The sequence below is a fragment of the Silurus aristotelis genome (genome assembly GCF_946808225.1).
Source record: "Silurus aristotelis genome assembly, chromosome: 10".
Lineage (NCBI taxonomy): Eukaryota > Metazoa > Chordata > Actinopteri > Siluriformes > Siluridae > Silurus > Silurus aristotelis.
The window spans coordinates 6509918-6582006 of record NC_139583.1 but is presented as its reverse complement, the minus strand read 5'-3'; the positions used below and the strand labels follow the sequence as shown (position 1 = coordinate 6582006).

Below are 72089 nucleotides of genomic sequence, written 5' to 3'. Positions count from 1 at the left end.
CATAAATTTGTTTACGTTTGTTTGTTTTATACCGCATTTACTATAATTAGCCTATTCAATATCACCCAAAAAAGGACAGGTTCCTTTTTACATCGGGTTCCTCTGAAGTTCGCTTTCTCATTCCATCTCAGGAAGTTTTTCTTGCCACTTGTCGGCTCTGGCTTACTCATTAAGGATCTGCATCATGACAAGCGTGTCTGTAAAGCCGCTTGACAAAAGTCTATTGTTAAATTCAGTTTAAAAAAGATTACATTGACCCTTTGACTGGTTTCCAGTCACACATCACACATTTTTATGTAGCGGCCCTTAAAATTTGAGAAACAAACAGGATTTACAGGAAAGTTAGCAGGCTAAATAACAAGGCCACCATATTTGCTTTTACATTTATCCAGTGCCTTATTAGTGTCAAAGCTGATTTACCTGAAAACTCCATCTATATGTGTTTCATTAAGTAAGGGATAAAATCAAAAATGCCGTGTTTTGGTGTGAGACAGTCCAAAGCAAAATCTTTGCAATTGTCTTATTAATAATACATTTTCAGTTTATATTATCAGACTATTCTTTTACTGCACTTTTAAATCATTTAATGCTATTAAATTGTCTGTAAGTCAAGCTAGTTCTTATTTACCACTCGCAGCTTTGACCAGTTGTTCCCTCGTCAACCTTTATTAATAAGTTAATAATAAAAAATGAAACAAAAATGCAGCTTGTGTCTGCTGTTGAACCTGTTGAATTATATAAACCACTGACACTGTAGTCTCCTTCCATAAGCGTAAAAATGTCCTTGAACTTTACCCAAATTATGTTTCTTAACAATGGGTATAATTGTTTGTCATTGTTGTGACGCATCAACCACATGCAAGATTGAAGTCCCTATGAATTAGAACAAGTAATTGGGGAAGGGGTTTAGTTTAATGGTTAAGATCTTGGCTGCCTTATCAGAAGGTTGTGAGTTTAAAACCCATACCCACTAATCTGCTTAGCCATCAACTGCTCAGTTGTATAAATGCTTTAATTGTAAGTTTGGTAAATGATGAATATGATATTTTTTTACTAATTCATTCATAAAGAACCTGCATATTACTAGTTCTCACTAGTGTATATTCTACAAAGTATGTACTACAAATACACTGGCAGTGACATTACAGGCTTCTCAAGGGACCTCTAGGTCCACCTCAAGGGACATTCCCCAAAACTATACCAATGTTGGAATGCACTGTAATGTACAGACATCTCTGATTACATCGATCCTCTGTGGTAATGAAGGCATGGACCATCTGATTTAATGTCTTATTTATTTAACTGGAATAGTAAGACAGCAGTAGAGATGAAGAGGAGATGGAGATATCTTGTTCTCCATCTCCTCTTTTCCTCATCTCTCCAGAGGGGGGATAAGGAAATGAGACGGCGGCACCAGGGAAGGCAGGGCGGGATCGCGTTTTTCACGCTAACCCTGTCAAGGCCCACATGCAACAGCGTAAAAATCCAACATGGTCGAGTTCAGGTCCAGCAATCATCTCACCTCTATGAGTTCTTTTTTTTTAACACTGACCACCAAAGTGCAAAACACGCATTAGTAATTACAAGCATTTGTAATGACTGTTTGTTTAAGGCATCAAGTTTTCTTTCTGTCTTTCTGTCTTTTTTTTTCTCCTAAAACCCGACTTCACAGCTAAGCACAAATTCTTTTGATTCATGACTTGTATTATGAATCGTCAGTACAGCCTGGAAAAAAGGATCCGTTCTGCTCATGTGTGCCCTAATAATTTGCTGAGGGAAGTATTAAAATAAAACCGCTGCGGCCATTTTACGAGCTTAGCGTCCACATAAATTAACAAACGGCTTTACAACCACCTGATGAGATGTTCATCACAGCTGCAGTCTGAACAGTAGATGACTTAATATGATGTCAGATTAGGTTTCTGCAGTGCCCAATGGACCACCTTTTAGCTTAGAATGTAGTTAAGACCTAAATTATGCTCAGTGTATAATTACGCTTGGTATACAGAACACACCCAGCAGCTCAGGTTCTCCCAATGGTCAGTCTGGAAAGAGAAATTAACAGTTACATCTTAATCATGACCAAATAACCCTTTAAATTCCTAGTTCTGAACACCAATTTCTATTGTATCAATGTCACACATTTAACATTATAAACTCTAGATAGACCAAATATATGAAAATCTTGCTCTTTGTCAGGCCCACATTTGTTTTTTTAATCATTTATCACATTCATTCCTTCTGTTAGAAATTTTCTTATCTTTTTACACACAGAGCCATCCGTCTTGGATACTATAAGTATCAGAAGGGAAGGAAAAATTATCCCTCAGCAAAAGAAAAAACTACACATGGAGAAAACTGAAAATTACCTCCCCTTCAGTAAATCTGCTAAGCGCTCATCATTCACCGGTTTTTTAGTGAGCGCTGGAAGAGGTGGAAAAAAATGCATGTGAAATGAATACTCTGTCACATTTCATTTTGCTTGCCGCCCACTCCGTGAGAGAGAGTGTTGTTTCTGTAAAAGCGGCTCGGGGACTCTCGGGTTTTTACCGTACCACATTCTTATTTCTCTGGCATTTGCCTTGAGGCCTACCCCTCCTTCACTCTCGTTCTCCTCTAAACCCCCACCAGACATGTCTGACAGTCTGAACTGAACGCCGGCCGCTCACCAGACTACAAAACTCATTCATCTGTGGCCTCTGACGGTCAAATCTGGATCTAATAAAGCACCACTATTGATCCCTTGTCTTGGACGTGTGCAGTGACCGTTCTTCACCACCAGAGGGCTCTGTGGTCCAGCTTAGCAGCAAATTTAGCATCTGAATGCTTGTTTTTTTTTTTTTTTTTTTGCACGTGTGCATGTCTTTGTGACCCTTTGCAGCTTCTTTGGCCAAAGGTCTCAAACACCCTCTTGTTTAACAGCTACTAACTGCTGATTAATCATTTTTGTTGACTGCTGATGCATATACTAGTGATGTTCTTATAAGTGCTGTTAAATCTAATATGAAATATGCTTATACTCAAATACCTATAACAAGCTAAGCTGTGCAAGTGCTAGTTCTTGATTGGTATGCTGTGGTATTTCCATTATTCATGTGAGAAACGTATCTTCCCATCATGCCGTATAGAGGAAACTAGCCTTTCAGCAACTCATACATAAAGTCGGATTTTATTGCTAGCTTGTGAGAGCAAAAGAGTTTTTTTTTCCTCACACAAAATTTTTCAACAATGTCATTTCGGATCTTTTTTCTTCAGGAGACATCCGATGTGAAATTAGTGCACATGCAGCTACACAAATGTAGCCGTACAGACTCGGAGTTAGGAATCAACAAGATGGCAAGCACACCGGTGTTGCAAATAGTGTTCGTGTTAGAAAAGCTTTTAGTGGGCAGGATTTCTTTTTAAAGACGTTGCTGCATTACTTAAAGTAGAGATCAAGCAAAAGGTAAAGCCAATTGGTGCCACTCTCAGCATGTAGTTGAACACTTAGAGAAGATGTGAGTGACCCAAAGCTGAAAAAAGTCAACTCAGAAATGCATTTCAAGTGAAATCTTGGAAGCCACTGATGACCACATGCTAATTCTTAAGCCTAACATGTAAGACATTAGAGGTGAATTTTTTCCTTTAACCTTTTTGGCCCCCTCTCCCCAGGGCACAAACAAATGTGTGAAACCGGAAACAGACGCTGCCATGCCCGAACAAACACACACACACACACACACACACACTTCATCAGATGCCAGAGCTGGTGTATTGTCTTTTTTTTTCCAGCAAAATATACTGTGAGAAAAAAGAATAGGGAAGTCAACACACAACAAGAGTATAAAAAGATTCACAAACTTCAAAGGGAATTGTTTAGTGTGCTTGTGTGTTTGTGTGTGTTTGTGTGTGCGTGTGTGTGTGTGTGTGTGTGTGTGTGTGTGTGTGTGTGTGTGTGTGTGTGTGTGTGTGTGTGTGTGTGTGCGTGCATACTTGCAGGGGCACTGTTGTGAACACCCTGGCAGAAACCCCACAACATTCCTCCACATGCTGCAAAGAATCAGAGCGCCAGCCAGTGTTATATAACAAACACAAGAAGAACATTATAATAAAGTTTGCAGATGGATTTCTTTGTATTGCTGCCTGTGAGCCACATGCTAGTGAGATTAGTGCTCTTCCAACTGCCCTGCGCATTGTTTTGGCCCATTAAGATAATTACATCCGTATTTGCTTTTTATAGTGGCTTCCTGGTTATTTTCATGATTTCATATTAAATACAGGCTGAAAGCCGAAAGGCCTCCTGTCAGTAGCATGGTGTTAGGATTATATAAGCGTCATGGATCGAGCATGACAGCACAGGATCTCATGATAGGCATAAATCTCTTATGCATGCACGGATGCTTAGGAACACACTCATTGAAAAACAGATGGCAACTCAATTCATGTTTCCAGTCTGTTTTCATCAGAAAATAGATGCCTCTTTCGAGCAACAAGCACTGTAAATAAAGTAAACAACGATGTGCTTATAGATGTGTTGGATTGTTTGCTTTGTCTACATGCTCCTTGTCCAAAGGAATCATCAAAATCAGCGAAGACAGAAGTCGATTTTTTTCATATCTATTACTTGTGATATTGTTTTTCACGTGTAGATTCTCATTAGCCATAGTACATTTAAAATTTAGGGAAGTTTTACCAAGTTTAATTGATGAAATTGATTATCACTAAATGAGGGAATAATGAACTCCAGATGTCAACAGTCTAAGGAAAAAATAAATCAGCACCAGCCTTTACTTGGTTGGTGAGCCCCATCTGAGATGTTGCTGTTCTTCGTTCCGCAAATATAAATAAATTATTTAATGGAAGGAATACAGTTGGTAAAAAGCATATTTTTTTATGTATTTTTATGTATTTTTTTTTTTACATTTAAACAAAGATTTGAGTTTTAGCTCAGACCCGTCTACACTATTCAAACTCTGCTTTGCTTATCTGATATCAGTTTCTGAAAAGTTCAGTTGTCCAGCACTTTGAAGCAACCTGTGGGCCTATCCTTCGGTGTATTTGACGTGTGTAGTTGCGTCAGATTACTGATAGAGGGAGCAGTTGAGCTTCAGAACACATTTTAAACCTGCCCTCAAAGCAAAATTCACCCCCTTCAATGTCAACCAGCACATTTTTTTTATTCCAATAAATCGAATTAGAGTGCAGATACAGAAAATATGATTCTATAAAAAATACAAAGATTTTAATCCAGTTAAAATTGAAATGCCTCACCTTTACAGGTGGAGTTGCATTTGAAGTTTCTATCATTTCATTAGAATATAATATTTCGTTTTGTTTTACTTTTAAAATTAAATAATTTTAAATATGACTATTTATTAGAATATGCACAACTTTTTTTGTATAAATCATGTAAATTAATAAAAAATGTAAAATTAATAATATAAATTTTATTTTGGACAATCGACATAATGCTACACAAACACTGTGTCCAAAATTTGAAGTAAATACTAATATTGCTTAAAAATAGGAAATGCAAAAGACTTAAAAAGATTATTTCACACAATTGATTGAAGAGCTATAAAAAGGTTTATTCATTCATATTTGACCAAATTCAACAGTGGTTTGTGAATTTTTTTTAAAAAAAGGTAAACTGGCAAACACACACACACACACACACACACACACACACACACACACACACACACACACACACACACACACACCTGTATATTTTGGTGCATTGTTTATCTGTAGCCTATATCTTATACACAGGCTTTGGCAGCTTGTCAGGGGTTACAGTCTCTCTAACTACCCTCATAAAGCGTTTACGCTTAACTGAAGACATTGTAAGTTTCAGTTCACAAAAAAAAAAGTTTACAGACACTGAAAAAAAAAGCAGCTGTGCTATATTTTGTCTCGGGACAGAGTAGATTGATGGATGCTGAAATGAAATGAAGAAAACAAACTCTCCTATGATGGCAAATGATAAAGTGGAAACTTTGTCTAATCAAGAGAGAGAAAGAGACACAAAGAGAGAGAGAGAGAGAGAGAGAGAGAAGAGAGAGAGAGAGAGAGAGAGAGAGAGAGAGAGAGAGAGAGAGAGAGAGAGAGAGCGAGAGAGAGAGAGCGAGAGAGAAAGAGCGATAAAGAGAGAGAGAGAGAGATAAAGAGAGAGACAGAAAGAGAGAAATAGGGGGAGGGAAGAAGAAGGAAGGGAGCTCAGGCTATTTTATTACTGAATATCACAGCACAGGATGGACTCTATATCCTTGAAACATCAGCTCTGAGAATAAAAATACCCCTGTCTCAGTGGGGCAGCAGTAGGTCAGTTGGTGGGTGTGTGTGTGTGTGTGTGTGTGTGTGTGTGTGTGTGTGTGTGTGTGTGTGTGTGTGTGTGTGTGTGTGTGTGTGTGTATGTGTGTGTGTGTGTGTGTGTGTGTGTGTGTGTGTGTGTGTGTGTGTGTGTGTGTGTGTGTGTGTGTCTGATCTGTTCTTTAGAGAGGATGTGGGAGTTCCACAGCTTTAGACTGTAGTAGTGATAGCAGCAGTGAGAATTGAGGCTGATTATTTATGTGCTTGTAATCTGGGGCCCCTGCACCCAAACTCCCGTCTCCTTCTCCCAAGAACCAGCCGTCCCGATGTTAATTACAGCTCTACTCCGTAAACAAGGCTCCAGACCTGCCGCTCAGATTAGACTCGTATGATCTACTATAAATGAAGCTCGTGCTTAATACACATCTGGCACTGGGTAATTCTGAGGCTAACATATTAATGCTAGCTGAAACACCTGGACAAGGACCCGAGTGGGATTTTAACAGTTTAAATACACCAAGAAATAATCCACTATTTACAGCATATTTTATGAAGTCTTTGATAAAATGTGCTTTTATTCCTATTATATTATTCCTTATAATTGTTCTTCAAATTCAAACTTACTTATTTATTATTTATACGCATGGTAAATTATTTATACGCATGGAACCAGAACTTCAGGTTATTTATTTGTATTACTTTACAGACAGACAGACAGACAGACAGACAGACAGACAGACAGACAGACAGACAGACAGACAGACAGATAGATAGATAGATAGATAGATAGATAGATAGATAGATAGATAGATAGATAGATAGATAGATAGATAGATCACAAATGTTGAGCTGTTTTATGAGTTGCTTAGTAGCTCCTAGTTTTATTACTATAAAGACTGTATAAGACTGCAGAAAGAACATCACTTATAATCTTATACTCCAGTGCTCATGTTAGTTCTCACTCTCCAGTGTTCTGTATTGTTGAAAGATTTATGATCAAACTCTTGATGTCACCCAAATGAGGATGGGTTCCCCTTTTGAGTCTGGTTCCTCTCAAGGTTTCTTAACATCTAAGGGAGTTTTTCCTTGCCACAGTCACCATGGCTGATCATGAGGGATAAATACACATCGTTCACCTTAACTGTTAAATTCTGTAAAGCTGCTTTGAGACAATGTCTGTTGTAAAAAGCGCTATAGAAATAAACTTGACTTGACTTAATAGATAGATAGACTAACAGACAGACAGACAGACAGACAGACAGACAGACAGACAGACAGACAGACAGACAGACAGACAGACAGACAGACAGACAGATAGATAGATAGATAGATAGATAGATAGATAGATAGATAGATAGATAGATAGATAGATAGATAGATAGATAGATAGATAGATAGATAGATTACCATGTATGCATGGTGTCCCAAGTGTTAGATGAGAAGAGACCTCAGACTGGCCACCCTGAACATCAATTAACTGGCAAATGACATAGGTAGGATAGATGATACACTAGCCTCTTTTTTTTTTTTTTCAATAGCACATATGGGTAGCATCAACCCATACTACCTTTGCAATCTAACATCTTTTGTTTGGTTTGATAAAAATAAAATTGATCTAAAACATACAGCAAATTTCCACCCTATAAAGCACTTGTGGAGTTTTAGCTAGCTCTCTCCACCACTAACCTCAAAACATCTAAAACTGAATAATTTTCAAAGCGTGGAATTGATTCTTCCTGTACAGTTCCAGAAAATCAAAACTTGGTCATCCCTAATATTTTACTATTATACCTCATTTTATTTTCTTGTATTACAATTTATACCCTGGTCGCATAGACCGTTCTCTAACTCACACGGCGCTCATCTCATATCTCCTACATTTTTTCGAGTATTTTTTACTGCAGTTAGAAACACTATAGTAAGCTTACAGTTGAAGGTCTGATGCAATACCAATCTTGGCACTACCAAGGTGATTTCCATTGTATTTATCGGTAGCTCGTTTCTAGTTCCAGTCTCTCCTGTCTAGTTTATAGTTTCACCTGTTAGTGAAAGACTTCACTATCAGAAGAAAACCCTAGTATCATTGTTTTAAGGTTCTTCATATATGTTTTGTAGGGAACCCCCTCTTTTTATCTTTTCATAGAAACATACAAAGAAAAAAGTTAAGAGGGCAAACCTGTGTTTCAGAATGATCAGCAGTGCATTTTACTTGGGTGCAACTTCAGCTTTGTCCTGATTGTGCTACTTAAGTTATATAAGCCACAAGGATTATCATCAGTCAGTATCGTTGGGTTTTAAAATGTTTGAGCTGAGAGTCGAATTTATAATGTTTGTAATGAAGGTGCAATGTGTGCCTGATGGAAAAGCTCACATATTTCTTTATTAGTAATAATTGTCTGTAGGCAGCATAACTAATCTAAATTAAAGAGGCCACTTGGAAGTCTTCAAGTGACATATTGTTAGTTTTTATTTTTTGTTTATTTTTCGGACACTGAGAGGTGGAATAAAGATGAAGCAGCTGGAATCACTCATTTAAACATGCATCATAATTCTCTCTCTCTCTCTCTCTCTCTCTCTCTCTCTCTCTCTCTCTCTCTCTCTCTCTCTCTCACACACTCTCTCTCACACACTCTCTCTCACACACACACACACACACACACACACACACACACACACACACACACACACACACACACACACACTATTGGTTTAATGGGGTTTCTCCCACTGAACCATGTATCTATGTATATGGTTAAATGATAAGTAAAACGAATAAAATTTAAATAAAATAAAATAAAATGAAATCCCACAAGTACTCTCTACATCAAAGTAGACCAAGGCAAGTGTTATTTTTAGAGCTTTTCTGGTTTCTGTTCTTAGATTTTTTTAATATAAATCTGATATTATATAATATTATATACGTTTTATTAACAATAAATCTAGCCAGGTAATTTTTTAGTTTAAACAAATTTAAACTAAAGTAACAATGATTGCTTAGCCAATTCATTTAACTATAGGTCACACATATAACACATAATACCACAATAAATAGTCGAAATAATACAGCTATTGAAAATAAACTTTCTTTTGGCTTCTCCCATTAGGAGTCGCCACAGCGGATCATCCGCATGTTAGATTTGGCACGTGTTTTAACGCTGGATGCCCTTCCTAATGCAACCCTCCCCATTTATCCGGGCTTGGGACCGGCACTGAGAGTGCACTGGCTTGTGCAACCCTAATGGCTGGGTTTGGTTCCCTATTGACAATAATACTTATAAATGCCATTTTACGCACACAATATTTAGAACAGAAATGTCACTTGGGATACACTCTCTTTCCCACCTAGAAAAAATTGCCGTAAACAATCCGATTACTGGTATGTTTTTGAGAGGTGGGACTAAAGTGGAAAACCAAAGAGGAAGTTAAGCAGGAGTTCCATTCGAACTATTGTGCCATCTGTTTTTCTCTTTCATTTTACTAGAAATTAATAATACTGCTAACTCAGGGTGATTCTTTTTCCAACAATGCTGAATATATGAGTTGGGACCAAAAAGTTTCTAAACTAGTTCTCTTTTTAAAAGAAAGTATTTTTTTTATCTATGTTTACACACTATCACTTTTGAAATAGTCCCCTTGCACAGCAAAACAGCGCTCAAAGCATTCTCGCCACTTCTGGAATATGTCCTGGAAGTCTTCTTTTTGAAATGTGTATCTAGAACCTTTTGCGATTTACCCTGGATCTCTGCAATGGTGTTAATTCCTTTATTTTCAGGATTCCAAATCTGTCGAGTAGGGTGGGTGCGGAAGTGAGCTCATGTGGAGCATGTGGATGATCATGTGGATCATCATGCACAAGTTGGTGAATGATTTCGGCAATTTTCGGGGGTTGAGCTCGTTGAAGGTCTTCCTGATCTCTCGTCGTCTTCCTGTGATGTTCTTCCACTCTTAAAGAAGATGTGCAACTGAAAATATCTTAAACAACTCATTGCAGCATGGCTATATGTCAAATTCATGTCATGTCAAATGTCTCTGTGTCAGTTTCCAGTTTCATATTGAATTAAACGTTTGCTCTTTGTTCTAACTTGCTGTCCATATTGAAATTGCAGACGTGATAACACTTATGTTCAGAATAGCACCAGTTAGTACCATTAGTTTTGAAACCTTTTGATACCGCCTCATACAGAACATGTGCGATGGCCATTAGCAGTAGTCTCTACAGTGTGTTCCAGTACAACTCTGTACAAATTTGAGAAGGTGATTAGTGAACATCAGTGAGTTGTTCATTTTTATATTCCTATGGCCTAATGCAAGCATTCCTGCCATCTCTAATCTTTCTGACTAACTAAATGTGCAATGTTTTTAGTTCTCCCAGGGCATGTGTGCTATAGACTAATGCCTACAGCCACTAATGTATAGTAAAGTATAGTATAGTATAAATAATGTAATGTAAAGTATCGCAAGGTGCTTGGGTACATTGGACTCCTACCAAAATCGTATCAAGACCATGTTGAACTAAGCATCTTTTTTTTTCTTCCCTTTTTTTTTTTACTATTTTCCCCCCTTTCCCTTTACTGTTCCTTGGTAGACAAATGCAGCCCATAACTGTGATATTTCACCATAAAGATGTCTTCTGAGCATAAACACCTGTCTGGTGTGTGTGACGTTAAACCCAGAAACATGTGCTAGTTCTGCAGGCAGCGAAATGCAGACTATATCCGTCCTGCAAGCTGCAAGACTTTACACGTGTCCTCACTACATTTTGTAACACTCCATAAGGGCTTGATCCTTGTGGCCTTCTCTTACTGATGGTAAGTGTTTGTACCTCCGTCGATCGGTTCAGCATCCGGTGGAGATCAAAATATCTGAGGGATAGAGCTCAGTTGTATTACACCACTCCCTTAACCAAACCCCATGTCAATGCGGAAAGACAATAGTCCTCAGAGTGAGTTTCTGCACATAGGTCCAGGCTTTGTGTCACGCTTAGACTGAGGGTCCCTTTCTCTAAGTCCAGCCCGAAGGAGTCATCCAGAGACAAAAAACTAAACAAAAAAAAAAACATCTGGAGAAGGTTGTGCTCTCTTCGAAGCATCAAATTTGGAGAATGTTTCTGTGCCTTAGTGAGTCCTATTTATTAGCTGTTTGCACAGCTCTTAAAGGGGATTGGGCACTTAATTAAAGATAATATTGAGGGCTAAAGCCTATCCCTGAGAATGCGGCTTCTCAGTGTGCAACAAAGTCTCACTTTATCCCCTGTTCATGGGAGTTCTGCCAGTATTTCAGCATGAACCTGTGAAAAGCCGGGAAATTTCCAAAGTCACTTTGCTAAACAGAGACTCTATTCGAGCCGTAATTGCTGGAGAGTCTCCGTGAAACCAGATTTCCTCACTTTCCCCTCCTTTTTCATTAATTCCAGGAGTTTTATTTTAGCTAGATCAGGCTGGATGATCACGAGTCAATGCTGTAGTGAAATATTACATCCTTGCTTTTGTCTTTTCAATAAAGTCTTTAATCTAAAAATATCAGTAAATAATAAAAGCAGGACTTCAGCAAAGAGAAAAAAAAAGAGGGCCCTACACCTTTCAAAGCCAGACAGCTTGGAAACGCAGAGGACCCGAAATAGACTCGCTCCTCATAAAGGCCTCCTTCTTTGTAGTCTCTGGAGGAACATCTGTGGGGCAGTTTCTCCTGGAGAAAGTGTCGGGCAGTGAATCAAAGGGAACTGAGATCTCCTGTAAGAAAGGAGTGCAAAAGAGCTCTCTCTCTCTCTTTCTCTCTCTTTCTCTCTCTCTCCCTTGCTATCTGCCCCTCGCTTCCTTTTCGAAAGGCTGACAAAAGCTGCAGAGAATCGGCAGAATAATAAAAGCTCATTAATATAACCTGTCAGGGGTTATCTTTGGAAAGGAGGCCTGATGAAAAAAAGAGACGACGGAAGATGTGAGGTCTGCTAGCGCTCAAGCCGCGAGTGAGTCTCTGATTAAAATGTCTCTGCAACGTCAGCCGCATGTGCAGAGATTAAACGAGGACATTGTGATCGACGGCCAATACACACTTTGATGCAATGTGGTTTGGTTGAGCATTAAACAAACAGATATGCTCACCGAAAAATCTTCTGGCCAATCTCTGCAAGCTCGGCAGTTTTATTTTAAGCACAGCCTTGAATGAAAGCGAGGATTCTCACCATTAAGTCTGAAGAGTGTCTGGAACGCAGGCTGACTGTCTTCAAATAACAGACATGATACCCAAGCCTTTACTTAATTCTGTTAAGGGCAAAAAAAAAAAGAAGAAAAAGTGCAGGAGAAATGTGGTTTTACACGGAGCTTTGCACTTGAATGCTCTGAAGGTGCCATGATGGTGGTGGGGTGGACATCTGCATTAAAGCAGTCACACTGTGCGAGTGATGACGGCTATCTGGTTAATATAACGCTTGAACACAGAGCAGACCGACAAGCAAGGAGTACGAGAAATAAAGGGATCAGGAAAAAAGTTTAATAAGTGAACAGAGATTTAATTTTTTTAACCAGCAGATTTTTTCATTCACTCACACTGTGAAAGGGAAAGAAATACAATAAGTAAAATAAAATAATACACAATTAAAAGAAATACAAGGTAAAATACACAATCTGAAAGATAGAAGCAGCATAAAATTACAACCCGATAGATGAGTAGATTCAATGTATACACTGTATACACTAAATCTACATTGTCTAGACAATATCAATTGGTTGATTGATTGTAATCAAAGAATACTGGCAAGGTGAGAAATTTATAAGTAAAGTTAGATTTAGAGTGAGACTGATGCTATGATTCTTAATTGAAAACACAGGTAGGAGGACAGTGTAGGATTTTGTCAGAAAAGACAGTACAAATACAGTAGTGACAGTGATCAAAAATTAAATTAAACATAATAATAGGCAGAATAAACATGTCCATTATCTCAAATTTACTCTAAAGAAGAGATATTTTTGGCAGACGCTTTTATCCAGAGCGATTTACAATTATCTCAGTTACACATCTAAGCAAATTGAGGGGTAAGGGCCTTGCTCAAGGGCCCAACAGCAGCAACTTGGAGGTGCTGGGATTTGAACCCATGACCTTCTTATCCATTGAGCTACAGTACCACCCCCCCACACAACCAGACATTTGACAAACCTCACATTACATTTGGTGCCACAACCAGAATGCATTATTTTTCTTTAATCACAGATCTAACATAAGAAAATCTTCAGCATATTAATCTGACATGTACAATACAATTAATCATAGTGTCTGTTCTAGAAATCTACATTTACTTGGGATCCCATATAGAAGTGATAATTTTAAAAGACTTTAATAGTCACATCTTTATTCCTACACAGAATGAACTAGTCAGCTAGGAGTCATTAAAATGAAAGAAGTAGCCTTAAGGTGTGGTTGAATTGGTCAGGTTGCTTCTTGAATGCTGTGATTCAGACACATGCTTGATTAATAAATCATTGAGGAGAAGATTCAGCCTGATATGGAGAAGTTACAATGTATGTACAATGAATTTATATCGTTCTCTTCAGGGAGTAAAAAAACAGTACCCAAAAAACCCATTTTATTATTTCTTTTTTGCCCGCTGGTATTTTCAGTGGAACATTCCTCTCTTACATAGATATGTACGTTTACCAAAACACTAGCTGGATGTAGTCACGCACCGATAAAGTTCTTGAAATCTAAATTTGCGAGAGTGGGAGATAAAAGGTGGCAGAGCGATAACGGAGGTGAAAGTCATAAGTGGGGAGGTGATGAGATGTGGATCATGCAGAGCAGAAGTGTATCGAGGCCTTGCCTTTGAACCAGACAGCCTGCAAATTGGAACAGCATTGTAGGCATCCAATCTGGATTTCATTTATCCTCCCTTTCATTCAATTTGACTCATCATAGGGCAGGGCCTCTGACTGTGCCCTTCTAAAACCCTCCTTTCCACATGGTAATAACTCATCTTCTTACCCTTTTGCCCCTGATGTGTTGCCCATCCACTGGGTGCCCCCTCTAGCCCTAGCTTCAGAGAAATCGTCTCATCAAGACAGCACAGGTTGACATGGCATTACATGAAAGCAGCTCCAGATTTATTTCCAAGGAGCTGCCAGAGTTTGACTGTGCACTTTGTAATTCAAACAAATGTTTAAGAGAGTTTGGGCAAAGGAGTAATCACACAGGCTTGAAGTGTTGCAGATGAGAGGCAAGTGGTGGCCTGATAAACAGAGTGGCAAAGCTGGCTTGTCACAGAAGACGGCATGGGACCAGAGAAAGGCACAAAACAAATGCTAAATAAAATACATTTTCTTGAAATAAATGAATAGAGAAAAAGTATTTCAGAGTGCAATCAGACTGATCAGACTCATATTTGGCACAGACGTTCTCAGATTTTTCTATCTATTATGATTCCATTTCTTTCCTCCACTTGTATTCCTCTTGCAAATACGGTGTATATGTAAAGAGAATAATATTTAAGCAGAGGAAAAAGTCTGCATTTTTTTCAATAAATAGCTTTCAAATATGAAAAAAAACTAAAAAACATTATTTGACCAGCATTTAACCTTGCAATGCAACAATTAAAGGACAAAAAAATAAATCCTGAACATGATGGGGCAGCAAAATTCTGTCCCATTTTATTATATTTTAGTTTTTTTTCAAGACCAACATTTACAGAGAAGGACACGATATATATATATATAATTATTTTTTTTTCAAAGTCTTTACTGTATAATAAAATAGATGCTAATTAACCATGTTTTCTATTCTAATGTTTTGTCTCAAAAACATTTCCACTCATTTAAGAATAAAAAAGGTAAGAGTTTCCAACACACAAATTTGACCTATATATTTTAGCTTTGGATGTTACATTTCATCAGTCACCTAACACTGAAATCCCTCTTCCCTTCTAAAAAACAAGCTGCTGAATTATACATTCACAGCTCCACTGTTGCTAGTCATTATTTCAGACCAGCACAGCTGCACTTTGGACTGACTTTAGAGAAATACTCTGTCTTTCCCCCTCACTCGCAGATTTTCACTGATCTTCATTCAGAAACACAACACTGACCCTTTACTTCAGCAGAGCACACTTCCTCCCTCTGACATTATGTCCAAACCGACCACACCTTAAACTCACCCCACGTTCCGGCTCAACAATACACACGCTAGAGCGGTGCAGTGACCCACTGGACACGTCGGCCTGCAGGAAATCCACTGATTGTGACCCCCATCAGCCTTTTTCCCTTCCTCTTTATATGGTCACTTTCCTGAAGCCTTTCCACTGGATCATAGAGTTCCCGAAGAGCTGCTGCTAAAGCGATAACGGGGAATAGCTCATACAGAGATGTTCCTGTACAAGCAGGTGGTCACGTAGTGGATGGGAAATATAGTCATGCACACATGATTTTGCTGTTACGTGTAAAAGTGAGTCAGGCAAGGTTCAATGTGAATATGTGTCTATAGAAATCTATCTACTGGTTAAGTTTTCTCTGTCTGTCTGTCTGTCTGTCTGTCTGTCTGTCTGTCTGTCTGTCTGTCTGTCTGTCTGTCATGTCAAGTCTATTTATTTATTTATTTATTTATTTATTTATTTAGTTAGTTAGTTAGTTAGTTAGTTAGTTAGTTATTTTCCAGCATTTAGTTAGTTATTTTTGAAGGACAAGAGCATTTGCTCTTGTCCTTCAAAAAAAGAAGAATTTCATACAAATCAATATTCATCGATTCAATATCTAGTATTATTATGTTCTTGATGCCAGCTGAAACTGCAAAACTGGAAATCCTTAAGTATAGAGAGAACTAATTGTTTCCTGGATTTATTATATATACATATGGCCTAAAGTATGTAGCTACCTGACCATGACACCTATGTGTGCTTGATGAACATCTCATTCCACAGGGATGGTTTTATTACAGATTTCATTTTTCTGGGCAGGCTTTTCAATAAATTTACAATCATTCTGTGACAAGAGCTTTAGTAAGACTGTTGATGTGGTCTTTAGTGAGGAGATCTGGGGTTTGATCTGGGATACTGATGTTGTTGTGCACAGAGGCAGTGACATACTGGAACCAGTTTGGGAGTCTAGTTCCAGTAAAGGGAATCTGTAAAGCTACAGAACAAAGCGATACACTAAGCAATCATGTGCCTCTAAATGTTAAAGCAAAAGTTTGGAGAAGGTTTACATATTACGGCCATGATCAGGCATCTACATGCTTTTATATAATATAAATAATCACACATATCTCCTAATGCATGAAAATATGCTATGACATTAAAACCTTTTCTTTGTCAAATTGTTCATTTTCATTATTTAACAACTTGAACGTAAATTTGTTCACTTAATCGAATTTTCCCAATTTTCCTTCTCCTATTAAATCCATACACACGGAACTCTTCCATGGAATTTCCTTCAGTGATTTCATGAGATCCTCAGCTCTTTCTTTTCACTTTCTTTGCAAATGCTAATTCTAACTGAACTAGAGGTCTTCACGGTGTTTCCTAATGAGGAACAAGAACATATTCCCCACCCGTTCAGATCAATGAACAGATGCTCAGAGTGGCTGCCAGATTTTTATTTTTTTTTATTATCATTATTATTTCCTCTGAAACTTTTTATTGTTTTTTTTTTTTTTTCCACCCACGTGCATATGCACGCTCGCACTTCCTCCTAAATCACCTACGTCCAGTTCCCAGACAAACCCGAAACTTCTCCTTCTTCTCCTGGATCTCGGGAGGTTCTCCTTGTTTTGCGCTCACGCGCCTGCACGAGTTGGAGTCTGGATGAGTGGCGCGCGCGCTAATTGGACGAAGGCGGGCGGGCGCGCACGCGCGCGCACAGCGAGCGTTCTTCTTCTTCTTTTTTTTTTTTTATCCTGCCGTTCCCAAAAGACACGGCGCGCGCGCTTCGACTCCAGGTACAACGCACGAGAGCGCTGAGACGATCACTTCAAAGAGTCTTCTTCTCTCCCCCTCCACCAAACAAGGTAAGGACAGAGTTTTGCCAATAATGCTTTATGAAACTCATAGTGTTTTGTTGTGTTATTGAGCTGCCAGAAAGCGGGAATTTATTTATATGGACAAGTGTGTCAAGTGAGTCGGAGGAAACTTGTGTCTTAGAGCTGAGACAGGGAAACGCTTCTCAGCATGATGCAAACCATAACAAATAAATCAGTGTGCATGCATGCATGCGCATGATTTATTCAAAGTAATAATAATAATAATAATAATAATAATAATAATAATAATAATAATAATAATAATAATTCTGTCCACATGGACTAACTTTAATATGCATGCGTTTCTGACTATGTGGAATCTGTGCACTTGTGGGCATGCTTCACAAACATTTCTCAAAAAAAAAAAATCATTTCATCATCAGTCAGGAGATGCCTGAGCACCAGGGCAACCTCTACATGACCTGAGTGTTAGAGTCACTTCAGAATGTGTCTAGGAGTCACATAGGTAGAATCCTTAAACAGTTCAAGATGTTGACACGCACACACACAAGCACACACACTGCTCCTGCTCTAGGTGATTCCTCAGCTGCTGCTCTACCTGTGTGTGTGTGTGTGTGTGTGCGTGTGTGTGTGTGTGTGTGTGTGTGTGTGTGTGTGTGTATATATGTGTGTGCGTGTGGATGCGTGCATCTTAACATCCCTCCACAAACATAACCCTCACAGCTGGGTTCCAGCCCTCTCGGTTAATGCCTCCACCAGTAAACAGTGATAAAGAGATGGCAAGGGATGAACAGAGGGAGGAAAGAAAGGAATAACTTAAGAGAAGCCTGGACATGCAGGAGGTGCTCAAGTGTGCATGCTTCAGCTGTTAAGATTCCCAAAACTGTTGAACTGTTGTTCATAATTTGAACTACTGTAGAATACAATGCATTCTGAATGCATTTCATTGAAGTAGTATAAAAAAATATAGTTCTACATCAAGAGAAGTTTTAAGTTATCTGTACGGAAAGAAGGCTGTGTTAAACGTTATTTTTGAGTGTATTTGAGTAGCATGTTGATGCAGCATTGTGTTATCAGATGAGATGTACTTTGCTGTGTACAAACACATAAAAACAAATTGCAACAGCTTCTGATATCTAACAGCTTAATCTTAAAGCCATGAATCTCCTGTCCACCTTCTTCTTCTTCTTTTTATTATTATTAATATTATTTTTATTGTTATTATTAGTAGTAGTAGTAGTATGAATAATAATAATAATAATAATAATAATAATAATAATAATAATAATAATAATAATAATAATAATACCATATTTGTGCTCCATTTTTTTTTTAACAGTACTAAAATTTTTAAACCTGAAGAACTAACCTGCATACACATTTAAAAGCATTTATTCACAACCTAATAAAGTCACATATCCATACAAAAACAACAATAAAAGTTTCTTTATATGTAAACATTTGCAGTTTTTAATAGAAATGTGTTTAAATTCCTCATCTTATCTTTTTTATATGCTACAGAATCAAATCAAATTCATCTGTTCTATCTATCCAAGTATCTAATGTACGTATTTTACTCAATTATTTATTTTGGCTGATTTTGGCCCAATTTTAATCCTACTGGTATTGGATCAGAGATCTTTCCAGTTACTATAACTACTATTATAAATAAGAAGAAGAAGGAGAAGAAGAAGAAAAAAAAAACATGGAGTGCATGATAAAGATACACGAAAGCAGGAAGTCATTTGGTGTTGCACTTGTTTGTGTATTTCGTTGAGTATTCCATCATTTTGTTTGTACATACAGTAGCTGTTCTGCATTTGAGTGACAGGTGATTAGAGGTGCAGATTAGCTCATTGTGTCTGCTGCAAAATTGTACCTCAGAAATACAGGGGCTGAGTGACTGATATGGACATAGAACTAAATATTTATTTATTTATTTATTTATTTATTTATTTATTTATTTATTTATTTATTTATATAATAGTACATTGGTACAATTGGGCCATACAGTATGTACCCCTTATTGCACAAATAACCATAAGTATCACAACAAATTCTTGGAAAATCTAGCAATTTGTAGGACATGTTTGTAGCATGCAGTATATTGTTTTCCGAAAGCCTATTAAGTGTGCTAATATTTAATCTCATCTTATACAGCTTTGATTATTTGAGGAAAGCGTTTGTAATAATAATTACTGTGTGCTTCAAGGATGTATAAATTGAATGTCAAATCATTTTACTTTTGTTTTAAGAAGGGTATGTGCTCTTCCCCCTCTTACTCCAGGCCTGCAGCACAGCTCTACAGACCACCATGAGTTACTATATGGATCCAGTTTCGTCCTACCAGCTTCATCACCCAACTAACCATCTGGGTGTGATGGTGAGACACATCATAAATTAGCCCTGTTTGGCTTGAGCAGTCTGTAGCATGAGGCACATGTACGGCAGTGAGTAAACAAACACGTCTTGGTTTGTTTCAAAGGATAGCCTAATTACAAACAATTCAAATTGCACAGGAATGAAATAAAATCTAATTTAATTTATTTGCATTATATTCATATAAATATAAAAGAATACACAATCATGTTTTTGATAATTAGTCATTATACCTTTATGCAAGTGTCTATTTCATTTTGTCATTAGCATCACATGCAATGATATAATTGTTCTGAGGTCGTCCATATTTTACTCAGGCTTTTGTATTGTGTGTGGGATTGTGTGTTCCAAAACGGTAGAAAGGCACAGGTCAGAGATCAGAGTCATGGCAGTAAGTATTACCGGTGACACGTTAGTTTTGCAAATAAAACATCAGCTGAAAAAAAAAGTTAAGTCTCAGCAAACATTCAAATAGGTGAAAATGAAAAGGAAACATAATCGCTTCTGGAAGAAAGAAACAAAAAACCTGTCTGCCACCGCATAGGGTCAGCAGGGTTTACACAGTTCACGGATCCCACGCTTGCGATCTGAGCAGCATGAACAGCTGAATAGAAGTTGCATGATCAAAATGCTGCAAGAACATTTGGCCATCAGTATGCACAGCCTTGACTCGAGAAGGCGCTCAAATAGAGCCCGGACGGGTCACATGCTAATTTGCAGTCGACCCGGTCCACACATGCAGAGTCCAAGCACTCGGTTAATGTGCCCAGGCGCTCGGCGTGTCTTTTGAAATTGAGATGAGAGTTTGCAGGTCTCTTGGCATGGTCAGAGGCTACGTCGAGTGTGCCCTCTGTCAGATTCATAAATTTACATGGTATAAAGAAGAAAAGGGATGCTTTCAGATATCTCCATGCTTATATTATGAGAAGAAAGACTGTGAGGAGCGAGAGAGAGAGAGAGAGAGAGAGAGAGAGAGAGAGAGAGAGAGAGAGAGAGAGAGAGAGAGAGAGAGAGAGAAAGAGTTCGGGAATCGAATTCCTGCTGCCAATTCAGAAGAATGACTGAATAACAAGGGCCTTCTAACAATAACCAATTTCGGCTGAAAGATGTGTTTATATGACGATTAAGATGTGTTATTCTTGGAAATATGCAAGGAAACCCCAAATAAGCCAGTTTTCTCATATTTGCATTAGTAACTAACAATGAAGCAAGCAACTTGACAAGAGGGTTGGACTGCTGACAAGTTTGAGTGTGCCATGTCCTCGTTTGATTATCTAAACCTCAGGACTACTGATTTCACTACTCACTTATCACATCCTGTCACCATGCTTTAGAGAACATGGGGAGAAACTATGATGCCCTTTCAGACTCCAGCATACCCTCCTTTAAACCAACAAATCCTCTTTTAGACCTCACTTCCCTTTACAATCCCCTCATGCACCCTTCCTTTTTTTTTACTCACAACTCCCTCTATCCATTTGTCTCCTCTACGCATGGCTAAAGATTCTCAGACGGTCTCCTCCTGCCGTCAATTCTGCCAGTACCACAAGCTTGTAAAGCTTCTACCAAGGCTTAAGTTGATAACAGAGGCTCTGCTTTTGAAGCAGGCTTTATCAGATGGACAGTCTTTCAGACAGTCTGAGCTTCGCCCCTTTCTGGAGTCAGGTCTTAGTTCACTTATCAGGGATCCTGTCACCGAGACGGTTTGACAGAGTTTTGATGGGAAGGAAATGACATGGAATAAGAATGATGATGGATCCTAAAATCTTTAAAAAAATGAAAACAGATTTTCCAATTGTGTTGCAATTGGGAGTTCCTCTTATAAAGCATGTTTCCCTTATGAGGAAGTTTTTTTTTTTTTGTGATGTTATGAAGACACAGGGTAGCTTTACTGTACCCCACCAGTAAATATCAAGAAACAAGCTTTGAAAACATTCATTCATGTATAGTAATCCTGAGAAGACTTAGCATTGTAGAATGCACGAGTTACTTCTGGTTTTAGACATCATAAACACTTACAAAATATAAATTAAAAGTCCCTGAAAAGTTTTACTGATTGATGGAAGCATTATTCAACATTATTTGGCCTCATCAGTATAATACAAGGAGTGGGCACATAGATTTTTCTTCAAACAGATGACAAATGGTTGTACGAGTGCTATACACCGACTAGGCGTAACATTATGACTGGTAAGTAAATATCACTGATTATCTCTTCATCATGGCACCTATTAGTGTATGAGATATGTTGGGCAGCAAGTGAACATTTTGTCCTCAAAGTTGACGTGTTAAAAGCAGGAAAAATGGACAAGCATAAGGATTTGAGTGAGTTTGACAAGGGACAAATTATGATGGCTAGACGACTGGGTCAGAGCATCTCCAAAACTGTAGCGCTTGTGGGATGTTCCCAGTCTGCAGTGGTCACTATCTATTAAAAGTGGTCCAAGGAAGGTACAGTGGTAAACCAGGGACAGGGTCATGGGGAGCCAAGTCTCATTGATAAATGTGAGGAGTGAAGGCTGACCCGTGTGGTCCGATCCAACAGATGAGCTCCTGTATCTCAAATTGCTGAAGAAGTTAATGCTGTTAATTCCCAACGGGTCAGAACTGTTTTGGCAGCAAAAGGGGACCAACACAATATTAGGCAGGTGGTCATAAAGTTATGACTGATGGGTGTAGATCCATATAAAGTTTTGATAATGTCATCTACATTATGTATTAATCCTAATTTCTCTCCACAATTAACACAAACAATTAAAATCCCCTAATCAATCCAAATAAGCCATTTACTGTAGCTCTGCTTTGCCCAGACCGGAGCTACCGATACTGCTAATAACAAAATGCAACCCAAACAGTTTTGACCACCAAACGTCATCAACGTGAAGCTAACTTAACTGTTAGAAGCTCATTTGTTTTTCTCATGCCCTACTTCCTTTCCTTTTTAGTCGATTTGCTTTTATGCATTGTGTTTTCAAGTGGTCTCCTATAGACTCTTGAATGTTAATGGATTTGCAAAACCAGTTAATTATTATTATTTTTTTTTTTACTTTCACACCCGTCTATAAAATCAAATCAACCGCCACAGATTCGACGCATGTTTATTCAAAGTATTTCAGCATGCGCTTTGACCAGTGAAAGTGCTTTTGGTCTGAGATCAGCTTTTACATGCCGGGAATTTCCCAGACAGAATGTTCATATTTGCTATCTGCTGCCTTCTAACAATCTTGATTATCTCTGCTGAATTTTTATATAACCAGTGGAGTCAGCGAAGAGCTGAACCCTCATCACTCTTACACACACACACAAACACACGCACACACACGCGCGCGCGCTATCTCCAACTTCCCCTTTTTGCTGGACTGACGTCAGTACCCCACTGAGATCAAAGACACAAATATTCTGCTTAAATCACACAAGTTCAACAGAATTTTCAGCTCTTTTTCAGGCCGCAGTGGGGATTTCATAAGCCAGAACTAAAGAGTTTTTTACTAGTTGCTAGTGGTGCATGTTTGAGGATGAATCTCCCATAGCGACAAAAATGACAGTGACTCATTCGAGTCTTTACGTCTCAATCGATCGCAAAGTTTCATTAGAATTTTCACAACGTTCATTCGTAGGAGTTCAACGCAGATTTTCAAGTAGTGGTACATAAAACGTCATTACCAACATCATATCATCATCATCAACATCATCAGTCATTTGTGTGGTATTAAACGCATTTGCCTTTCTGCACTCTTGCAGAGACAGACTGGTGGGATGGCGGTGTCTATGGTAACGCAGAGTCAACTCCCTGGAATGTGCCACCCCCAGCACGCACCCCCTGCCAGAGCTGCATATGCCCATGACATCACGCTGCAGGAAGTACCCAATGGCCCAGAGTTCTGCCCCAATGGTAAGCTGCTTGGAAGTGAAAAGGGTAGCTCTATCAGGTTCTAATGAACATTTTATAAGTTTTTAATCTGTGCTATCTAATTCACAGACATTTCTTCTCCTTATATCTTTTGTGTGAAAAAATTCCTTCAGGGTCTTTTGAACTAGCTCATAACTAAAGTGATCGCTATGAGGTCATTCATGTCATTATGAAGAATAGAGCAGCAGATTGTTCATGGCAAACAGAGGCTGTTGTATAAGTGCGTACACGCACAATCTCTCTCACACACACACACACACACACACACACACACACATGCACATGCACATGCACACACACGTCTTTTGAGTACAAGACAAAAAGGCATCTGGAAAAGGCATCGCTTTGAGGTCAATGTCCGTGTTGTCCCCCAGAGAACAGTGCTCGCTCTGCCACAATCATGTGTGTATTTGTGTGTGTGTTCCTAAAAAAGAGTATACGGAGTAAGATGAAGAGGGAGGGTGTCCACATGCCCAGCATTTTTTGGTTATAATTTTTTTTTTTGACTGTCGTTTATTTAAAACCAGAACATTCCTCCCAGTGCATTGCCTCTGTTTGACATCACCCTCTCGCTTTTCATGTTGATATATGACATGGACAATGACTCATGCAATGTTAGCTTGTGTATGTGTGTGTGTGTGCATGTGTGTTTGCGGGGGCTGTATTTTTGGGCATCATTTCTCCTCCGTCACCTCCCGGGCGGGATGCAAGGGCACAGGGGTGCAAGAGCGGCCGTCCTTTTCCCAAGCCTCAGGCCTCTGGGGGACCGTGAGGGGATGATGGGATTTGCTGATGTGTGCTGGCGACAGACACACTCTCACATACTCACTCAAAGCCTGCAATACTCCCACTGTTTGACCATTGACAGTATCAGTTGGAAAAAATAAATGTTCTCTCCAGTGCAATGCGTGAGAGAACCCAGTGTTCCCTAAAGAGTTTCTGAAGAATAAAATGTCTCAACTAGTAGCATTAGAACATTTGTAATTGCTAAACCATTTTTATTTAATCAATCATCTTGCTATAGCAGCTTGATCCAGGTCTGTGGATCCAGACCCTGTCCCAGAACTTCATGTATAATCAGATGCCTTCCTATGTAAATGTAGTATTTAAAGGAAGCCAGAGATCTTAGTGGAAACCCATATGGATGTTGGTAGTTCATGAGAAAGTCCACACAAACAGTAATCTGAGCTCAGCTCAGGATCAACTCAAGGATACTGGAGCTGTGAGTTAGCAATATTACCCTCCTCCACTACTTTGTCACATTTGGAACTAGCACCAAATTGTCCTAAATATTTTGAATAATTAAAGATACACACATCTAATTTTATCTGGCTTCACTTAATACATGTTAGTTGTTCAGTTGAGTCTGGTGTCATACAAAAATGAATGGATGGAAGACACTATGTAAGACAAGTAACCTCACAACAGGTTCACGTGCTTTCAGCCAGACCACCAAAACCAGAAACCGTTGGCTCACTGCAGGAGCTGTTAGTCAAACTGAAACAGTCTGACCTTGACTGTTATAGAGCAACCACGAGCAGGACCCGTTGCACTTGCTGACTCCCAAAGACCTCAATAACCACTGCTAAACCGGAGTTAAATTATAACCCATGAGCTAATTATTCAAACCTAATAAGGCTGAAGGAATTTAATGTAGAAATGTCGTTTCAAAGGGCTTAATAGTTAATGAATCAATATCAGTTACTGGTTTCCCTGCTGCAAAATTTGGTTTTAGGATCATTTAGATTTACAGTCAGGTCCAAACCTCTGAGAACGCATTACTTCTGTTTTGCATTCTTTTCTAAAGTAAAGTGTAATATTTTTTCCCATTGAATTTTTTTTTAGCAACAACAACTTGCCATGGGTTTAATGGAAATGTATTTAAAAACTTTTTAGATCGAATCCACTGAAGTGAATACGTACCAGGGACAAAGGGCAGTATCACAAATAATGTCTGAGAAAGTGCAGAATCTTAACTATTGATTATTCGAAATGCTTTCTTTCTTTGTTTTCCTAAAATCTAAACGTTTCAGCTATAATCCAAACAATTCAATTTCAGACCTTTGGAAAGCACTGTATGTGTCCATTTGGTTTTTTGTAGATTTTTTTTGAAGGTCTTTTTTTGTTTGATGAAGCAGGTTCTCCACCTGCTATTTGCTGCTCTTGACCTCCCTCAACTGGGCCTTTGAATAAATCCAGCTTAGATCATTCCTTTCTTTCTTTGCACACGTTCACATGAACAAGACCTTCATATTTCTGTAATTAATCAGTGCCATAGTTCTGAGAAAAATGTGAAGGCCAAATATTTTTTCCGCTTGCAAAAAAGTGGATAATTAAAGCAGGCAGTCCAGTCCGAAATTGCTACAACACTATTGGAAACACAGTTGGCAGGCTTCTCTTTCGGTTTCCAGGTGTGTCGTGAAACGCACACCCTTGGTGTGTATGAGTGCTTGCTGTGAGCTGATGGCTGCCTGCTGTTGCTGCAGGTGTGTGCAGTTAAACCAGATCATGGACTATTAACTGCTCCCCTGTGACACGTGTGAGCTATATGGGAAACATGAAACGCTCCACTTTTGTCTGCATTGTGTCATATTTTTCTCTGTTCATCCCACTTGTACAGTGTGCATGTGTTTTATCAAGGTGTATAAGAGGGTTTCCAGTGTGAATATGTTTCATGTAAAGTAAAGTGTGTCGATATGGAGAATCTTTACGCTTGTCCCTTGCTGTCCACGCCAGATGTTAAGTATGTGCTTGGCTGGAAACACATATTGTCACACACATTACTTCCTGACATGCTCCATGCCACGGTCATGTTTACACCAAACCTCCTGTCTATTTCTCTTACACACTAAACACACTCTCTCAGAGATAGCACTGCACAGGCTCACACACTTACAGATGTGTGCCATGTTATCGTGACTTATGCACCTTTGCACAGTGTGCCGTTGCGTATACATCAGTATTCAGACCTACAGAAATATTCAGGAGTTATGCAGTGTAGTGCAAAAACAGTACCGTCTCAGTAATGAATCAACAATTTAGCATCATCCAGATGAGTCTGGTTCCCCTCAATAGTTTGATTTCATGCAATTTCATGGATAGTTTACATTATATGGTTACCATTGGCTGGAATTAACTTATAGGGACTATTATACTAATTAAAAATGTATTTATATCTATTAATTTTTGTAAAGCTGCTTTTGGACAATAGCCATTGTGTTAAAATTTAATACAATGGGATTGAAAACTTGAGATTCTGACACTAAGCTCAGCTCAAGGAAGTTCAACATTAGACTCAGTACTACTTTCTGGCAGTTTATTGCAACTACATATCAATTGTAAAGTATATTTTGGACACTCAGAAAACTGCTAAATGTCACTTAAAGCCAACATTAAACATATAATTGTAACACTTTAAGCAATGTATATTCTGATTTATGGGAAGATTAATGGAGATGCATTGAAACACTTTAAAGACATCTCTGAGGACAAAAATGTGATAGATAAAATCAGCTGTGAATTTGCAATCGTCAGCTTATTCTACAAACCATGGGTTTGTTTTCTTTGCTAAAAATTGGTATCTAATCGAGTCATAAAACGTAACCTTGTACACAAGTTCATGACCTCAGGTTAGTATCTCGATTTTAACTTTTTTACATTTACATTTATAGCATTCAGCAGAGGCCCTTATCCAGAGCAACTTATAATTTTCTCATTCATACAACTGAACAGTTGAGGGTTAAGGGCCTTGCTCAAGAGCCCAGCAGTGGGAGCTGGCAAGTGGTGGTGGGACTTGAGCTCATGACCTTCTGATCAGATATCCAACATTTTAATAACCTTCCTCTAACAGTGTTACAAAAAACCGAGTTCATGACCTCAGTTTTGTATCTCATTTTAACTTTTTAGTGTGTAAGATGATTATAAGCAGGAATGTTTTACTTGGCAACCTCAGTGGTGTGGATTTATACCTGGTGGTATCACTGCAACTGTAAGAATGCATTTATCTGTAACAGATATGTGAATATATGCGATATGAGCCTTGACCGTTGACTGACATCATCATCATCATCATAATCATCATCGTCATAGATGGAATCTTTATACAGGAAGTGTACTTTCAGTTGGGATTTTAGTTGCTCTTGCATATCTCTCTCTCTCTTTCTTGAACACACACACACACACACACATGTTAGACATTGTACATGAGTGTCTGTAGCTTGTAAACCTTGTGAATCTGTGAATCCTACATACTCTACATGTGTTCTTGTGTCTGTGTAAATCTCCGTGTTAATGAGCGGAGGGCTATTATAAACACTTTCACACTTTCACATCAATTCAACTGACACATGTTGGGTTAGCCTTTGCTACGAGAGCTCAGTGTGAAAACATCATCCCTGCTACACACACCGGCAGCTTACGTATACTTTTGGAAGCACTAACATCCACTCGGGCCGAGCGAGCAGCTGTGTTTGGGCACCCTGGGACCAGTCGCCTGGGTTTCAGGAGATGTGATTTGACAGCTGGACAGTACAGGAGAAGACAAACTACATGTTACGTGGCTGATACGGAAGAGTTGGCGAGTGTGCTTGTGTGTTACTATAAGTGCATGCGTGGGCGCGTGTGTTTGGAGGAGGGGGGGACATAGGTTTCTCTGACGAGGGGCACGTCCTCTTGAGTGAAGGCCTTTTTTTGGCTTAAAGTAAACAGGCGGCCGGCGGGGGTCTGGGGGTTATGGGAAAGGAGGAAACAGCGATGATAATCAGCCCTGCGCACACTTCCCTCCACTATAAACCAAAAAAAAAAACAAAAGAGAGAGAGACAGGGTGATAGAGAGAGAGAAAGAGAGAGGGCAATACAAATGAGTGGGTAAACAAATCAGAAGAGAGACGACAGTTTAAGTAACTACTAAATAAGTCAATATTTGTAATTATTTGTATTATTATTATTATTATTATTATTATTAAAATGTTTATTATTATTATTGATATTATTATTATTATTATTAGTAGTAGTAGTAATTTTAGTAGTAGAAGTAATGAGTGTAGTATTGCTATTTGAAATAGTAGAATTTTAGTATTATCAAAGTTATTATAATATAACTATATTAAGTATATTATATTAGGTTATTTCAAAATAAAAACTAAAGTAAAAACTAAAAATAAAAAGTGGAAAAGGCTATTTGCATGGAATCTTGCAAGATGTTGCTTAACTCTGGAGAACTCGAGTTTCCCCTCAAACCATTGCATCTAGCAGTTACCAAAACACACACACACAGATACATACATATATATATATATATACACAGTACAGACCAAAAGTTTGGACACACCTTCTCATTCAAAGAGTTTTCTTTATTTTTATGACTATGAAAATTGTAGAGTCACACTAAAGGCATCAAAACTATGAATTAACACATGTGGAATTATATACATAACAAAAAAGTGTGAAACAACTGAAAATATGTCATATTGTAGGTTCTTCAAAGTAGCCACCTTTTGCTTAGATTACTGCTTTGCACACTCTTGGCATTCTCTTGATGCCTACTTTGAAGAACCTACAATATGACATATTTTCACTTTTTTGTTATGTATATAATTCCATATGTGTTAATTCATAGTTTTGATGCCTTCAGTGTGAATCTACAATTTTCATAGTCATGAAAATAAAGAAAACTCTTTGAATGAGCAGTTGTGTCCAAACTTTTGGTCTGTACTGTATATATATAAAAAATATATAATCTTTTTTTTTTTTTTTTTTTTTTTGCTAAATCATACACACTGTAATCTTTCTGCTAAGATGTTTTCACTTGATATTATTCTTGCAATATGGCCAAACATCAAACATCGAGATGACGAAATATGTAACTTCCCTATTTCCTATTTCCTCACTTGAACTCCTGCAATGTGGTCATTAATAGAGCACCATTACTTTAGTATATACATGGAAGGTAAAACTCGTATACCCAGGAAATGGAAGTAATCACAAGAATGACTCACATGTTGGTACAGCACAGGGAGGAAGAGAGAAAGAAGATCATCTCGAATATTCTTAATTCTCATGGGAAGTGTCGTGTATCAGTTCTGTGTGTGTATGTGTGTGTGTGTTTGTGCACATTCCTGCATTCTATGAAATATTCATACTGATCCCGGCCTTTTGACATGACAGATCAATGGCCTGAAGAGCAGCAGTACCAAGGACAGGGTGAACTATTAAAGAATACAATTTGCCTATCTGTGTGCTATTGTGTGTGTGAGGAAGACAACGTGCATGAGCTTGGTCTGAGTAGGTAAGTTAAGAGTAGAAAAGAAAGACAGCGGCATAGCTGTTGCTTTACATAGCTGGAGAGTAGGAGAGGGGGAAAAGGAGGAGGGGAAGTGGATAAGGAGGAGGGAAAGCATGAGGGGTGTAATTTAATTAGTTCCACAATGGGGTGAATGGGCAGACACATGGCTGAGCTAATGGTGGAGTACGATGTGCCTTTTAGCAGTGCTAATTGTTTTGAAAGAGCCCGGCCTGTCTACAGACAGCATCAGGTTGGGGGGGGGCTTTGTTCCAGAATTACCCCTGCGTCCCTTCCTCCACATATGCCCCCTTATAAGCTCTGCACCCGCCTCGGGGTCTCCTGCCATGTCCAATGTGAGCAGGAACGCCATGGACAGTGGTTTCTTTAAAAGGGCTAAAAGAATGACGGGAGACGTGATTCCCAGGAGTCCATGATGTGTGCCATCAATAACAGACACACTTAGCAATTGCTCTAGCTGTTAGTTGAAGAGTTATGTTTTTTTGGTTATTATAATCTGAAATGACTGTTCGGTTTCACTGAATAGGTCAAAGACAATTAGACTAATATAGTACATACAGGAAGTTGTTCATTTCATTATCTAAAACATTGGTTCTCAGATTGGGATTCTGGGAGCTCCAGAGGTTTATAAAGCCAAGCGTCTGGCAAATGTTACATTTGTGACAGCGAGGGAAAACAGAATCCATCTTTATCAAAACTGTTTTTCATTATTGAATTCTTACAGGAGCCTGATAGAATTGAATTGGATTAAATTGCCGTTTAATTTAAACCTCAAACAAGCAAGAGTATAAATAAGGTCAACTTGGTACTCATACGTTCTTTTGAGGAAAAGAAAGATTTTTTTTGGCTTTAATATATAGAGAAAATATTATTGTAGGCATATATAAGAACGTAGACCTGGATTGTTTAATTATTTGTAATAGGATCACATATGCTGACCTGCTCACTTGTTATTGTGCTATTTTAATTCTGAAGGTCCCAGTGCCAAAATCATGACAAAAAGCATCAAGGCCTCATAGTTATATATGTTCTGAATTTAGCTTGGAATGTTTAAAGTTACAGGACTCACTCTGATTAGCACGTTCTAAAAAGACTAGCGGCACTTACTCTCTGTTCAAGTAATTCCCACACAACTAAGGGCTGCTTGGAGGCAGAGCTCATGCTTTCCGTAACATCAAGCTCTTTTTCCATGGCCGTATCGAAGCAACAGTTTTGTTTTGGTGAGTCAACAAGCTCAAGAGTTATAGTTGCAATCGAGCTTGGGAGGAAGAATGAATTTTGTATTTCATGAATCAAACCCAGCATTCCCTCATGCATGTGGTGTGTGTGAGCAGGATCAGGAGTTTTCTTATACAACACTGATGGGATTTCCCAGATCCTTCAGTGATTGGGATTCCCCGAAGGCCAAAATAACCATAAATATGACTGTGTAATGATGGCGATGATCGTTATCCTGGTGATGATTCATTACAAAAATTGAGTAGCAAATAAGAATTTTTTTTTTGCTCTTATTTCTAGGATTAAGGAATTTTTTTTATTATATCCCAGTTTACAACTTTTCCTTTGTGACCCTCTTTGATGAATTCTATCTCAGTTAACCCCATGAACACAGCTATAGAATCTAACAGGCGTTTTACAGCATTCATGTGCAATTTGCTCAGTAAGCACTCCCATTATAGCATCAAAGCAGCATGAAGAAATGACAGACCTCAAGTAGACATCCTCCCTACCCCCATCTCTGCATTTTCCTATAAAGAAAAAAATGCCACTCAGCAAGCCCTCTCTATGATATTAGTCAGCAACCCCATTAGTCTTAATGGCTGCCCCTGGGCATTGAGAAGCCTAGCCTGGCCTTTTAAGGACTATACAAGGCGCTCATTAAAGCTAAAACAAAGAAGGCTAGTGAGAGAAGGAAGGAGGGAACGAATGAATGAGGGAGTGTCTGCGTAGGGGGAGTAAGAGATCACCTACTACTTTTATTAGCTTCTACAAGCTCTTGGGTTTTCTAAGGTTCTGACCACAGAAGCCCTTGAGAAGATCCCAAAAATTTGTACCATTGCTCATATCTGTCAGTTGAAACACTATCCAGACAGGCTAATGGCTAGTGTGCGAGGTATCCCTGTTTAAAAATCTATAATTGATCAATATCACCGGCTCCCAGCTTTCTCGAATCCATTTAGAGGCAGGTGGCATGGTCAAACCTGCTGCTGAAAAAGACCAGCCGGTATTGACTGGGCTAACAGGGTTATTCTGAATACGCAAGCCCAGACAGACCAAATGCTATATCTCGACACACTTCCTTTTCTAAAAAAGGCCTTTGATTAAAAAGGAAAGAAAAGACTGCATTGTACCGGTTAATTTTTGAGAACATTTGTTCTGAAATGGATGAATGCTTTTGACAAGCCCTCTCACAGTTGTCAAGGCCATCAGGCTTGGCGAAACGAGACGATCAGGACATGACAATTGTAATGGCAATCTGTTGCCATGGCAGCTAATTAACTTAATGCAAGCACAGACTCTCTCTCTCTCTCTCTCTCTCTCTCTCTCTCTCTCTCTCTCTCTCTCTCTCTCTCTTATTCTATTTCTCTTGATATTCATGCTAAAACAACAACAAAAAAAATCCATGAACAATTGTGCTTGGTTGATGTAGCCATATCTGTAATTTGGAACTGTCAAATTTAGACCATCTAAAATATTCCACTATATATAACTTGAACAAAGAAGGTAAAGTTTAGCAAAACATGTTTAAATCCCCAGCTAAATCAGTGTTTGTACATAGCTACTGTAGTCATTGGTCATTCAACAGCCTCACTGGGAGTAAAATAAGATGCACACTTTCAGATTTAAAAGTCGGTCATGGGCAGCACTGTGTATAAAGAAGAGAGATGTGGTAAGAGGATCCTCAGTAAAATGCCACATTTGAGTTTTTATTGATCCAGTCAAGGTGGGCAGGAAATACTCTGAGGTGTTTATAGGATTTGGCCAGCCTTACAAGGGCACTCACTCCCATCAGCACATTCACACACTCTCATTGAAAACTGGCTCGTTGAACATTATTGCTGATTTATTTCACACAGGCTTCTGCCCTTTAATCTGCTGTACACTTGAGTTCAGAAAGAGATGCAAAGTCAAGACCTGGCATGGTTTACTTGGTCTTTATATAGATTGTAATATAACACCAGAAGATAAGGTGAACACAAGGTAAACAATGTCCTTTGTGGGTCAGGGAAGCACAAGGTAAACAGTATCCTTTGTGTCTCATGATAGTTTGTCACGAGGTACCAATGCAATGTTAGAACCTTTCTCCTGTAAATCTACATTACCTCTAAGTTTTTCACTGAACCCTAGTTTGGTCTTTCTGTTGCTACTAAATAATCTCAACAGACAACATTTGGAGCATGGCAAAGAAGACATGGGTAGTTGGATCTCCAGGAGGAGACTCTGTGGCTACTAGGATTCTTTAAGGTTATAGCTTAGTCTGACCAGTTACCAGCTGTCAAAACACTGACTGACCTCAACAAGATGTAGGACCATCATTGTCAGATGATAAATTATTTTCTGGGTGGCTAAACAGTGAGTGTTTATGGTTTTGCTTTAAGGTTGTGTACTACCGTTATTCTTTCGTAAATATTGTTATATTTATATTTCAGTGCATTTCAGTCTTTTTTTTATTCTTTTTTATTCTTTTTTATTTTTTATTTTTTCGTTTTATTTTATATTTATATTTACATATTGCTGCTGGCCTCTTGGTCTAACTTGTATTCTGGCTGCCAAAACAGAGGCCTAACTGGTCAAACTGGTGGACCACCTTTGCCAGCTGGTAAATGATTTGACAAAGCTAATCAGAGATATCAGTTAAAGTTGCATTTTATTCTGAGATTAACAGTTTTTATCCAGAAACACCCTTTCTACCCACACTTACCCACCACCAGCCAGTGGTGAACAAATTGCACAATGTATTTGAGTAGAGTTACAGTAGGTAGAAATATAACTCCAGTAAAAGTAAAAGTGCTCCCTTTAAACATTCACTTGAGTAAAAGTATATATACTTAAGTATCCAAAGTACTTATAATGTTCTTAATATCATTTCTCTCACAAGACTCTTTGCTTAATAAACGTAGTTTATGTAAAAAGACTCAAATGTTACTTTTGGCAACCAATCTATTAATAGAACGATATTAATGAGTCAAACACTGATATCTATTATAACTTTCTTTTCAACTGCTTCAAAAGAAAACCGTGCAATGGGTGTTGTGGAAACTTAGAGTCAGGAGATCATTTATTCCTCTCCAAATGTTTTTGCACTGTTGCTAAACTGTATATTTGTGCTGAGTAGATACCACCAAGCGGAAATCAAAACAAGTTAAAATAAATGTGATCCACCCTGATTGGTGGCTTACTGTGTGCTTGACCAGTTAAGTTTTTATCTACTTATAAATTATAAGGAATAACTGATTTTGCAAAAAGTAGTTGTGTAAAAAAGTACGATATTTGACTTTGAAATGTAGTTAAGTAAAAGTCAAATTCTCCCCAAATGGAAATACTTTAGTAAAGAACATACATGCGAAAAAGCTACTTAAATACTGTAGTGAATTACATTTACTTTGTTACTGTCCACCAATGCAAAAAAAACTTATCCAGTGTTTTAGTAGTTATTCATCAGAGACATTCAGTACACTTGAACACTAGAAGTAATACCATTACAGGGACGTGTAGTATGATATCACACTTTGAGCAACGGATTGCATAATTTTTTTTTTCGTGTGTGATTGCTCAATGTCATTCACGGTGGGCTTGTACACGTTGTGACTTCTGTTTCTTGTGAAATCTGCCAGCATCTGCTACTGAAGGAATGTGGGAAAAAATCTACCAGGATGAGAAGATCCTAGAACTAGTCATAAGTTGGGTGGAGGAAAATAGAAAGAGGAAGAAAATAAAACACTAATAGAAAGAAAAGTAATGATCAAGTATCAGAGAAGTGTGTGAGGTAAGTTGAAGAGTGAATCAGACTCGACGCCGCCCATTTACATAGTGACGCCCAGAGAGAGAGACAGAAAGAGAGAAGGAGAGGAAAGGAGAGAGGGATAGAGCGAGAGTGAGTGGGTGAGTGAGTGAGTGAGTGGGGAAGGGAGAGAGAAAGAGAGAAAGAGAAGTTCGCGCCCGAGATACAGGATACCGTGCATATAGTATAATAATAGTAATAGTTATAACAGAAGAACGGCGTTTTTGATCGCAGGGTTTGTAAGGGACTGTAAGGCGCGCGCTCAACGCGAGACCATGACGGCTGCCGTGGAAATGACGCCAACGTTAACTATAATAAAATCAGAGAAAGCAGACGGTGAGTAAAACGCTTTCTTTGAACATATGTTTATATAGTTTGGTTGATTATTATTGCATTTTATTTGTTTCTTTTAGTTTTTTTTTTTTTTTTTCTGGTTCTGTGCGCGCGCTTAAACTGCTGTCCCCGATGGCTCGCGCACCAGTTTCTAACGCGCAGAGCCCCTCGCGCTCGAGCACGGTCAGGCGATGCTCGGCACAGCGCGCGCCAGATGCGCCTATCAATTATGTATTAGATCTGAGGAGCGAGGAGCTGCGTGCAGTGTGTGTGTGTATTTGAGTGTGTGTGTGTGTGTGTGGGAGCGAGCATGCTCGAGCAGGCATTCTGCGTCCTCAGATTTCCATAACAATGCGATATGCGCTGTAATGTAAATGTTTAAATACTGTGGCACGCCTCAAGTTGCAAGAAGCATTTACGTGCATGCAGCTGGTTTGTCAATTTCTTGTAGTAAGAATCAATAAAGCTGTACAAAAATACACGTTTTCTCAAAGCTCTCAGTGAGGAAACTTTCCCTCTTGCTCATGCATTGACCAGTGCTGACCAAGCTGCTTGTCACGATGTTGACAGTTTGTGTCATGCCAGTGTCTTGAGCCAGGCATAGGGCGAGGCGCATGGCCGCAAACATGACCACAATGAGAAGTTGCAAGATCAGGTGGTATGCTTGACGTTAAAGCTTATGTTTAGACACAAAAGTGCTACAGGATTTGAAGTGCATGCAACTTTTTTTTTGAAGTCATGTTCTGTAGAGTCCTTATTTAGGATGAGGCAGTATGTCATTTACGTTGCCATCATGAGATCAGCTTTCGTAAAGGCAGACATTATGGCTACCCATGGCCATTCTGAGAGGAAACGTCTGGCATTTCTCACGCGGGCGATGAAAGATTTAGTTGTCGTGATGCTGTTTCATGGCCTTCTCATGCCAGCCAAAGGGCGAGGCGCAGGAGAGGGGCCCGCATGCTTGACCATGATGGAGAGTGGGAGAGGAAGTCACGGAGGGCGCATGAGGTGCGGCATGAGCAGTCAGCATTATCATCCTCCCCCTCATACTCCTGACAAGGCACTCCTGAAACTTGGACTGAGGTGATGATCGTGCTGGTTAATGCTTAGAGAGAGGGAGTGAGTGTCTGACCGAATATAGCCGTGTTGTACACCCGTCCAATGCACTCTTCTAACCTGACCCTGTTTGTGCTCGGTCAGCGGAGCATGGCGAGTTCAGTGGCCGCTGGTTTTCCTGAGCAAAAAAAAAAGAAAAGCTGACTGTTGTTATAACATCTGTGCGTGCTGCTTACTCTGAGGATCGTACACACCGCAGCACACAGCTGTATGTACATCATAGAAAAAAAAAAATGTATTCGCACCATAAGTGTCAAACTGACTGACTGAGTGTGATATGAATCACTACAAGACACACAAGCAGGTATGATCTCGAATTTACATGCACAGGCAATGCTTCCCTATCACAAAACTTTATCAGGCATATGGAAAAACACTGCAGAAAATGCTGAAAGTTGCACTCGAATTGCCAAAACGCTGTGGTGGTATCTTGCAAAACCATTTCACAACACAGGCTCCCTCTTGCTTGGTCAGTACGGAGAGTCCTTGTTTGCCAAAGAGTGAAAATTCAGCACAGTGCTTACAGTCATCTGGTGTGTTCATTCACATATTGTGCCTGTTCATACTTTGGGGCAACTAAAGTATGCTAGTATATTAGTATATGCATATTAGCTGAGATGTCGTCTAAACACACAGCAAGGAGGACAAGAGAATGTAAAGAAAAAGCCCTTTCTGTTAGTGACACTCAGGACAGATTTAGTACTTGCACATTTCTGAGAAGTTTGCTTAGATGTAAAACGATGAGGGTTAGCGGTGAACTTCAATGAATAAGCTTCTTCCTTGTGCTAGCATAACATTTTCAGTGCCCCCTCACAACTAGGTTTATAATAAAAAACTACTGTACTAGCCTTTCTTTTAATTCAAGTAAAGAGAGAAAGTAGCACGGTAAAGCCATATGCAGTACAGCGATTATCTTAAAGCTGATCTACTCAAGAGAAATAGAGGAAGAACAGACAATAGAGGCTCCAAATAAGTGCAATGACCTCCGAAGAGCGCATTTAGGTTCTCAAATAGTCGCGCTTTAATATGATCGTATTTGCACTTCTTGTTAGTTAATAAACAATGCAGGGTAGGACAGAGTTTTTTTTTTCTCTCTCCGAAGACCCCCACAAAGGCTTCGAGTCCAACTTATATAACATGAAGCCACTGTGAACTGGAGGCAAACATGAACCATATGCTTGCGTAGCACTGATCTGGAAATGGTGCCTTCAAGCCATTTCAAGACAGGCTTGTTTAAAATAGCTATCGCTCCCACCAGCATGACGGCTCTGCAAAACAAAACAATATCAAAAGTCCGAGCGTACAGAAAGAGCCGAGATGTGCGCTTATAACATGTAGTGTCAAAGCGCTTGACGACAGGGTTGCTGCTTTCATCTCTGACCAAAGAGTACTTAGCACGGCCAAGTGGGTCAGCAACAACATGAGAGAAAGCCAGAGGTCACATCCCACCCACTCGTTTTTCAGGCCGCAGAAAGAAGTAGCTCTTGATGAGGGTGCTGCTTGCTTTCTTTTTCGCTTTCTTCTTTTTTGCTTAGCTGAAAACCAGGGTTCAGTGAGTGACAGGAATGTGTAAGGGCTGGGTGGGCTGCCCGCTGCCTGCTTTTATCTGATTAAGATGCTGCCTCATCAGCATCTGTGCTTATACACACTAGCTTCATAAAGATGCAATATCTTACACTGTCAATGACCACACAGTCCTTGCCAGCAGTATGTGCTCTGCATCCATTGTAACACAGGTGTCTGTTTGATTCCAGGCCTAGTAGCTCGTAGCTGTGATGTTTCCGTGAATTTTAAACGATCCAGCCGGAGGTGTTACTCTTGCCCCAGGCTTGCTCTGCCAGACTCTGGGCATGCCAAGCAGCCTGGCAGCTGTACAAACATGAGGCTTGGTGATCGGTGATCATATGATGTGGGTTGGTGGTAAAGCACAACAAATGACTATGCCTTGGCTCGTTTTTAGCAGGACTCTGAATGTTTTACGAGTCCGAATGAAAGTGTGTGTGCTTTAATGAGAGGTGTGAGGCATGCCAGAGCGTCTAAACTTGTCTAGGCATGCCAGAGTGTCTAAACTTGTACACTAAGCGTCCATAGTTCTATAGATCATATTATATTTGGGGGAATTAAGACACTGTCAATTGACAAATCTTGTTTTTTTTTGGGTAAGGATATTCGATTAAAGAGTCTTAGACAACTTTGCAGTTGTGTATGCTGGTGAAACGACTACCTTTTGGCAGAATGTGCAGAAAAGCCTCCCCTTTCAAAGTGCCTGTCTTGTGACCACACATATTTATTGTTCCCTTTAACGTGTAGTCATCAAAGCAGGCTAGGGAGCATTTTACCTTCAGGAACAACTCTGTGCTAAATAGTAAGCATGTGTGAGAGTAGTCCAGACTGACAGACAGTTACCATCAATGACTGTTTTAAAACATCTTAGCTTGCGTCACTGCATTTTGGATAAGCCATGGGTTAGAAGGACATACTTTTATTAAACTTGTTGCCAACGTGACCCATTTATAGGCTTCCAAACAGCCAACATGGGCTCCACAGCTCCACATAAGACCAAAACAAAAACAAAAGAAACAGCGTGGCCCAGAGCGGGGAAGAACAAACAAGCCAGAATTATTTTCCCCCTTCAACTTTTTACATCTCATCCGTACTCCTGATCTGTCCTGCTTTTCCCATTCATCTTTTTTTCTCCCTATGTGGCCCACATGCTTCGTTATTTTTGCAGAGTCTTCTCGGCTCCTGATGTGGTGCCTGTCTCCTGCTACGTCGTCTCATCCCAGCCGCCTGTAGCAGGCTAATTACTGAGTCAGAGTCTCAGGGGGCAACCTTTATCCCCACCCCCTCTTTGCTTAGTCGCTAGGGCATGTGGAACTTTCAGAGACCCACTGGTGAGTTCCAGATTTTCTACTGGGTGGCAAGCGGCTCTGGAGGTGACTAAGCCAGCTCAAACGGTGTCTTTCTTAACACGCCAAGCTCTGTTGTTGGCTCTGTGGTCTAAGTTTTGATAAATCATAATGCAAAGATATTGAATGTATTCTGAATGGAATCTGGTTTGGACATCAGAGGCATGTAAGAAACGCACTCTGGTTTATGCCTGTTTTAAACTTCTATGGTACCATCAGAAATCTGATCTCTGTGTTGAAGATCAATGTGACAGGAGACATATGTTCTTAGCATTGCAGCTGGGCTTCCTTTATCTCACCCTCTTCACAGCATCTCTGACAGAGAAACAGGGAGTCTCAGGTCCGAAAACAACCAGCGGCAATCGGCACAGGCCTCTGGATTAACTCCTAGACACGCACCGTAATGATAGCTACTCTGTGACACATTCGCTTAGCTTTGTGTGATCCACAGAGCCTTTTCTTGTTAAAACATCCGAGTAACGTTAACCATTTGTAGCCTGCTTTATACAAAAAAAGCGTATTTTGAAATATGTGATTACATCATATACAGATAAAATGTGAACCTAGTGGAAAATATTTCGTAAAAATGATAGGCACATTTGGTTTGTTTTGTCCACATGATGTTCAGGTTTGTTGCTGAAAATTTCATTGTTGTTGAGTCACACTTTGATACCAAAAGAAACCCACCGAAACAGATGTCGTCTCCAGGAAGCAAATTGTGTCACATAGAATTTCATTTTCATGCAAACTCATTTTTGGATTCTAATCTTGGCAGGCATGCGATTCAAGACTCAACATGTATATAAATGATTTGCTAAATGGAAACGTTCTTTAACTCAGACTCATGACATGCAATTTCAATTTGCAACTGGCGAATTAAGAACATGCAGAGAGAGAGAGAGAGAAAGAGACAGAGAGGGTGAGACACAAATGCAAAGCCCTTCACATTAGCGATAGTAAAACAAGGCAAGAATGTGTGGCATGCTACATGAAAACACTGCGGTCTGCAGGGAATTCATTTAGTGCATATGTGTCTGCTGGACCTCGGCTGGCCTCGTAGCAAGCAGAAACCATTAGCCACTCCACTGCTAATTACACACACGTTTTTTTTTTTTTTTTTTTTTGCCCTCATTCAACAACATGAGTGCTACAAAAGCTGGTCAGTCAAAATCATCGCTCTGGCTTTTATGCTTTTATTGCTGAGCTATGCATTTATGTGGCATCTTCCAGCGATAAATGTACTTCACTGAGGTCTGTGCTTGAGCATGAGAGGGAAGACGTTGCCAATAAACTGTTTTTAATACTCTGTGTGTGTTTGTTTCCAAGGTCTAAACAGTGCAGGTCTCCCGAGCCGTGCATGTTGACTGCTGGAATTGTGGATGCCGTTTTTTTTTTTTTGCAGTGTGTACTTGTGCAACTGCAAAGCATGCAATGCAGCCATGTTTCTGCAAGCCGAACTATTGGGCACACCTTACTATAGAGCTGGGGGTTTGCGGTTATCACGCACGGCATGCAAATTTTGCTGATTAAAGTCGTTGAAGCTTGTAGCACCCTGACAAATCTGCATATAGAGCATATCTTAATTTCATTACCGAGAACTCATGTATCACACAGTAATCTCAGAACTAGCAATAAATGGTGATGAGTGACGATGAAAGCAAAAAGTAGAGCAAATGGGAATCGAGAGAGAGAACGTTTAGCTCTTGTGTCCTTTGACACTCTTGGTTCAGGAAGAATGTGTTTTTTGGTGCGTCCAGCTTCTAAGAATAGTGGCAGTGTTACGGGCCAGGAGAGCCCCCTGCTTGTGATCGTGGCCAGCCTTGGCACTGGCTCTGGTATCTGCTGCTATTCCTGATCCAGGCTTCTCTTCCATTCAGATGGAAATCCAAATAGTAGGTAGAACAAGCGGCTCTCTGAGTCGAGCACCCTGCTGCCGCTTTCTTCATCCACCCCTCACACCCCCTCACTCAGTCCAGCTGGGTGAATAACCCTTCTTCATCCTAGCCAGGTTTTATAGCCTTCCTCTAACACGCTCCTAGAGAAAGTGAAAGATAAAGATCTGTAACGAAACGGGTCTGATAGCACCGTCACGTCCGGACGGCAGGCAAGGGAGGGGCGGCTTTTAAGCCTGCACTCAGACCCCTGCAGAGACTAAAAGGCAGCACGCGTTTCCTGCTAGCATTTTTTTTTTCATGGTCATTTATAGCATAGATGCTTTATGCACATGGAAGTTTTGTTCGTTCTCTGGTCATTTGACCTCTTCTGTCAAAGGTCACAGGACCTAGAGATTTTCATATGAACAGCACAGTCCACCCACACAAATATCTAAAAAAAAGACAGAAAGAGGTACAGTATGCTAATCTGACATATAGACAGAAATAAATCAGACCCTGCAAGCATTCAGGCGCTTTATCGTCCCGAGTTTTGAAAAGCTCACTTGAGACAGTGTGACTTTTTATTGCACGCCCACTCATGTTCTCTCACGCACCATCAGAAGGACACACACACACACACACACACACACACACACACACACACACACACACACACACACACACACACACACACACACACACAGAGTTTAATCACAGGCCTGGGCCTATTTATAAGCCCCCTTTACAGTAACAATTCGACTCTGCAGGATTGCCCACTTCGTGTGTGTGTGTGTGTGTGTGTGTGTGTGTGTGTGTGTGTGTGTGTGTGTGTATGTGTGTCGGTGGAACTCTGAATCAATAGCATGACAATCTTTATGAATGAATGCTCTCAGAGCAAAAGGAGGGGCTCTGGAGCGCCATACAGCTGATATCATCCCCCTGTGGAGCCCCATTCATGCGCTGTCTTGCGATGGACTCACGTTACAGACAAGTGAATCACTCACACCCCTCCTCACCACACCCTGCTTCCCAGAGACCACCGTGACTATAATTTCAATTTCAAGGCCCCCAGTTCTGGCACAAAGCCGAGAAAGGCTGCTAATTTGGTCCACGTGGCCATGGATTCAAGACGCACACAGACACAGTGTACGTGCACACCTGCAATGTCACTACGGAGCTTTTAGTATGCAGTGCTAAGGCAAATGATAGTGAGAAGATTATGTGCTGTGTTAGTAAAGTTCCTTTTTAGTGATGCGCTTCACATATAGCTTCCATGTGTGCACTAAAACATCACTTTGTTCACGGTTGTCAACTGATGCAATGCCACATGACAGCTTTTTTCAGTCATATGGCGCTCCATGAGTTGACATCAAAGCTCGAAGATTTGTCTGTTCTAAGTGTCAATTATGATGATATACGAGCCATGCCATTGTCCTCCCAATCAGCGTGACGGACTCAATATGCTGGCCAGCTGCGAGGAATAATTAACAGTTTCAGCAGATCTGAGAGTCTAAAAAGAAAACATTGAAGAGTTAGGTCTGAGACACACATAGCATGTGATAAAAAGCTACAAATTTAAATAGTTGTTGTTGTTGTTGATCGTGACTAAAGTGCAAAAGACATTTATAATGTCTGAGAGCAAGAAGTTTGCTTAAGGCAGGATTAGATGGGATGAGGCCCCAGGTTAGACTGTGGGTGAGAAAAAAACGAAAAAGCAACGCAAAGGTAACATGAGGAGAAGAAGTGAGAAAAAGTGTGAGAGAGAAGTGTGAATTTTTACAAAAAAATACCCTCCAATGTGGAGAAATCGTAAAACGCTCAGAGAAAAGAAAATCGTGCTGAAAAGTTTGTTCATACTTTGAGATAATACAGGGAAACACCCACCGTGAATTAGATGAGACTTCATCGTGCGACATTTCCAGCTCTTAAGACAAAGAATCCAGCTCTCTGCTCTCAGCCCTGTTTTGCAAATGCAATGTTTTGCAACGTTCTATGCTAATGAACGGGCCTCTGCTGCTCCTCGCCGTCCCTCTGTCCAAATGAAACATTTATCTTCTACAAAAACACCGCTCATTAAACATTTTCATTTCACAAACAGGCTTTGTGTGGCAGCTTTCGGCTAATGTGGAACGTAAAATGTGTACTTTTTACTCCTCCAGTGTGTGAATGTTGTGAATCAGGGTCGGGCAGAATGGGTTTCGCTAATGCACAATTAAGAGCTGAAAATGGAGAGTGGAGAGAGCTGGGCCTCATTCTGATCAAATCACACCGGAGCGCCACAGCGCTCTATTCCATTTAGATGCCGTGTTTAATGTAACGCTGTCAGAAATTTGCAGAGAGGGTCACTGTGCATTGGAGAGGAGGGGAAGAGAGAGAGAGAGAGGGAAAGAAGGGACAGCTGTTCCACATTCCTGGCTTCACTATTTCTTATAGTGGAAGATTTTGGAACATTAAGAAAGATGGACATCGAGGACAGAGAGAAAGAGAGAGAAAAGGAGAGAGAGAGAGAGAGAGAGAGAGAGAGAGAGAGAGAGAGAGAGAGAGAGAGAGAGAGAGAGAGAGAGAGAGAGAGCATAATGGCTAAAGCCTTCTGGTCTTTTGCAGTCCATTGTTTAGTATTATTTTTGATATTTGATGTCAAATACTCTTTCATATCAAATATTACTCACATGTGACCACGTTTTAACTGAAAAAAAATTTTTATACAACCGTCATTACCCAGTAATGAGTTGAAATCAAGTCACATGACATCAATCAAAGCCCTAAACACTATCACCTATACCACTTGTATTAGGTTTAAGTCATTGCATTTTTGAGCCTCCAGCGGGTTTCCCCATCACTTCCCATCCTCCGTCACAGTGTCCTCTTTTAATTGGGTTAGTAGGAGTCATTGGGTACTGTTTAACTCATAAATAGACCCTCTGTGTCCCACTGGGCATCCACTCAACACTGCCACAACTGTTCTCTCCTGACATCATTGCCTTAGCACTATGTCCTCTGACCCCTGCCCATGGAGTCGTGGTGACTGAAGTCAATCTGTAGTGCAGAGCACAGGGCATGAGGCAAGGGCTTAAAACGAGGACACATGGTCATGAATAGAGATCAGAGCCTGACCTGCTGCCTCTTCAAGGCTTCAGGGCATATCTTTAGAACTTAGGATTTGAAAGGTCAGCAGGGAGGCAATGCACACAATGGCTTTCGAGTGGTGCAGTGTATCATTTGGTAATCAGGTTGGTCGCAATTGTGGTATTCGCAATAATGTAGAAATCTGCAATCTATTCAGGTCCTCTGAAGATTTGGTAAATTTGACATACATCCTTATCCAGAGTGGTTTTACACTTATTTCATTTCTACAAATGAGTGGTAAGGGCATTGCTGTAAGATCCAGCTGTGGCAAATTTGACCTCATGACCTTCCGATCGTATGTCCAACATCGTAACCGCTGAGCTACCACTTCCCCTATAGTGATATTGCATCATGGGTTCATTATTTTCCTTAAATACATCGCATTTAATCCATAGCAAAAGCATGGAAATGCTTTATTTGATTAAAATTCTCTGTCAGCTGTGTATTGCAGGGATCATGTACAGTGTTTAGTTTGATTAGTGCCATAAAGGAATATGACTGATTGCACATACTCGTATGCGTATTCAGATTTAAACCTACTATGTCCCATGAGACAAAATCATCCAAAGGTAGTGAACATGCATAGTCATTTTGTCATGATGGCTCACTTTTGCACTCGCATATAATTTTTATCCTCCCCCGATTCACACCTCAACTATTGTGCAGCTTTCTATTCATATCTCAGTTACATCCTTTATATGCATGGTTCTTCATGGCTTGGTGTTAAGACAATGCATTTGATCGACACTGTAGCCAATATAGTCTAATATGCATTCTCAGTGTGTGTGTGTGTGTGTGTGTGTGTGTGTGTGTGTGTGTGTGTGTGTGTGTGTGTGGTGATTTAATAATGCTGGTCTGAACTCTGTCTGATGATGACGTGTCTTTCGGCTTGTCTGGGACAGATCTGGAATGTGGAGATGTTCCGCTACTGACTCCAGGGAGCAAAGAGATGATGTCGCAGGCACTGAAAGCCACCTTCAGCGGCTTCACCAAGGAGCAGCAAAGACTCGGCATCCCTAAAGGTAAACGCACGTTTCACAGCCCGCTAAGAATCTGACACTTTGCTTTTTTTACAGACCTATCACGTGTACATATCTGGCACTTCAGCAATACTTTATCTTGACTTCTACGGCTGAATCCCCTGATAAGAGACAGTCGTTAACCTACTTTCATCAACAAGGCATGCTCTGTCATATGCTTCTAGTTCTTCTTAATTTGTGTGTTATTTACCCACTATTACAACACAATATCAATGGTTGACCGAGGTCTGCTATAGGTCTGATATAAAACTCTGTACTAAAGAATACAATAGCTTAATATATATTTTATTAGAAAGAATGAGAAGTGTGGAAAAGAAAAACATACTTGTACTGTGTTGTTTTGCACTACCCAAAGCAGATCATCTATAAAGAGATCTTGCAAGATAGGCATTTGGCACAGTTATGCTGTTATGAATTACATTTCCCAAACTAACTCAGACCGCAGGGTGGCTTCGTCTGCGAGGTTCCGTCTGCCTTGGGTCCGGAATTGAAAATAGCTATGTTGAATATGAGTATGTGTGCGTGTGTATATATATATATATATATATATATATATATATATATATATATATATATATATATATATATATATATATATATATATATATGAGTGTGTGTGTGTGTGTGTGTGTGTGTGTGTGTGTGTGTGTGTGTGTGTGTGTGTGCGTGTGTGTAAATTGTTTGACCTGTGGGCTATAATTATTGAGTTTTGAATTTCTAAGTACAGGCATTGAGGCTAAAACATGCTCTATATGACTTCCTGCTGACATACTGATGTTTTTAAAAACTCAAGATTTGGGGATTTCGAGAAATATTATTATTCCTTTATTAATTTACATTTTTATTTCATTCTATACATTATTGTCTGATTCTCGTCATCTCCATTGTTTTAATTTTACTACAGTAATTTTGTTTTTATGCCCCTAATTTACTTTCCTAATCCGTAAAAAAGTTATGATGAAATGTCAGTCCATAGACTATCGAATCGGTTCATTCGGTTTGTAACTCGTCCAGAGCACTAATGGAGGCTGAGTGTGACGCTTTCCCTCCTCTCTCTCTCTCTCAGACCCCCGGCAGTGGACAGAAGGTCACATTCGAGAATGGTTGTTGTGGACAGTGAATGAGTTCAGTTTGAAGAGCGTGGAATTCCACAAGTTCTGCATGAGTGGAGCCAATCTTTGCGCACTGGGCAAGGAACGCTTTCTGGAACTGGCACCCGACTTTGTAGGGGACATTCTGTGGGAGCACTTAGAGATGATGCAGAAAGGTAACACCAGAGATTTAAAACAGCAGATTTGGTACATTGATTGGTTTCCAAACAAATGTGTGGTTGAGTTTGTTTTAATGAATTTATTTATTTTGTAAGTCTCTCTCATATTGCAGAAACTTGAATTAATATCTGCCTCTGCTTATGCCTCTGGTCTCTGTAGCACAAAACTTCTGTAAATGGGTGAAAAATAAAAAATGTAGACTACGAGCATCCTCATAATCAATAGGAGAAGCAAGCTTCAATCATGTTTAATTTTTGAAGCTGATTTTGTATAAGCGTTCTAGTCTCAAATTTGACCCAAGATCACTGATTGTACCTAACTAACAGAATACAGTTCCTATGTACTGCATGTGATTGTTTCCCAGGATGTGTTTTATTTTGTACGTTAATATAAGAATATGTGAAGTTTCTGCATTGTATATGGAATAACATTCTTCTCAAACAATCCCATGAAAAACATGTGTATGGTTTTAATAGAAAGTGCAGAACACACTTATTACACTGTATATCGCCATTTATGAAGATGATCTAATACCTCGTGCACTTTCCAGCGTTGGTGCATTGAATCATGCGTTCAATTATTAAAAGAAAAGCATCCAATAATTTCCAAAACAGCAGTATATTAATAACACATTGTACACGCTGTGTTAAATCCTTCCCACTCCATTTTTTTGTAGAATAAATATTCTCCGCAGCACTTTCCCACACACAGGGCATAGAGTCTTTCCTACCTCGTTTCAGCAGGAGGCTTTAGTGCATGTGCCACACATTTTTTTTCCTCTTTATAGTGACTTATCGATTGCTTGACACGTATGGAAAATCTTTCGTTAGTCAGGCAGCCCTCTTATCAGACAGAAAACTAAAATCTTTATTTAACCCCAAAGAAATCTCATAAGTATATCTACTATTATGCTAATTTGATCTCAGAATTTTGTTCCACTGATTTTTTTTCTTTCTCCCACACAGAGGATCTGAAGCATTTCCCTGTCAACGGCATAAGCTCAGGTTTCCAGGAATCTCGCTATACCTCAGACTACTTTGTCAGTGAGTACCTGTCAGCTACATTCACCTTCAGTTTCACAGCCACAGCAAAGCCCGTAACATGAGCCGGGCATCGATTTGTCTGAGTCTGTAGTGCAAGTGCATAAAGACAGACAGTAATTTTATAAAAGCCATCACACGTGCATACACACAGACACCCATATCTATATCCGACCCCTGCTTTTCTAAACCTGCCGCTTTAATTTGTTTTCCAAGGTTACGGCATCGAACACGCTCAGTGCGTCCCGCCTTCGGAGTACTCGGAGCCAGGCTTCATCACAGAGTCCTACCAGACCCTGCATCCGATCAGCTCGGAAGACCTGCTGTCACTGAAATACGAGAACGAATACACCAACGTCATTCTGCGCGACACACCGCTCAACCCACTTCAGGGCGACTACTTCCCTGTCAAACAGGAAGTGTCACCTGACAACATGTGTGTGGGTCGTATCAGCAGAGGTGAGGGGGCACAGGGGGCGAAGTGCATTTGCATGTGTGTTGGGTGTATGAGTAGCAAATCTGTGTCAGGTGGTGGTTGGGGGTGTGTAAAGGAAGGAAGTATATTTTACAATACTTTTACAATTCCGGCCACAGTGGTGCAATTGGTGGCATTTCTTCCTCATAGCTCCATGTTCGTGTGTTCGATCTTGAGCTTGTGGCATTCTCTGTGATGCATTGCTCCATGTGTGGCTTTCTCAGGGTTCACTGGTTTCCTCCTATGTCCTACATGCAGTAGAATTGATATACTAGATTGCCCCTGGTGGTCCCAGCACAATGAGATAAAATAGTTACTGAAAATATGATGTTTCATAGGAGAAATTGTATTAACTATGCAAACAAACTGTTACTGGTAACCGAATCAAAAAAAAAAAGTTTTACCAGACTAGATGTTGTTTTATCATTTATCATTAATTTGCAGTTCATATTACATAAAAAATGCATAACAATACAATGTCCCTGGTTCATTATGTCGCTGGCGTGTGGTTTGCACAGCATTGGTTTCAGAGTGCTTTTCATTTTGCATGCACGTCTTGCACCACCACATGTCCCTAAGTGACTAGAGAACAACTGGAATTATTGTGGTTTTATTTGTGGTTATGTTTACCTCGTCTGAATACTGAAGACCAAGGTGTACAAAAGTAAAAAAAATAAATAAATAAAATAAAAAGTAAGGGAGGGGGAAAAAAGAGAAGACAAACAAAGCTGCTTGCATCAAAGATTGATGTGCAAAGCCACAGAGCTCTCCAGAGTTCTGCCTTTATGTAATAATATACGGAGTGAGCTATGGTAACGGGGACAGTGTTTTTTTTTTTTTTTTTTTTCTTTTTAGAGCGCCTCATCTTCTCGTAAGGTACCAAAGGTGTCAAAAGTCAAAAGCGCTTTTCTCACGAAACTCTTGATGTGTGTTCTCACTTATACACTTCTCCCCCACACGGCTGCTTGCTCTACCACTCCTTAAACGGAGAAAGAATGACAGCCCAAATGTTTTTTTTTGGTTCTCCAAAAATAAAAAAAAAAGCCACATTTCTAGCTTCAGGTGCCACCTTAAACATGTTGAGACACTCGTGCATTTATTTCCTCTTCACTCATGGCCAAGCTTTGCACACTGTAAAAATCGTGGAGTAAATCGTATGTATCTATTTTTTCTTCCTCGACGTGGGAAAGTATTTATGACACTACCAAATCCCACATGTGGCTTCTATTATATAGAATTCCTTAAGTGCAGTTCAATTAGCACTAATCTTTTATCTGTGCTTTGGCTTAAAATAGAGAGAAACCTGGGTTCGGTTTTCTTGCAATTATATAAAAAAAGAGCAAATGGTGGTTGTAAAATGGAAAACTGCACATGAATGGTTGTAAATGGTTCTGGGTATTTTCTTGTCTTATGCTCCAGTGACCACTAGTCTCTTTTCAGTTTTCCCACATCAAACCTTCTGGACTAGATTAGTTCCCAAACATTGCACCTTGTAAAGCTGTGTTGAATTGGAGTTGCTGGGAAAAAGCCCAAATGTGTTTTGGAGCGACTGTTTGTTTTTGAGAGCATGATTTTTGCTTGTAGCTTTGGCTGGAAGCTTAAAAATATTTTGTCCCCCCCTCTGCCTCATTTTAGGGAAACTGGGAGGCCAGGACTCGTTCGAGAGCACCGAGAGCTTTGAGAGCTGTGATCGTCTGACACAGTCATGGAGCAGTCAGTCGTCGTTCAACAGTCTGCAGCGCGTCCCCTCCTATGACAGCTTTGACTCAGAGGACTATCCCACAGCCCTGCATGGCCACAAGCCCAAAGGCACGTTCAAAGACTACGTCCGCGAGCGCTCCGATCTCAGCAAGGACAAGCCGGTCATCCCAGCTGCTGCTCTCGCTGGCTACACAGGTCAGATTCCTTTCCCTCAGATTTACATCGGCCGCCTGAATCAGGTTTTAGTCAGTCACCAGAAAACAAAAGAATGAGTTTAATCACTCAGTGATTCACAGGAATCAGAAGCATTAGTCATTATAGATCAGTCGCATTCAGAAATGTGGCTTAAGGTGCATCAGTAAGTGGGTTAAAGTTTAACTGTATGGTTATACTGGGCCAGTGATACTTGTGATTCACAGAAACTCAACAAGTTAGTCACAGAAACGATTAACTGAATGCAGTAGGTTGAAAATTCAAGGCAGATTAGATCACCACTGCTGAGTTCTCAGATGTGATTGGTCAGAAGGTGCATGTGTGTGTGTTATATGTGCCGATTCTTACGCATGATTTTAACAGTGAACTTTTCACAATATGTAAGGATACTAATGATAAATGTATTTCAAGTGGAAAAAACTTAGTTAACAGAGGAAAAATTACATTTTTAAAATAGTGTAGCTTTCTTTATACCTAAAACTTTTTGGAAGGAGTCTCTTTGGAAGGTGTCAGTATCAGACGATAATCTATAATTAGGTCAAAATTTGTAACAAAAAAATTGTTATGTAGGAGAAAAAAAGCTTACATTAGTGATACATTGATAACAGGAGCCGACCTCTTCAACATCAAATCTTACATATTAAATGTTTAAACAAATTCTTTTTTATTTCTTGCCAACAGCTGTGGTATAAGAAGAATAAAACCTCTCAGAAAGTGTGAATTAGAGAATGAAAAAACTCCAGGGCTCCATCTCCATCATTGACTATTTTCTTATAATAGCACACCTGCAGGTGTTCATTCCTCCCTTAATTGTGTTTACAGGTACTTTCAATCTTTGCAAGAGAAAAAACAAGGAATGTAGCAGTAAACATACCGAGTCCTAAAAAAGAAATCCACACTGCTAGTTAGTAGGGCACGATGAGCTTTGGATTCAAAGAACGTCACCTTGCACCAGTTTTGTAACCACAAGAGCATCTTTCTAAGATGCTTGCAAGCTCTAAATTTATTTCTCAGAGCTGCTGCTACTACTGCCTTTTCTCTCAGTGTGTGTCCGTGTATGTACGTGTGTGTGTGTGTGTGCCATTTTCTCCACCAATTTGCACCCAAAAAGCAACTGAAACAATGAAAGACATCTTTTGCACCTCTCCATTTTAGTTCTTCTTTACTTCATGTGCACATACTTATCTACGGCCCACATCAACCCTTTTCCCAGGTCGTCTTGGCAACAGAGGGTGCAGCACAAAAACGCTAGCAGCTCCTGTGCACTTAACCTGAAAGTGTGTTTATCGTTTCATCTCTGGGAGGCTTTCTGAACCTGCACCACAAACGCACACAATGACACGTTTTTTAAAACTACGACACGACACAACACGCACGCATGTTTCAATTATAACCCTATTTTTTTTAAGATAAAATTATTTACAATATTACTTTTTCCTTTTTTATAAAGCACATGCTGATTTTTCAGCTTCTTGTGTAACATCAAGTGGAGAAACAGGGAACAAAGAAACTCAAGCAAACATGCATTCTCTTGCCATTAGTGCCCGAAAACCTAATCTCTGCATCATTAGTCTTCACAGCTTCATGTCTTTATGTAATTAGAGTAACGTTAGAGTGTATATGAGACAGATAGATGATGCGGGTGGGTGATAAGGTGAAGAAAAACAGCTTTGCGGTTTTCACATTTCACCTTCCAAATCACAAACACTGGTACACATCTTTGAAGAGAGAAACACAAACCTGTTTTTCTGTGTTCGGCTTAAAGCCTTAACACCGATGCCCACCCCAAAGGCTTGACGAATTCTTGATGTGCGCAGAACCCTGCAGCTTGTAGACTTACAGTACATTATTTCAGTTTTCTTGTGGTCGATCTGCAAGAATAGTAGTACAGCAGGTGAGAATATAAGATAGGGATTACAAGAAGATTAAAAACCCTAAAATCTTTTTCACTGCCAATCAAAGTTCATTACAATCAAATCCCAACAGTTTATATTTGAATGTAGAATCGGTCGATGTATTTTTAGCCGAATACGAACACGATTTCATCAGACAGCTTTATTCAAGGGGCTGTAACCTCTCTTAATCTTTCCTTTCCCTTCCTGTGTCACTGATGCAAGGCGCAGGTGTGATGAAACGTATCGCTTCATCTTTAACAGGCAAATTGAAAGCGAGCTGTAGATGAGCACAAACAGGTCTACGTTAGCGCTCACTTTGTCTTTGTCTGGTGACACTGGGAATAAGATTTACCATGCATCGTTTGATTGCTGGTACATGCATGCTTTTTACATCGAAAGGCGGAAACTTTGGTTCTTGATCACAGAGAGCCGTCGCCAGCTAATGTTTATTCTCACACCCACATTCTCACATAGCCATGTTCTGACACACACACAGGCACTGTAGTCACACAGTAACATGCCTAATTGTATACGTCTACAGTATTTCTCATATTTTTAGCTTAAGGGCAGAGTCCACAGTGATGTCAGAGGACTGGAATTTACAGTTTTTAGCAGTCAAGAACTGAGGGCTTTGTTTGTCTCTGAGGCTGTTTAGCAATTTTCCAGTCTGCACACCAGTCTGGAAAATGAACTTCGAGATTTTTGCATCAACGCAACACAGACGCTTTGTCACAAGTTGTCCCAAACCGATCAGATTAACGAATAATTATGTTTGATGTAATACTTGGGTCATTTGGATTAGCATTTTCGTGCTCTGTACTAGAAAAGATGCACACACAAACTGCTTGCTACTTGGTTTAAATTATCGTCTAAATGTGTATTTTTGCTCATGTCTGTAGGTAGTGGACCCATTCAGCTGTGGCAGTTTTTGCTGGAGCTGCTTACAGACAAATCCTGCCAGTCGTTTATCAGCTGGACAGGAGACGGCTGGGAGTTCAAACTCTCTGACCCTGACGAGGTGAGAGGTCACAAGGGCACCCAGGACTGTCCTCATGGGAGATAGACACTGGGTCAAACTGCAAAACAAGACATCCATCTATAGTCACAATGCAGCTTTTGTTTGCTTAGAGATCCAGACATGGATTAGGCAGAGTACTTGGCAAGACTGAGCTTCTAATGCAAATTGCATATGCAGTCTAGTACTGGACTAGAAGTATTCAGAATGTCCGGACGCTTCATCTTTGCTGGGGTTTAGAGCAGCGATTAAAATGACTCATTTAGAGGTGATTTGCATATTTAAATTGTGAACATGCACCGTTTTGTGCATGTGGTGGTCTAGAGAAACCTGTCAAATGTCATCGTGGCCATCGTCAGGAAATGCACCAGTAAAAGCAGCTAGTCTGCATTAAAATAAAGTGTCACGTATCGATCATGTTATTGAATTTAATTTTTTCTGTAACAACACTTTAATGTGATTAAGAACATTAATTCAGACTGGTGTATTTCATGAGGTGACACAATAAACAGGTTGGGATCTGCCACTCCAATAATCTACACATTGATCTAATCAATTGGCAAATCAAGCTACAGCTCATTTCCTTATGATTTCTCAGATTTGTAATACAAATGTACTGCGTTTTTAGATTCTTTATATATGATTATGAAATAAAACATGCATAAAGTATGTGTTTATTGAAATTGTGTATTTACTATGAAGGTGGCACGGAGATGGGGCAAGAGAAAGAACAAGCCCAAGATGAATTACGAAAAACTGAGCCGTGGTCTGCGCTACTACTACGACAAGAACATCATCCACAAGACATCAGGCAAGCGCTATGTCTACCGTTTCGTGTGTGATTTAAAGAGCCTTCTGGGATACACACCTGAGGAGCTGCATGCCATGCTGGATGTCAAACCCGACACGGATGAGTGAAAGAACAGTCCGGGAGTATCGGGGCAGAGAGACTTTCCTCCCTTATCCTCACATCAGTGGGTGTTTATTTTGGGTCCAACCAAGTCCCGTCTTCATACCTTGTCATGGTTTCGGTCTTGTTTTGAACTCGTGACTGCAGCTATCGCAAAAAAAAAAAAGGACCCATTTCAAACTTACCAAAGTTCATAGTCTGTAGTGTGTATCATAATTCAGCTCTGACCAGAAAACAGTGCGCTTTCCTACGGAGCCACTATTTTGACCCAAGAGCACCTAAAAACAGACTGCTAGAGAGGGATGGGACGAGGAAAGAATGAAGGACTTGTTCCTAAAGTGGACATTGTATGGATGGAAAGTTTCATAAATATGTTGCCAAAGTTACAGCAAAAATGGAACTTTACAGAAATACAAAAATATTTCCTATTAATTTACTGTTGCTGTCTCCGAGTCCTCAAAGTGGACCTCACAAAAATGATTAAAGTATTTTATTTTTTATTATAATTTTTTTTCTTTGATATGTTTGTGCCAGTATTACTTATTTTTTTTTTTTTTACAATTTGTAAATGAAGGATCGTACCAAAATGTGTTTTTTTTCTTCTCTTCCCCATGCGTGTAAAGTAGGCTCTTCACGTACAAGTCGCATAACTGAAATCTCAGAAGGCGAGACCAGAGACTGCTGTTTTACTCATGCGTTCAGTTAAAAGAAAAGCCTCTCACTCAAACCGAGAACGGGTGACAGACACGACCGAAAGTAGCCGTTTTTTCTGCTCAAGGGCGGCAAGCTGTGAACACACAACCGCCCTCGACTTATGGGCAGGAGTGTTTCGCTTCTTAGCGAGCACAACTCAGGCAGCTGTTAAACACGGCTCGTCTTAGATCACCTTTTTTCTAATCTTTAACATTCAAAGAGACTTCAGCGTCTCTTTGCCTTAGTTTTGTGTTTTTGTTACCGCTCCTTTGCCATCCGCCCTCATGTCTTGTTTTGTCTACGCCGTCCTTTGAGAGCACGTGTAATGTAAATGCATCTGTAACCTTGCTGCCTGTCATGAGACAAAGTGAAGGGGTGCAGAAAGAGCACAATAGAAATGTCATTTAACTGATTTTATTAGATGAGATGCAGAAAACAGGCTTCCTGATCAGCTGGGACCAAATTTGTGTCTTTTGTTTTAGTGTGTCTAAGGACATATGGCTGAATGTAATAGAGATCTTAGCCATAAGCCTGACGCAGGAGTTAGTGATCACTGAAGTGAAGGTTGTGTGAGTGATTTGGGCATAGGATGGTATTGGACAATGTTGAATAGGCATAGGAAAGTAGGGGTGTAACAGTTTCAGACTGTTTTAAGATTGACATGGGTGCGTTGCGTTCAAGAAATGGCCAGTGATGCTACAGAAGTAGTGGCAGCTTTAGATCTGAATAGCATTAGCCCAGACAATGTGCTGAACGATAAATACAGCTAAATACAACCAAACAAATCACACAAATAATCTAAAATGTATTAAAAGGCTATAAGTAGAAAAGAAAAACACACCAGATCATGCTCTAATAAAAAAAGAAAAAAAAAAAAAAAATATATATATATATATATATATATATATATATATATATATATATATATATATATATATATATATATATATATATATTTGGGGGTTGTGATTAGCCTAATATAAAGCATTATTTTTTCCAATAACTGCATGTCCTGAAAGTCTTTTATTCCTCTCATAACACAGGGATATACCCTCAGGGGAAAATATTTAAAAGAATCTTTTCATTTAAGGTCATAGCAGCAAGAACCATTCCCTTGCCAGGCTGTGGAGAATTGTTAACGGAAAAAGTTTGTCGTTTTACAGAGAAAACCCCAAAGCACAAAGATGTCGCCTGGCAGAAAAACCTGACTGCTGCAAAGCACTAACACTGGAGACTCCTTCCATTCACGTCAAATAAATTTCTCCTTATGGAAAGTAATACCATATTCGGTTGAAATCATTGTCATTAGATATAGAGAATCTGAATAAAAAAATCTCTGTGTGTAGAAGCACAGCTGGAACGACACGCCGAGCTGCTGTTATAACAAATTCAATTAACACCTTCTGACCAAACTAAAGCCACATTTTAACAGCATTAGAGTTTAAAACTCTTTAAAACCTGTTGCTAGCAGTGCAACTCTGGCTTCTTTTAGCCTTTCTGTCTTGTTTTGTGTTCAGCTTAAAACATGGGCCTTGTGGGTAGAAAGAAATTCTAAAGTAAGACGCCTCATTAACACAATGTTATTGTTTACAGTGATATGCTTGGTTTTCTGCCTCGATGGGTTTGATGTTAGAAGAATTTAGTCTTTTTGTACGGATTGTGTTTCCAAAACATTTTATTACACGACCCAAAATGAACAAATAAGCCACTAATACAGCAGTAATAACATCAATCTGTGTGTGAGGTCTCCAAGCTGAATGAATTTGCTATTGACGGACCAAACCCAACATTCCAGTCATTACTCCTTTTGCTTCAATGTTGTCCTGATGCATTGACTATGAATTATTTTGGGTTAAAGCAAGTAAAAAAACTGCTAAAATAAAAGACGTTTCGAAGGTTGTTGAGATCCCGGATCTATCATTGAAAGGAGATGGTTCATAGATATAGTTTTATGTTAAGAAGGTGTCACATGGCAAAGTTGTAATCTTGTTTCCTTAACTCATGCTTCACAATGTCAGAAAATAACTCGGTATTACGTTACTGTCTTTTTTTTGTGCTTTACGAACGAGGTCCAGTAGATATTGTCTCTGTAAATGTCAAGTATATTCTTTCGAAGGACATAAAAACGTCGAACATCTGTCTCAAAAGCTGTTTTGATTCACATGTGCAAAAAATTTGTGATGAGGGCAAATCACAAAACCATTAATGAGGAAACTTTTTTTATTTTTTTATTCAGTTGTTCTTTTTTGTACATTTTATAGTGTTTCTGTATTTTTCTTTTTTTTTGTTAAATGAAAATTTTAATGTATTTAGTTCATAAACATTTGAATATTTTTCAATAATTTATATTTTATAAACTTTAAAAATACGAGACGCAGACAGCTGGTGCTTTCATGGAAAAAAGAAATTGAGGTTGAGCATGACCAAATGTAGCGATTTTTTTTTCTTTTTTTTTTTATACAGAAAAAGAAGTTGATATGAAATTTAAAGACCTGTCTGCATATACAGTTATATAAAGAAAAGGCTGATGCTGGCCCATCATTAAGTTCTGCCGGAGAGTTTTATAAATGGTATCTTCTATTTCTTATTGTACTTCAAAATTATGTTATAAAAATGTACATAAAAAAATCACAGTCGTGTTTGTGTGTTTTCATTTGTGCAAAAAAAAGCTGAAATATTGACAACTTTGCAAAGACACACACACATACACGCTCGCACATACACGCACAGGTAGGATTTGCTTACGCATGCAGTAGCTCTGCAGATTTTGTGGAAGATTTGTGGTTGAGTTTATTATAAACCTTACTTGAAATGTGTCAGCTTTCACCCGCAACCTTAACAGCTATATCAGGTTGTGTGTATATATTAGGAACCGAAGCGAACATAGTGTTTCTGGCCATGGAAAATTTTCTGTCATTCTACATAAGTTGAGCTTCAGCAAGCATAAAGCAGACTCAAAGTCTGAGCTCACCATCATTTAGCAGTTCATGAGTTCATGATCAGATTATAGCAATATTGCATCAATGTTTGCGTATTGAAATTAGATAAAATGTGCTTAATCACTGGAAGCACTGGAGATGAAAATCTGCAATACTGAGACAGTAACTGTTTCATGAAGAGACTTTCATGCCAAAGGTTGAAAGTTATCAAACCCAATCTAATGTTCTACATCAATAAATGCAAATTGTGTCAGTGAAGTTGTATGAGATGGCACAAATGCCAATGTAACCTTAACTTTCGTTATGAATTGAGCTAATTTGCAAGTATAAGTTTCAGATATACAGTGATGACAAATAATCAGTTACTGGGTTGTGTGTTTGGAGCCACTGCTATGCTGAGGTAATGTCACCAACATGAACTTGATAATTTGCCAGTACCAGCACAGCCTAAAATGTCAGTAAAGATGACCAAAATGCTAGTGGTTGATAAACATATTAATATAAATTGATATATTGCTAATTTCTTAGAAAACTTTTTACATAGAGTTGTTCAAGTCCCTGTGTATGAGATCTTACTAAAGAAACCATTACTTGTTACAATATTAGCTATAGCATTTAATTAACACCTTGTGAGGAATCAGAATCAAGAATTTAAGTGTTGTTATATAATACACGAGCAGAGTTTTTGTAAATCTTCACAGGACAATTATAACTGTTAAATGGGCAAGCGAGCAGAGAACATAGAAGACTAACATCATATTATGATACATGTCTGAAACAAGGCATTTTAGTTCCGAATTAACTTCAACAATTCAAACGCCCCAAACCTTCCCACCAGTCAACTATCATTGGCGAGATCTGATCAGGTCAAATGGTCAAATCTTGGACATGTAAGAAATCTTGGTCGGCTTGTCCTTCTGCGGAAACTTGCGGAAGATTTTATGAAGAATCCTATGTTTGAGCATTTCTCTAATCAGCTCAAAGTATTCAAATAAACATTTAAAACCCTAATTTCTTCCCAAAGGAATACTGAAATAGGGAGCCCACACATCTGTGCAGTTCTATGACTCTTCCGCAATGGGACTCAGGAACACTGGTCTAAGATTCCAAGCACTGCATCTGTCCCTGTGGTTTACTCAGGGGCAGGTCCAGAGGGAGACTCTTTGCTCGATTGTGTCCCTGGTTAATGACTGTGTCCTCTATGGAGAGCCCTTGTGACGTCAGCACTAAAACAGGCACACTGAAGCCATTCACTTATTTGTAACCCCAGGCTCCAATAAATTCCTCATGTCTAAATAAAAAAACGCACATGGGCTATCATTCTCACTCTAGCTCTTGTCTTGTTGAAAGTTTGCAGCTGGCATGTGAAGATGCAACTCAATGCAATCGGGGCAAGACAAGAAACCATGAGGTCAGATATTAGGTGTTTGGGGTGGGGTGTTTGAGGTTGGCTGGGGTATTAGAATCTCTAGAAATAAATGAACATAAGTCTTAATAACCGTATTGTACAATGCTAACTTTAACAGAAAGAAATTCCTCCAGGATCCATATCCTGGTCAGGTTTGAATCTCATTCCAGGAACACTGGACGTACGATAACGGGATTAAGCACAATGCAATGGACCTCAGTTTATTGGAGAGCAAAAAAGCAACTTTCTATTATCCTACATAGTGACTTGAGATATTGTTACAGGACTATTGCTATCAAAATGCTTTGTTAATGTAAATTGAGGCTTTGTCTATTAGAAAATGTATATTTTCAGTATATTAATAAATAATCCCAATAGTCTTCTTTAATCTCAAATTTTTTTTTTTTACTGTGAAATACTTCTAAAGCAATTTGAGACACATTAGCTCATCTGTTAGACCGAACCACACGGGCCAGCCTTCGTTCCCTACGTGCATCACTGAGTCTTGGACGCCCATGACCCTGTCGCCAGTTCACCACTGATTCTTTCACTTTTTATAGATCCTGACCTTTGCAGCCTGGGAACATCCCACAGGAGCTGCAGTTTTGGAGATGCTCCGACCCGACTTGTCAAACTCCCTCAAATCCTTACGCTCCCCCATTTTCCCTGCTTCTAACACATCAACTTTGAGGGCAAAATGTTTACTTGCTGCCTATTAATATCCCACCCATTAACAGGTGCCATGATAAAGAGATAAACAGCGATAATCACTTCACCTGTCATAATTTTATAATGCAGATAAAAAAAAAAATGACTATAATGCAGATAAAGAAAATTCATGAAATCATACAAATCCAAGTCGAGCTGTTCGAGTGTTCACATCAAGCATCAGAACAAAGAAAAATGATCTCAGTGACTCTGGCTGTTTGTTTGAGTGGCTTGAGTATTTAAACTGCTCATAATTTCCAGACACAACAGTCTGAGGTTGTACTGAATGATGCGAAAAACAAAAAACATTCAGTGAGCAGTAGGTGTTTAGGCAGAAATGGCTTGTTGGTGAGAGTCAGATAATAATGGAATAAAAAAAATGGGCTATAACGGCAAAAATCAAGGAAACGTAGTCCAGGAATCTGAATAATTAGTGACAGGACTTTACATGTAAATTTGCATGGATGCAGGTCATAAAAAAACGGAGATGCGTTTGCTTCTTAATGCGGAAACAACACATAAATTTCCAGGTAAAAAGATTTATAAAGGAAATTGGTATGTCATGTTGATGATGAAAGTGGAAATAAATATGAAATAAATATGAAAGCTTTTCGGGAATACTTTGATGATGTGATAAAAGAAGGCCAAAAATCCGGCCACTTCACAAAGTTTCCACATTTCAGTTAATCTGATGGATAATAGTGTATAACAACAGTGGAAAACCATCTTAATGATACTTTAGGACTACTGTGTAAGACCGTAGATTAAATATAGTTCTATGGTCTTTAAGGCAAAATCTTAATCTCTGGCATGTTTTGTGTCAAACGCTTGACTATTGATATATTTATAGGTCTGAATGAATGCTGTGTTCTTTCGTGGGTTATAAATCCACTGGCATAAGGGAAAAAAAATCAAATTGGCTAAAATGTCAGCAGATAATAGGACTTATATTTGAATATTTCACAACTCCGTACCCACCTACCCACCAACCCACATACACACTCACACTCACACACACATTTTCAAGGTCTTTGTCACTATTTAGCAGAATTTGCTAACTCTACACAGGTGTTTTTTCTCTCTTCTACCTTCCATAACTTCACATTCATCACATACATCACCCCACACATCCCCCAAACACACACACACACACACACACACACACACACACACACACACACACACACACACACACACACATTAGTCACTAGCTTTTGGCCCACACCTGTCACTAGGAAAGTATGATAAGGATTTTATTTTTACTTTAGTTGGTCTGAAATGTCTGTACAGCTTTTTTTTTTTAAATATACATCCAAATGATTGTTTGCATTTTGTATTTTTAAACACGATTAGTTTCGTATGAAAAGGATAACCAAGTAGCTTCTCTAAAAAAAAGGGTTGTATTAGAAAGAAAAAAAACTGTATTAGGATATGTTTTGCATAAAATATACAGTATGATAAACTACTCTAGTACGACTCAGAACAGGACTGATACGGTGCAAATGGATGTTGTTTTTGAGCTGAATGTGAGCTAAATGCTCAAGCAGAAGAGTTAAACGTGTGCAGTGTACCTGTGGCTTTGTCGGTATCAACAGTTGGGGATTTCAAAGGGTAATTTACATATCTTGCTGGGGAAAGTTTCCATTGCATTTGGGTGCAGAAAAAAAAAAAGAGAAAAAGAAAAAAAATGAGTGCAAGTCGTGTCGCACCTGGTAGCGTTAGACAGTTTTTATCCCTGTCTGTCTCTCTTTCTTAGTCTCTCTCTTTCTAACACACATACACACTCTAAGCATGCTGAAGTAGATTGCTTAGTGCCGAGTCCCAGCACAAATATTTATGCTAAAGACTGGCAGGCTCCAGCTGTCTCGTGTCCCGCCAGGCTCTCAGAAAGCTCAAGAATCCTCAATTTAAGAAGCTCAAAACCGAGATCATTCCGAAGCTGCTCAAAAATGTTCACATCCAAAGACCCTGAAGCCAAGTTCACTTTAAAATTCTGGAACATTTTTTATTCTTACCCCATAAACACCACTCGAATTGCTACAAAAATGTATTGTTCAGAGTTTATGGCAATTCATCTATATTTGACTAACGCTTTTCAAAACAGGTCTTGTCATAAATGATTTAAAGCCATAATGAACAAGCCATAGGAAACAGAGGAAAGGAAATACTCCCTCAGATGAGGATGAGGAACCAGATAGTGGGGTTGTGATCAGGGCAAACAGAAGTAAAGAGAAAACCCTGAAAAATTACTATATTTTGCAACGATTCTAATTTCTAAAAAAAAAAAAAACAATCAGTTGATAGTTGAATACATTTAAGCAGTAACCAATTGAGGATTGATTCTAGTGATATTCTTATCAAACCTGAAAAAAAAACAAAAAAACATTTGGCTTGGTTTTGTGTCTCTGTGGAGTTTAACCTGTTATATGTGTGACCTTGTAGATGTAAAAAAAAAAAAACACAGTTTTCCTGATACAGACTCTGGATCCTCCTCAACCCTGACCAGGGTAAAGATCTTTCTGAACAGGAAACAATGTACATATATTATGAATTAACTTTGGGTATCAATTCAATTACTGGGTATCAAACAGGAAAGGGTAAGTTCCCTTTTGGGGAACTTTGAGGGTACATTTCCGTTCATCTCGAGGTTTATATATCATGCCATTTCAATTTTTTTTTATTTGGCTTGATATATAAGGCTTTAGACCTATCTGCTTTGTGATATTATTATAGTAAACTGTGCTATAAAAACAAATTTAAATCGAGTATTCAGTACTTATTGTGAATTTTAGAAAACGGCCTGGCACTAGATTCTAAAAGTTTCAAAATATACATTTCTGTATCTACACTTTCCCTGGAATTCCTCCAATTTGATCCCTGATGCTAAAAACAGAGCATGTGATAGATACAAGACAAAAAGTCAAGCTAATATCCCGCTGCATAAACATCAAAATATTGTGAAAGTCATTATCCTCTTGATGCATTTTAAGGTCTAGTCTGTTCTATTACAGCATCTCATCTTCATATTTACTAACCGCTTTATCCTGGTCTGGGTCGTGTACATTACAGTGCAGCTTATGAAATATGATCGTCTCCTGGTTTCTCTTACAGCTAGGGCTGTTCTAGGCTCATTGTCCTCAATGCTGGAATGTGGTTCTGGTCAATAGCAACCAGGGAAATAGAGAGGTATTCTGGGACTTTCAGTGGACTCGGTGTCAGATGTAGCTGTATCTTCTCATGTCTCCAGTTCAGATTGCTCACCTTTAGTCCAAGAAATTTTCAAGAAACCCCTTCAATAGTTGTCAGTTAGCATGCACAAGCACTGTGACCTTGATCTGTTTTCAACCTCTTTATGAAAGATAGAAAACCATTAATCAATATCTGCTCCTAAATTGGCATTTAACCCTCCCTTTGCCGGTACACTTTTATGATAGAGTTCTCCAGTTTCTGTCTTTATTTGTCTCTGTCTTTGGCTGTGAAATAGAGTGAAGATGTCCTGGCTCAGATATGGCCACAGGTGGGAAGTATATTATAAAGGTTTATAGGGGTCCGGGCTGGGGGTTTCTCCAGCTTTAGCGCCAATTTGCATTTTTATTACACTTGTTCAGACCTCTGGTAATGTGCCGTTGAACCTGCATGGAACCCGTAACACCTCGCCTTCTCATTTTTTCTGAAGACAGTGCTATGCCAGGGCAGTGCCGTATTCATGAGGGTCTAGGAGATGGAGACCTGGCATTCGTTGACAGGAAATGAACTGACTTCAGATGGTAATGTGGGCTTTCCATCAGGATTGGTGATTGATTTTTTTGTTTCAGTTTTCTGACGGCTCATAACAGACACAATAAAAAGATAGCAGGCTATAAGAAGCACAGGTGACAGAGAAGGCTGAGAAGGTCAGTAAGGCAGGGGAGGCCCTGAGCTGGTGTATTATTTTACACCAGCCAATAAGAATGAGGATTGCCTGGTGAATGGGTTTATTATTTTACCATTGTGGTGCGTTGATACTGGGCCCTGGCCAGGAACCATGCCAGCTATGGCTACAGACATAATGCAGCTATTGGTATTTATGAGGGCACTGTGTTTGTGTAGGCGTCGACTTCTCAGCACTTTTACCCTCTTCTTTTTATTTTATAAGTCTTGGGGAATTTCAGCTCTAGTAATTGCGATTCCAGGCATATGTTTGCTCTGTTTGTACAAGGGTGTGTGTGTGTGTGTGTGTGTGTGTGTGTGTCTGTGCAGCTGGATTAGTACAGAATCTGGTCCATGTCCAGTGGCTGCTTGGAGTGTTTTCACTTCTCTTTCATTGCGCTGTGGCTGGGAGTCAGCACTCCTTTCCCAGGACATCTGCTCCCCCGCACACCATGGAAAGCCTCTACTCCAATTGCAGCCTTTGAATCACCCTTTGGCTGAGCTGATGCCGAGCCCTGATTGGGTGGAAGAGGCAGAGCCCAGAAAGTGAAGACTTAAGCCTGAGAATTTTCCAAAATGTTCGTCCTCCTCTCCGCCCCCACTTTACCTCTACCCTTACCCTTAGCTAACATCTGCTTCCAATCACAGTTTCTCTTAAGAGATCACCCCCCTTCCCCAACCCACCCCCCCCAAAAAAACCATAAAAAAAATCTTCGAACAACTGTGATAGACATTCGGATTAGTGTTTGGCCATAATAATGATTTCCATCCCTCTGTTAAATGTTTATAAAACGACACCAGCATAGCATCTGGGTTGATGTAAATGTCTTGGTTAAGCTACTAAAAAAGAACACGTGTAGAGCTGGATACAGAAAAGGACGCTGTGATTATGAGTGATATGAGAAACCGTGTATCTGTGGGAAAAATGCATGGAAAAATTGGACTGAGAATGGTACAATTGTCAAGTGGGTGTGCAGAACAGAAAGGACAGGACATTCCTTATAATACACTACACTTCAATTGACATATAATCCTAAAAGGGAAGAGAGCAAAGCCTTCACAGGAGTGGTGGATAGAACACCTACTCACCATGTAACTGAAGAATAAGGGATGACAGCGAAAGGAAAAGCAATGAGCCCAGAATAAATGCGTAGGTTAAGTGGATTGGGAAAAGAGGCTGCTGGATAAAATGTAAATGTTTAATGTAGTTGCCCAGGTGGGAGGTGCGAGGGACTGGTGTGTGTACTCACAGCAGGACCGTTGAACTGCTGCTGTAAGCAAGCTCTCCCACGCCATTTTGAGCCATCACCAGTCATCTTGTTCCCTCTCCCGAAATCACCTAAATCCTTCAAACAAAACAAAAAAAAAGGAAAAATTGTCCTGTGTGGCCACCATTAGAACTTTCTTTACATGCAGATTAACCATTCAGACATTATTAGGTAATAATATCAGATTCTTGCTATGATAAATATTCTCTGCCTGCCAAGTCTGCTAAATTGCCATGTGCTTACACAAAAACAACATTGTCATGCAGATCCTTTTCGGATCTATTTTTGTGGGGTTTTTGCTTCTTTAAGGATCTCATGTTTGCATCTGAAAAAGCTTTCTTTTTTTTTAATGAATGAATTTCAGAATGACACAATGACCTAAACATTATCAAGCAATGTTGGTCTGGAAAATGTACATTCATACATTCCTTATGTTTGTCAGGCTAGCTTACGCAAACATGCATCACTGGATAAAGTCTGAGCTATAGTAACAGCCACGGTAAAGAAAAGCGACTTTTGTTTTGATGGAGATATGCAGAATAAACACTTTCCTCCATTAGATGAGGATGAACTGATTACTGGATGGAAGGCAGTCTTACAGGGACTATGGGCCTAGACACAACATTGTCCGACTAAAGAACAGAATGTCCGATCTGACTTTCATACTTCTTGAGAGCATTATACCATTATCTTAATGATCTTTATGATGACCCAGTATCTTAGAGACTGAGCTACAGACTGAAAGGCAGATTGCGTGCAAGTGTGTAGAAGATTGGGTGTGCAGAACAGACTAATGGAAACACAAGCGCTCATTACCGTTGTGTCATGGTGATAAAAGAGAGATAAAATTTGCAAAGCTTGACTTTGTGGAACCACAAGGACTTCATGCTGTTTAAGCTAATCAGATACATTGCTCCCATACCTAACTATGAATGCACTATGTGGTACACTTGGCTGAAATATAAAGCCGTTTTAAACACAACAATCTGATAAGGCTTTAATTTCAGGCAGCTTTATTCTCTGCAAAGGTTGTTGGTTGAAAACTTTTTTTGTAGGAGGTACATGTTGTCATAAAGCAGATATCAAGATTAAGCTAATTAAAGAACATACTACACGTTTGATTTGTTTTTAGTGACAGTTGCTGACGTTTAATGTCTATAGGACAAAGTAAGTTCTTGTTATCATTTCCGTTATAGCAGCTGTGGTGACAAAATAAAAAAATTGATGTGCCACCTTTAGGTGCAACTTATACAGCCAAAAGCTTCAGACAAACAATTCTCTAATTTAGCCACTCATTTAGCCACAAGGTCTATGTCGCTCCACAAGCATAGGTTTGTCTCTTCTGAACCAAACAGACTGTTTTTAATAATATAATATTTGTACTTCACCTTCAGATTGCAGGCCTTTAAGCTCTGAAGAAGCCAAAGATGCCCACGCCATTGCACTTCAACCCCCATTTTTGACTACTGCTATGACTGTTTTTATCGTATAATGCCGAATTAGCTTATTAATCATTAGTGTGGCATTGGGGCATGGTTAAGTGTTGGCTGTAGGTGGAAAGGAGACGTGTGAACCGTCAGGATCTGTGTAATAATTCTCAACTGTGGCTTGTTACAGCCAGTCTACTTAGCTGTGAATTTTCTATGCTTTCAGGTTTAGCTGTAACTGGAGACAGAGCTGAGCAACAGAGAGCTATGCATGAATTTTTTACCTACATTAAAAAAGTGAATGCAAAAAAATTGCAAAATGATGAAATTGAGTGTTCTGTTTCCTTTGAGTTGATCTCCTCCAGTCTTCTTCCACATCCTCTCATGCCAGGGTTCTACAATTCTATTTAATTAAATTAGTTTGGACTCTTCACCCTACAAGTGCCTATGTAAATGTTACATGTCAAATATAAAGTATTCGTATACAATAAAACAATTCTGTCCAATTAGAAGCATGCATTTAACAGCCCCGTGGTATAAAAAGCTATATTTATTTGCATTGTGAATCCGGTCTCTGCTGGGAATATAAAGACTTACTAAAGGCTACATTTCCAAAATGCCTTTATTCTTTAGTATGCTTGTGTTTAGAAGGGCCATGTTTAGTTTGTACTACATGCACATGGGATATTGTGAATGTATCTGTTCCTTATTACATTTTATTTTCTTTACCGTGGGTGTTACTATAGCTCAGACTTTATCCAGTGATGCATGTTTGCGTAAGCTAGCCTGACAAACAAAAGGAATGTATGAATGTACATTTTCCAGACCAACATTGCTTGATAATGTTTAGGTCATTGTGTCATTCTGAAATTCATTCATTAAAAAAAAAGAAAGTTCTGAACATAGTTAACATTTTTGGAAGTGCACCATGTTTTCAGCCTGTCGTTTAGAACTAGAGGACAAAAAAAAAAATCCTGACTGAAAACAGAACGAAGTCTGGCTATAACTGCATTTCATTTATTTTTAAACCTGTTTATTAAGATGAAGTGACAGTGATGAGGGATTACGTTTTTATTTTTAATTGCGCCTGCTTTTCATTTTTAAAAGAATCTGACAGCACTGAACCTGAAATAATGTAAATAAAGATTTGCTTTCAATATTATTTCCAATTGACCTTTACATTACACGAGACTGAGATCTGAACTCTTTCTATTCTAACAAGTAACAAATGTGACCTGTATTAATACTTCGCATTGAGCTTTGAGAAGTCACAAACCTTTTGACGCCCGTCTTAATATTCTCTTTCCCCCCACAAAAGGTCATTTCAGCTGACGCAACTGCAACTCATGCCTACAGTTTGCCATTTATAGGCAAAAAATAAAACTGTGACTTGCCTTAAATATTAAATAACTGTAAAAAACAATGTCTAGCACTGGTGGAAAAGTAAAGATAAAGATTTTAAGGGAAAATGTGGAGTACCTACAGTACCAAGTTCCTTTCCATAATGACTCACAAAACCATAAATGCAGTTTTGTCCCTTGTAAGGATTGTTTCCATTTTGGTAAATTAAGAGAAGTATATATATATATATATATATATATATATATATATATATATATATATATATATATATATATATATATATATATATATATAATGTATTCTCCAGACAACCATTAACTGTTCTTTTTTATCTCTGATCAACAATCAATATACATGTGCTTTTAACTTTAACATTTTTCCACTTACTTTGCATTATATTTAATCAGATATTAAAAACAGATGTAATGGGTTATTCCCTAAATGCATTAATTGACCTTCAAACTTTTAATAAAGTTTCAAAAAACCCACAACATGTCTTGTAGACAAGTAGACATTTGCACAATTTTGTATTTTTGACAGTCTAATAATGTATTCGGTACAAATGTCATTTCAAAACACTATTAACGTTGTGCTTTTTTTTACTACTTGAAGATTATTGCATTTTTATCCTTTGTTTGAATATGTACTTGTCTCCTATGAAGACTGCTACTAAATACAGCCAGGCTTATTAAAAAAATGACTCAGCATACTCGTAAATAATAAGATGCATATTTCTAAAATTATATTTTTCGCTGACAATATGAACTTCTCACAGCTAATCCTGGACATAAATACACTATATGGACATAAGTATTGGGACCCCTGACTTTCCCAGCCTTTGAACTGGGAAACCCAAACCTGTTCCAGCATCACACTGCCCCTGTGCACAAAGCAAGCTACAAGTTGAAGGCTTACAAAGATGGAGTGCAAGATCTTGACTGGCCTTTTATACAGGTGAAATGGATTGCTAACTGAACCAAGGCCATCTCTCCCTACATCAGTACCTGACTTTACACTTGCAGCTGAATGAACACGTCTCCCAAACCTTAGTCTACGATATACTGGAACATCTTCCCAGAAGAATGGAGGTTATTATAATGGGGACTAAATGTAAAATGAGACAAAAATCTTATATAATTCTTGTAGTCAGGTGTCCAAAAATTAATCCATATGATGTATTATTTTTCTGTTTGATTTATTAAACATTTCCACATAAAGACTTGTACTGCCTGACAGATCTGTAGGTCTTTAAGGCAGCTGTTATTTGTGCTATAGGCATTTTAGTGGTTTCTTTTACTAAAGTGTATGCAGAAGTGAAAGCAAACGTTTATATGTATAGTTCAATGCAGACATAATGCAAGCCATCTATCAAATGGAATGAAGCAGCATTAACGTGATTATAAACAAAATGTATCAACAGAAACCAAACAAACTTGAATTTGTCAAGAGATTAGATATAAATCTATAGTATTTAATGTACCAATAAACAAACAAGTAATAAAGGGAACTATGTGCTTAGATTGTGTATAGATGACCAACTTAAACAACAACAAGATGCAGACATGCTTAAAATTAACTAAAACTGTTCAGTGAGACTCGGAAGTTTGGAAATCTTTTAGGAATGTCTGCATTTCTGCATGCATATGACCTAAAATATCATCAGACAAGGTGAACCCAATCAAACAAGAGAAACAAAAATATTACACTTTGTCATTTATATACTGTGAAAAATAACCCATTATTATTCAGTGTGAGTGGCAAACGTAAGTGAACCTTTCTGCACCAATAACTGCAAGTAAATGTTTCTGCTAACTGTTGATCAGTCCTGCACTATGGCTTGGAAGAACTTTAGCCCATTTCTCAGTACAGAACAACTTCAGCTCTGGGATTTTGCTAGATTTTTTTCACATGAATGGCTTGCTTCAGGTCCTTCCACAACATTTCAAGTGAATTATGGTCTGGACTTGGCCATTTCAAAATAAACTTTGTTCCTCGAAATATTATTTGGTAGAACATCATGTGTGCTTGTGGACATTGTCTTGCTGCATAACCAATTTTCTTCTAAAATTTCTTCAATTTTCCTTTTAGAATTTGCTGGTATAATTTAGTCCAAAATAGGACCAAACAATGATACTACCACCACCATGTTTCCCAGATGGGCTAAGTTCTAAGTTCTTATACTAGAATACAGTGTTTTCTCCAAACGCTTCACATTTAACCCAAAAATTCTATTTTAGTCTTATTCATCTACAAAACATTTTTCCAATAGTCCACATGATCCTTAACACACTTTAGATCACACCAAGGTTGTTCAGTGTTCTCCTATTTGAGCACTCATGAACTTGTAAGAACTTTGTTGCTTACAAGTTACCCTGGGTTCCTTTGTGAACTTACATACTATCTACCATCTTTAATGGTTTATAATTCCTGAGGAAGGTAGCAACAGTATTATTTGTGGAGTCCAAACATTTTAGAGATGGTTCTGTAACCTTTTTCAGCCTGATGAGTAGCAACAACTCCATTTCTGAGGTCCACAGAAATGTCCTTTGTTTGTGCCATGATACACTTCCACAAGCATGTGTTGTGAAGGCCAGACTTTGATAACTTTTTAAATAGAACTGGATATTTAGTGACATTTGGTTGTCATCTTATTGATTGACCTAATTTGACCTTGAAATCATCTGTAAATGTTTGCCTTATTTGTTTAATTGGGGTTACTTCTTCTAAAATTAGAACTTATTTAAAAATCTTATGATGTTTTATGTAATATTCATGCAAAAATATAGAACACTATATAGGTTTCACAATTTTTCAAGCACACTGCATATGTATTTAAAACATATATTGTTGAATGTGAACTCTAGGCTGAGTTGAGGAAAGGGTCATTCCAGGCAAACCATCTGAATGGAAGAGTCATAGGTGAGTCGGCCATGAGGGAGCGATCATTTATGAGAAGTGTTTCAGACTAGACGGCTCGAGAAAATAAATGATGAAATCCATTATGCTTTCTCAATTGGTGAAAGATAACATGATAGAACGTGTTTAGTTTATTGCAAATTTTCTCGTAGTAAAGACGTTTAATCTGAATAGACCCCACATTTGTTGAGTCACAACTTCTTATAACAGGATCTTGGCACACAAGCTCGCATCTACGCAGTGGAAAAACCTTTAAAGCCTTCCACACATTGTTTGCATGACTAAAGAGCACGAGTGCATCATTCAGCCGGTATGGCGTGAGAAAGAGTGAGGTCACGATCTGAGGGGTCTGAGGAGCACACACTTACAAACACAAACACATATGATATTTATACAACCCCCCAACCCACCACACACACAGATTTCTCTCTCTTTCTCTCTCTCTCTCTCTCTCTCTCTCTCTCTCTCTCTCTCTCTCTCTCTCTCTCTCTCTCTCTCTCTCTCTCTCTCTCTCACACTCATACACACACACACACACACACACATGCAACATATGATTGCAAACCCACGTTTACTGAGGCATCATTATCCTGGAATACCACTGTGAGTGTGTATTCTAGCGCTCTCACATGGCTCTTCTGTGGAAAGACGGTACAGACATGAATCTGGGATTGATTCCCAAATGTTCCCATCTAAAGGAAGAGTAAACAGTGGCTTGATAGTGAGTCATAGATGATACTAGCCAGAGAGCAGGAGCAGAATGCCAGCTGGGTGTCGCCCCACTGAGTCAATGAAATGTTTACAGATGATCAGGCGGAAAAAGGGGATACGCCGCATAGTAGTATGTTTACATACAGAACCAGAGTGGAATATGTGTCCACAGACTATTCATGGTATGTGTATGTGTGTGCATGCACGACATCAAATTTCCCATCAACTAATCATTCAAGTTTGGATATTAGATACCGCTAAAAGAGTTGATCCTAGTGTGTGCCCTGTGGTGTGTGATCCCTGCTGTGTGTGTCCCATCATTTTTGTCCCTTCGAGGAATGGAAGAGCTGACAATTTCGACCATATGAGAGACATTGTTCTGGTGCCCATGAGGAGAACATCGTTTGTTTGTTTTTTTACTTCAGAGTAGGTTTCCTTATTGGTTACTGAGGTTAAGGTTAGGTCTAGGCATAGCAATAGTAAGCAACAGTTGAAGGTATTGTGTGTTTTAAGCATGTGTGATGTCGGTACAATGATACTGTAGATACTGTTATATGTGCTTACACAATAAACCATGTTTAAGCTTTTGTTTGAAAAACAAAAAGAGCCAAATGTTAACCTTTTGGTTACTGAGGGTAATGTTAAGGTTAACGCAGCCTTAATAGGCGGATGAGATGTGTGAGGGCTAAGCGAACATGAAACCACCTCATGCACTTTCTGTGGTTTCATTTTTCTGCTGCATATTAATGCTCCAATCACAATTAGAGCTCATTCGATAAAAACCTCAAAAAGATGTCAAGTTCTATTGAAGCTGTTGAGGAACACAAGTTTACTGTGAATGGAAGGTACTCATAAAGTGTTAATCCAGTGTGTGTGTGTGTGTGTGTGTGTGTGTGTGTGTGTGTGTGTGTGTGTGTGTGTGTGTGTGTGTGTGTGTGTAATTCCCAGTGATTGTAAATTTCACAGTAGCAGAGAGACTCTCGGCTGTCTGTCT

General features: G+C 39.1%; 1 protein-coding gene and 1 long non-coding RNA gene across 3 annotated transcripts; one reads left to right on the top strand and one right to left on the bottom strand.

The window, feature by feature from the left end:
• Positions 1-17150: 17150 nt before the first annotated feature.
• Positions 17151-54260, top strand: ets1 (v-ets avian erythroblastosis virus E26 oncogene homolog 1). 2 transcript variants are annotated; one of them, XM_083553336.1, is made up of 10 exons: positions 17151-17271; positions 19532-19627; positions 23365-23515; positions 45097-45216; positions 46301-46501; positions 47471-47548; positions 47762-48004; positions 49656-49916; positions 52729-52847; positions 53547-53920. In XM_083553336.1, exons 2-10 carry the CDS (start codon positions 19559-19561, stop codon positions 53760-53762), a joined length of 1458 nt encoding a protein of 485 aa, XP_083409462.1. In that variant the 5' UTR covers positions 17151-17271; positions 19532-19558; the 3' UTR covers positions 53763-53920. The 2 variants fall into 2 exon arrangements, with proteins under 2 accessions (XP_083409462.1, XP_083409463.1); XM_083553337.1 differs by lacking the exons at positions 17151-17271; positions 19532-19627; positions 23365-23515 and adding an exon at positions 34853-35172 and having other exon boundaries at positions 53547-54260.
• A 7931-nt stretch (positions 54261-62191) lies between these two features.
• LOC310731712 lies at positions 62192-66366 on the bottom strand. Its single transcript, XR_014535282.1, has 3 exons — positions 66068-66366; positions 64662-64757; positions 62192-63926 (listed from the first exon to the last, which is right to left on the bottom strand). It is a non-coding gene; the product is annotated as an uncharacterized lncRNA (long non-coding RNA).
• Positions 66367-72089: the final 5723 nt, after the last annotated feature.

Bases quoted from the DNA above. Each gene is read 5' to 3' on its own strand.
- ets1 (XM_083553336.1), top strand. From the start codon at position 19,559: ATGAGTTACTATATGGATCCAGTTTCGTCCTACCAGCTTCATCACCCA. The intron at 19,628-23,364 runs GTGAGACACATC...GCACTCTTGCAG, and splicing joins CTAACCATCTGGGTGTGATG to AGACAGACTGGTGGGATGGC. The intron at 23,516-45,096 runs GTAAGCTGCTTG...TGTCTGGGACAG, and splicing joins CCCAGAGTTCTGCCCCAATG to ATCTGGAATGTGGAGATGTT.